Genomic DNA, 69,366 nt, shown 5'->3' with positions numbered 1-69,366 from the left:
GACTTGGAATGCCATATGTGTGGATGTTTCCATCTACACAAATATCTGGGAGATGACTAGATTATCAGTCTGTTTGTGTGTGTATGTGTGTGTGTGTTAGTTGCTAAGTCATGTCTGACTCTTTGTGATCCCATGGACTGTGGCCCACCAGGCTCCCTCTCCTGGAATTCTCCAGGCAAGAATACTGGAGTAGGTTGCCATTCCCTTCTGCAGGAGATCTTCCTGACCCAGGGATCAAACCCTGGTCTGCTGCTTGCAGGCAGATTCTTTACCGTCTGTGTTCTTTAAAGACAAGTTATTTTCTTCTAATCCTTTCTCCTTAAAAAATCATTTTAAGGTTTAGGAGAAAAGCATTGGTGCTTAAAAAGAGTTGAAGAAGAGAGGAGGCCAGTTGGCAATGAGTCTGTATCTCATGGGTGGAATTTTATCTGTCACCCATGGTACTGGAGTCAGACAGATCTAGGTGGGAATCCTGTCTCCACCATAAATTAACTGTGTGATCTTGGACAAGTTATTTAACTTCCCTGAACTTCAGAGTCTCCATCTTTAAAATAAAGATGATAAAATAGAATATCCTATAGTTAGGGAGTTTGGGATTGACATGTACAGACTGCTGTATTTAAAGTGGATAACTGACAAGGACCTACTGTATAGCAAAAAAAGACAAAGTTATCCTATTATCTTCTCATAAGGCTGTGGTCAGGGATAAACGAGATGATGTGTCCAAAAGTCCTAGCTCTGAGCCTGGCATCTGGTAGGCATTCAACAGTTTGAGTGGCTCATTTTTTCTTAACTCCAAGCTGACTGTGTGGTCTGTTAACCCAGCATTGCTTCAGCTAGAATCCTATTGCAGTTGATCAAGTTGTGAGTTTCTTTGGATTTAGATGCATCTATTGAACGGGTTTAGATGTTTCCAAGTTTGCTCAGGTATTCTGTCTTGACTTATCATCATCATTGACATACCAGCTTTTATTGAGTGTTTACTACACACCAGGCATCAGGCAACATACCTGAACCCAGAATTGCATGAAGGCCTGTGTTCTTAGCCACCCCTCCCCACTGCCTTTCAACATGGCTTATTCCATCCTTTACAGGATGGAATTTACGAGTTTTCCTAGGTTAGATTTTACAAGTTTTGCTTTTGGAGAGCGTATCAAACTCTAGACTTCTGGTTGCTGGTTACAACTGCTCTTTGGATTTCTGATGACACTGGCAATGATAAGACAAGTAATGGTTTAGCCATGTGAGGTCTACTAAGTCAAGAGGCACAAAGTGAAACATGAAAAAGTACCACACGGTGGGGATGTCAAACTCTTGGCAGAGTTCAGTCCAACTGGACTGGGAGGGGTTTTTGACTATCCTGAGGATCTATTGCAAGGAACAATTCTTGTCCTGATGCTGAGACAGCTGGATCTTAGGTGAGTCATTTACTTGTCTTGGGCCTCAGTTTCCCCTTTTGGAAAATGAGGGGATTAAACCAAATTGCTGGTTCTCAAAACTTTGATGTGCTAGATTCCTAGGCTCCACCCTGGTAGACTCTAATTCAGTAGGCTTGGGTGGGGCCTGGCAGCCTCCTTGGGGATAATCTAATCCCCATTAATCTGAGAAATGTCCACCTAGACTACGACTGACATTTGATTTTAAAGCTAATGTCCCAGGAAATGTGGAGTGTTTTTTGAGGCGGAGGAAGATCCATTCAAGGAACCCACACAGGAAGAGACAAGCGAAGTTCAGAGAGTGTGTGTGTGTGTGCTTAGTTGTTTAGTTGTGTCTGATTCTTTGCAATCCTTTGGACCATAGCCCATCGGGCTCTTCTGTCCACGGGATTGTTTCAGGCAAGAATACTGGAGTGGGTTGCCATTTCCTTCTCCAGGGGATCTTCCTGACCCAGGGATTGAACCCTCATCTTCTGTGTCTCTTGCATTGCAGGTGGGTTTTTACCCACTGAGCCATCAGTAACTCCGCGTAACAGACATCTGAGGTTGGTGCTTGCTGAAATTCTGAGACTTAACCAAGGAGGTCTTCTAGAAGGTTCCCCAAGGCTCTCAGATTGACAGGAAACCACAACAGGGGTAAAATGCAAACTTAACACACCCTATCAGACTTGAGGGCAGTTCCGTATGTAGTAGAATAACTCGTATCATGGAAAAATTTACAAGTCATTTGTTTTAAATCTGTGTGTGTATCACTGCTATGTTTAAAATAGATAACCACTAGGACCTACTGTATAGTACAGGGAACTCTGCTCAATATTCTGTAATAACCTAAATGGGAAAAGAATTTGAAAAAGAACAGACACGTGTGTATGTATAACTGAATCACTTTACTATACATCTGAAACTAATACAACATTGCTAATCAACTAAACGCCAATATAAAGTAAAAATCAGAAAAAAATGTGTGTATATATATATGTGTGTATTTTTTTATTTTGTGAGTATGGAGAATTCTGAAGGAAAAGGAGGTGAGGATTCAAACAAGAATACTTTTTATATGTACATCTCCTTTTATAAGAACACTGATCTCTGAGTAGATTCTATTCTCTTGAGTCTTTTTGATTACTGATCCACAGTGATGAAATCCCTAAGACAAATCTTCAATTTCCATAACATTTACTACATAGTGCTACAACTTGAGGCTAGGTTTTTTTTTCACAAGAAAAAATATTTGTAGGAGTTGATTGAGTCCAAGATTGTAAACATAGATTTCATTGGTAAAGTGATCAACTCTTATATTGACTTCAGGAATTAGATATAAGATTCAAAAGTATGAAAAGCACAAGGGCTATAGTAAGTGCTCAACAAATGTTGGCTTTTATTATTATTCAGCATTAGGTGATCATGGGATTGACTTTCACTAATTTGCTCTTGAGCTGTAAACTGCTATTGACCCAGGGAGTTTCTAAGAAAACAAAGTTCCTGACACTCCAGGGATTATAAGGGAAATATAACTTCATCACTGACTCAATGGACATGAATCTGAGCAAACTCTGGGAGACAGTGAAGAACAGGGAAGCCTTGCATACTGCAGACCATGGAGTTGTAAAGAGTTGGACACGACTTAGGGAGTGAATAACAACAACAAAAATAACTTCCCTTTATTGCAGTTGAATCCAAAGAGCTTTATCCAGACTGCTATGTGGGATCCTTCAGGTGCTTTTATTTGTATTTATTTATTTGGCCTCTCCATGTGACATGTGGGATCTTAGTTCCCTGACCAGGGATCGAACCTTGCCCTCCACCCCAAACTGGAAGTGTGGTGTCTTAACTACTGAATGGCCAGGGAAGTCCCTTTCAGGTTACTTTAGATGATGCTCTTAAATAATGTTCTTTAAAATACTTTATATTTAAGCATAAACATAACTGTGTTTATGCTTAAATAAATATCTGTGCTTAAATATATTTTTATGACAGACAATGGTTTTGCATGTATGCCGATATAAAATTTTCTTGTAAAATAAATTATTCAAGCAGAATAAATAAGTTGATTCAAAGAAAGCTGTTAAGTAATCATAGTACAGGCAGTACCCAGAAATGACAAAAACTGTGGCAGTGGAATGCAAATCAAGCCTTGAGAAGTGTTGTGTGATGAACTGAATCTGCCTGTTCCCTGTTTTGCTACATATGAAAATATTGACCCTCATTTTATAGAGTTTGCATATGTTACACAGTTATAAAATTTTCATTCTGGGCAAGACCGTGAGATCATCACAGAACAACCCTCCTTGCTTCAGAGAAGTGGTTTCTGAGGTCTAGAGATGCTGTGCCTTGATTAAGTGTAGTACACTGCAGAGGAACTGGGGTTTGATCCTGTTAGAGAAAATGTTCATACTTTCTGGTGGTCTAGACCTCAAGAGTAGAAGAGAGATAGTCCTTTACCCCCAGTTCATCAAGAGAGACATTGGAAGAGAGAAATTGTTTTCTATGGCAGGACCTCAAGGAGCACCAGTCTTGAAATATTCCAAGGTCTTTTGGTACACCTGAAACTAACACGATATTGTCAATCAACTATACTTCAATTTAAAAAAAAGGAAAATAAGAACAACAAAAATAAATCATCCTATCAACACGAAGATGCCTAGATGCCTAAAAGAGTGTTATCATATGCATTCACTTCATTTTTTTTCTCTTTTCTTTTTTGTAGATTTATTTTCTCTTTGCTTTAGATTATTCATCGAAACCAGTGCTACTTCTCAACAACAACTGTCCACAGAAGTATTGCTAATCATTTGATGACTTAGGAAAAATAAAAAACCATAATCCATCTAGACTCAACTGTCTTAAGAAATCCATAGGATCATACGTCTATTCAGTTATTTAGGAAGAAAAAGAAACATTTAGAGATCTTTTATTTGGAAGAGGATTACATTTATTCTCTTTGACTTCAAGGTATAGAAGCAGAACCAGGTGGGTGAGACAATGGAAAGACAGGTTTTAGCTCAATGAGAGGAAATGAGTGAGCTGAAGAAGTGAGCTGTCCTAAGAGAGGATGGACTCCCCCTCCCTACACTCCCACCCCCCCGCCAAGATTAGAGGTGTTCATTTTAGGTGACAATCCTAGAGGACTTGTGGAAGGGAATGGTCTTATCCAAGGGGCTGATGGGTGTGTGAGGTGGCTGACCCAAGGTCTTTGCCACTTCTGAAGGTCAAGTCTGAGGTGGCCTCCCTTGGCTTTCAAATGGCTCATGTATGGAGGTGGCCATGATCTGCAGTCACTGTCTCTGTTGCTGCTGCTAAGTCGCTTCAGTCGCGTCCGACTCTGTGTGACCCCATAGACGGCAGCCCACCAGGCTCTGCTGTCCCTGGGATTCTCCAGGCAAGAACACTGGAGTGGGTTGCCATTTCCTTTTCCAGTGCATGAAAGTGAAAAGTGAAAGTGAAGCCGCTCAATCGTGTCCGACTCTTAGCGACCCCAGTTCTATGTAAAAAGCAATTAAATCATTTGGGAATTTTCCCTCCCTATATGTCTTGAATACATGCAAAAAATTACATGTTTTTGCTGCTAAATGGGTAAATATGTGAACATAAGCCAGTTAATTTAGCTATCTGTTATTGTGTTGTATTTTAAAAATCAGGCTGTTAAATACTTGATAGTTTAGGATTTGCATCTTAATCGGGATTTTAATAATAGGCAGTAATTTTTACAGAAGTGTCGGCCTGGGAAGTCCAAAGTCTTATCATTTCACACTCAGAAAACTGCTATTAAGAGCTTACAATTTGGACTATAAAATGCATAATTATTATGTTAGACCAGGTGAAATTGTCATCTTGTAGATAAAAACTTACATTGGCAATTTCATATGGTTTAACTAGTCCATCTTAAAGGAAATCCGTCCTGAATATTCATTGGAAGGACTGATGCTGAAGCTGAAACTCCAATACTTTGGCCACCTGATGTGAAGAATGACTCATTTGAAAAGACCCTGATGCTGGGAATGACTGAAAGCAGGAGGAGAAGGGGATGACAGAGGATGAGATGGTTGATCACCAACTCAATGGACATGAGTTTGAGCAAGCTCCAGGAGTTGGTGATGGACAGGGAAGCCTGGCGTACCACAGTCCATGGGGCTGCAAAGAGTCGGACACGACTGACCAACTGAACTGACATGAATTGAACCTAATATTAAGACGTTTATAAAGTTTTATGATTACTAAGACCTATAGATATTTTTGACTATACTCAGAATTTCCCCTACCATGTTGATCAAAGAAACATCATTGTAAGCCAGATGATAATCCAGCATGATTTCTTCTAAAAAGGCTCAGAGTTCCTTTCAGCTTGTTACACAGTGGGTTGTTTTTTTTTTTTTTTTGTAAAGACACTGAGCCCTCTGATGTGCAAATCATTAAGAAGGTATCTGTTGTTCCAGCAAGTTTTGCCCAGCAATGAGAAGCCGTAGGATCAAACTCCCGCCCTTGTTGAAGCCAGGCAGGGAGACTGTGTGTGGTAGTGCTTCGGGGTAGAAGGGAGTGATTTCTGAAGTGAGGATTTAACACAGTATAATCCCAGCTTCATTGCCTGTTCACATGAGAAGCCACAGCTTCAATTTAATGGCAGGCAATAGGAGTTTCACACTGTCAGCACCAATGGTTTAAAACCTAGTCTCTAAAAGGGAAGGATCAAAACTAAAAATTTGGAGGGATTTAAGCTCCAGATTCTCTTTCAAATATAGTCAATCAAGTATCTTTATCTTTTCCAGAGGATGTTTCTATGTTAAAATGAGCTTCTTTCTAGTTACTTTCCTGAAAGCTCTGCTTTACAGAGTATATCATTTTCATGTACTGCAGGAGAGCAACTTAAAAAGTCATGCTTGTTGATAAATGGGGAGAGATATGACATTTGAAACTCCTGTAAGAAAACCGGGAGACTGTTGGGGATTCCCCTCTGCCATGTGTTGTTAAAAATGAATAAGAATGTAAGCCCTCAAACTTTCTATGCATTCATACTCAAAACAAATGCATTAAAAATAATGGCTATGGGACTTCCCTGGTGGTCCACAGGGTAAGACTCCAAGTTCTCAATCCAAGGGGCTCAGGTTTGATCCCTGATCAGGGAACGAGATCCTACCTGCTGCAACTAAAGATCCTGCATCCTGCAATTAAGAACCAGTGCACTCCAGTACTCTTGCCTGGAAAATCCCATGGACGGTGGAGCCTGGTGGGATGCAGTCCACGGGATCACAGGGAGTCGGACACGACTGAGCGATTTCACTTTCACTTTTCACTTTCATGCATTGGAGAAGGAAACGGCAACCCACTCCAGTGTTCTTGCCTGGAGAATCCCAGGGATGGGGGAGCCTGGTGAGCTGCCGTCTATGGGGTCGCACAGAGTCGGACACAACTGAAGTGACTTAGCAGCAGCCAAAAAAAAAAAAAAAATTCATGTCTATGTGGAGAAGTAAGGGGACTGAAAGTAGTTCAGTCTATTTTATGTTGAAAGAGGTTCAGAGAGTTTCGGTGACATGCCCAATGCCTACTGGAATATTGAAGACAAGGATCTTGACCATATGCCACCTTCTTAAAGAAACTAGGAAAACAACTCAAACTTCGGTGTTTTCTGCATCATCACTCTGACAGGAAGGAATTTTAATTTGATTTTCTTGCCCTGTTGTTAGGAGAAGGCAATGGCACTCTACTCCAGTACTCTTGCCTGGAAAATCCCATGGACGGAGGACCCTGGTAGGCTATATTCCATGGAGTCACGAAGAGTTGGACACGACTGAGCGACTTCACTTTAACTTTTCCCTTTTATGCACTGGAGAAGGAAATGGCAACCCACTCCAGTATTCTTGCCTGGAGAATCCTAGGGACGGCGGAGCCTGGTGGGCTGCCATCTATAGGGTCGCAGAGTCAGACCCGACTGAAGCGACTTAGCAGCAGCAGCCCTGTGGTTAAAAGCTGCCAGATCCCTTCTTAGTTTCAGCCTGTTGCTCTAGCATTGCATGGGCAGGCTCAGTCTAGAAAGACTTGTTTTCCCTGTCATCTCCAGCTTAGCAAAGGAACCACTTCCATCTTTTTAAGAGACTTTAACACCAGAGCAATCTTGATCTAGCACTGTTTACCACCCACATTAACCACTCCTCTGCCCAGTTTTGACAATGTACTAAAAAGGATATCCAGTTTGTCAGGGATGAGCTGGTTGAAGTTCTTAGCCCCACAATACCTTACACCCAGAACTAATACATTATTTTGAAAAATTTTTATTTTTGAAAATTTAGCTGTGCTAGGTCTTCACTGCAGTGCACAGGCTCTAGAGTGCACAGGCTCAGTAGCTGCAGTGAGGGCTTAGTTGCCCCAGGGCATGTGGGACCTGTTTGCTGACAAGGAATTGAACTTGCCTCCCCTGCTTTGGAAGATGGATTCTTAACCGCTGGACCACCACCAGAAGCCCCTGATAAATTAGTTTTTGATTCAGAAAGAAACAGGAGAAAGATTTCATGTGTTTTTCAGACAAAACAGGTACCAAGTGGTGTTCCCAGCTTTGTTTCCTTCCCTCCTCTCTCAGGAGGCTGAACAAAGTCCTAGTCACTGCGGGCTGTGAGCTCAGTCGCAGTGAATTCACTATAAATCAAGTCTTACCCATATAGACAAGCTATCTACATGTAAGTAAAGGGTTTACCTTTATTTGGTTATATTTTTTTTCAGTGTAAAACTTTTTTCTCATATGTGAATGTAGAAATTTACTACTTTTGGGGTTGAAGACCATGTGACATGACTACAATATGAGGAAACGAATTTTCTCAAGTGTCTTGTACAAATGAACTTACTTACAGCAGTTTATGTACTTTGGTGAGACAGGACCTTATCTGGATAAGCAAATTCATTAACAGCTGTGAAAGGCCACTCCAAATTGTCACTACATTGTAACAAGATTATAAGCTTGCCTTGCATAAGAATATTTAGTGCATTAAAAACACTGAGACTCTTTTTTCCATTTTTTTATTACATTTGGACCTTTAAGAAACATATACCATCAGTTATACCACTATTCAGTAAAAATCTATTCTAGTTTTTAGAACGCATATGTGTCACAAACTATCTTGCTTCTAGTCTCTAAGACTTTACTAGAGTTTATCAAAAAGGTAGGCTCTGACCTATGGGATCCTGAGCCTTGAGGTTTTAAATGTTTTGATTATTGTAAAACAATTTCCAGTGAATGAACCTTAATTCCCAGCTATTTTCTTTCTAGAATGGGCTAATCATTTTGAAGTTACATATTCCCTTACAAGAATATTTACTTCCTTCAGTTTTGTGATCTATTCTGTCTTTGGAAAACTCAGGGAAAAAAAGTATTTTTTCCCCCTGTACAATAAAGATGATTTCTCACCAGAACATATCCAATATTAATTATAACAAAAGGCAGTATAGATAAGTGTATATGTGCCATGTTCACTTTAATGACTATTTCATAAGCCAGTAACTAACTATGGAGACTATTTCTGGATTAATACAATCCAAGTGTGGCTGTAGGTACACTCAACACATTAACACAATTCTTGGTATCTGACACTGATGAAAAATAAAAAAGGGTAAGTGAACAAATACATACTCATACATGATTACGTTTTCAAGAAGCTGCTCTTTGTGGAAGGAAACAGGAAAGCGGACCTTCAGGAAGCTATTGATGGGGACTGGGAAGGCTTAAAGCTATGGCTTTGGTAAGCACCCAAGTGAGCCGTAGGAAGGCATTTGTACAAGTAGATTCTGCAGCATCAAAGGATAATTCGCTAAAAGAGGTGGGCATTTTCTCAGTTAATCTAAATTCTGAGGCTCTCAGCAGTTGAGGGCTAGAAACAAGATCCAAAGAAAAGAACCATCTTTGCAACCGCTTACGAAAGGTGACTGTGCCATTCAGCTCATGATGCTAAATGGTCCAAAAGCCTTTGGTGGTGTGATATGGACAAGAACAATATTAATACACAAACCACATAACACCATTAAAACTCAAAAAACATTTTTTCATTTAAAAAAGTTATTTAGAACACATAAAACAAGGCAACATTTATTCTTTTTTCTCGTCTTCTGGTACGGGATCTGTTGGTGGCTCCTCCACGGTTGCGCTGTTGCTTTCTGAGCCAGTGTTGCTATCACTGGTCCCTTCCTCTGCCAGACTGTCCACCCCCTCCTGCCCACTCTCCTTGTCCTCAGGAGTAGATGTGCCTTCTTCACCATTCTGTTGGCTTTCTGTCGTATCTTCAAGGTGTGTCTCCTCTGTAATCACACATTTGTCACTGTTAGTTCCCAGACAAAAATTTACTCTTCTGTGTTGACAGTTCAGAGCTGCAGCATCCAATGATAAGGCAGCCACTCACTACATATGAATATACATATCAAGCACCTGAGACGGGCTAGTGTGACCAAGGAACTTTCAGCATGTTTAAAACAAGTTGGAATTCGGAAAAAAAATATCTACTTTTTAACTGTAAATTTTGAATCTAAATATAGATCAAGTATTTCTGCTGAAAATTGAGCTTCCAAATTTCAATGTGCTCTAAGTCTAAAGTGCACACTGGCGTTTGAAGACTTATTAAAATTAATTTCATTAAAAAGAGTCAGTAGCAGAACATTTCTAATTACACAGGGACATATTTCTTTGGACAATGCTGTGTGAAGTGCTCGGATTTAATGAGTGCGAAAGCAGGTAAGGAAATGGCATAAGGCTGATAAAGTACTTTGTTATAAGTCATGGTGGGCTGTTTTCTGTTACTGCTCCAGTAGTCTGAAATGATTTTCTTCAGTTTTTTTTTTCTTCAGCTAGGAGGATAAAAATTTGAGTAAAGACCTATGGTGGTGGTGGTTTAGTCGCTAAGTTGTATCTGACTCTTTGTGACCCCATGTATTGCAGTCTGCCAGTCTCTTCTGTCCATAGGACTTCTCAGGCAAGAATACTGGAATGGGTTGCCATTTCCTTCTCCAGGGAATCTTCCCGACCCAGCGATCGAACCCAGGTCTCCTGCTTGGCAGGAGGATTCTTTACCACTGAGCCACCTGGGAAGCCCCAAGACCTACAGGCATACTCTATTCATAGATGACAAAACAGGGGCAGAGGACTGAGTAGTGTTCCAGCTGCCAAATGAGTGAAGGAACCATACTTTCATTCCCATGCTCTTGCTTTAACCACAAAACGTGTTCATGCTCCAAATGTGTTAAGATAAAAAACACGTTCACACAAAACAGAAAAAGTTTCAGATAATTAAACTTAAAATCTGACTATCTGAAATGTTAATCTGCTGAATTACATTCTGTAGAAATATCTGGTAAAGATAGTATATTCCACTTAATGTTTTACAGATGTCAAATCGGAAGTTGTCAGCAGAGCGCCAAGTGTGACTATGGTCCCTCTCAACTCTCGTAATGACAGTCCAGGGAGCTTTTGGTTGTGTTTCCCATACTTCCAGCTCAGTTCTGTTTACTACACAGCGCTCAGGGTAATCCCAAGATTTCAACTAATAATTGATTTAATCAGTACTTCATATAAGCTTTACATGTTATTGTTTGCCTTGAGGCATGCTTTTAGTCAGGAAAATCAGCAGAACTGGAAGTATGAATTTTTCTAGGATGGAATCAATAAACACTTTCTATAAAGACTACAATGAAAATCTTCAGGTTTTGTGAGTCAGGCTGTCTCAGTCGCAACTACTCAACTACACTGTTGGAGCCCCAAGGCAGCCACAGATAGTGTGTAAACAAATGGTTCCAATAAAACTTTATTTATAAAAATAACTGGCAGGCAGGATTTCGCCTGCAGGTTTTATTTGCCCAACTCTGTTCTAGGACACCAAAGACGACTGATCTTAAGAACAAGGACCACATACTGTTTAAACAATTTTAGCAATAAAGGTTAAAATACTGAGTGCCAACACCATGTTAAATCCAGTAATGATGATTTTACGTACATCTGCTTCTTTATCCTCGGGAACTCAATTTCAAGAGGTGGGTGCTAGAATACTTACAAAGGAGGAAACTGAAATTAACTTACCTAGACTGAAGGTCACAGTGCTAGCATGGGGTGAAACCGTACTCAGATCTGTGGGCCCTCCAGGCCAGTACCCTTAACCATTAAACCACTACATTCAATACTTTATATCCCCAAGTCAGGGAATGACATGACTCAATCTGGGCAAATACCCAAGACCTCAAACAGCCAGACTAAAGGCAACACATCACTGCTATTTTGTACCGATACCAACACTTGAGTGAATCTATAATGAGAGATTAAGATTTGGGAAGAAAGAATGCGTATGTCACATGGAGAATAATTCAAGAGGCAAGATTCCCAGAGTGACCTCCAGAAAGCACCGAGAAAGGAAAATCAGAATCAAAGACCCTCAACATTTGCTCCGCAATCAACCGGCAGGTTACCTGTCTCCATCGGCAGGCTCTCGTCTTCCTTCTTTTCCTCGGTCTTGCTCGCTGCCGGCTCCTCCTCAGGAGCAACACCGCTCTGGCTGCGCTCAGCTTGCTCTGCTGCCTCTTTCTCCCTTTCCTCCTGCCGTTTTCGAGCCTGTTCCTCAGCTTGTGCAATTTCAGCAGCAATTTTTTCCATATCCACTTCTACTTTCAAGCCACACAACTAGTAGTCAGAAAACAAAACACTCTCTTAGTAGTGTTCTTTTCTTACAATCTCTGAATCAGAGAAATTATTTTACAAGTGGGTTTTCTTGGCTATGAACTATATTCATATATATGGCAGGAAAAAAACCAAGCTCTTGTGTCTGCAGGGAAGTGGCCCTAGCAGCCATGTAGTATCAAGTGTTACAGAATAGTTGGTGAAGCAACCCTGAAAGCACTGGCTTATGCTCAAAGTTTCTATTTTATATTTGGCTGCCAAACACTATATTTACTTGTTTTCATGTGAAGTGCAAACCGTGAGCTACAGCTAATGAAGACATCCGATGAATAAGTTGCAATGAAAATAATTCACAAGTGTATGAGAGTTTAAAATATCAGAGGCTTCTAGAGTCTCAGGCCTAGTTCACCGAACTCGTATACTATCCAATGTTTCAAACCTATTGCAACATTGCCAGAAAATGGAAACTATTTTATAAAGTAAAGATCTTACCAGCTATAGCAAAGTTAGCCCTGTTTCAAAGTTAATGACACTACATAAAAACACTATTTTGGAAAAAAAAATAAGAGAAAAAAAAGTAACAGACACAGTGATACAAGAATAGTTAACACATTAAATCCATACCCTTTTAAGCTCATTGTTAAATGAGTCTGTGCTTTCCAGGAATTTCCTCTTCTTTTCTTGGTGTCGCTCCTCTATTTGAAGAAGTTCAGCTTCTAATTTTCGCTGTAAAAGATAAGATCAGGTTTTGTTATTTACTACTAAATTATCTTCTCTAAAGCTAATGTCAAACACAGAAAATGTCTCTTTTTTTTAATGGTCCACACTTTTTCACAGTGTGATAAGTGTTTTGCATTTTTAATTTAATTATACAATGTGCTAAGATTTAAAAAATGTAAAAATGCAGCACAGAGAGAATGACTCATTAATAAGAGTAAGCTAGACAATACTGTCAGCTCTCAGCAATTTTTTGGAAGAAAAATATTTAGTATGCTAGTAAACGTTGATAGGATGTCTCAAAATTCTTAACAAATACACTTTACGTCAAAAGGTTCCATGTTACAGTTTTAATAACAAACTTATTAAATCTCTGGGAAGGGTCTACTCCCTCCAGCCTCTTCCCTGAATCAGAATAGGCTAGATTGGACATAAATATTTAACAGGCACACTCATGCATGGTATACAATCAGGTTACCGGGCACCTATGGCACAGGCCCATCTTACTATAACAAATGTTTTCTGTCTTTACCTGATGAACCATTAAGGACTGGACCTGTCGTTTAAGAACCTGCATTCTAGCTGTTGTGACAACTGACCGAACGTCTGGCACCACACTCTCACTAAGGATTTCACTGATGAGGCGGTGGTTTCTCTGGAAACGGGCGGTGGCTGTATGCTTCATTGAAAAGCCATCATCATAATCTGGAATAAACAACATGATCTGGAAATCAGGTCGCCAATTACCATAATCAGGCGAGTGTAACAATGTTAACACTTAGTTACCAAGGAGCTATGGTCCTCACTGGTCTAATAAGTGGGTTTAAAGGGCATCAAGGGAGCACCAGGGCAGTCACTTGATAAAAACCATACAGAGGATACAATGTGTTCACCGGCCAAGATGTTGGTTTTTCTCACAAAATCTTTTAAGTGAGGATGTGCATCTGGTATTTGGCTGAAATACAAATGAGATATAACCAAGTGTCTTTGGCCTGGAAATTAAGGTGAAGGCCGCACGTGATAGCAGTACAGAGTCTGCCAAATATTTCACGCTTTGGATAGCAATTCAAAGCTTTTACAACTGATGATACACAAGAACTTTCTGGTGTCTTTGTCACTGTAGCACTTCAAAGTAAGGAAAATGCCCACTGCAGAAAAAACATTACCTCTAGTAACAGCAGTTTCCCAGATGGGCATATATATATTATCAGATTAAAATAACACTAATGCCTTAAAAAATGTTTAGTTATAAATTTCACTTTTATTTTTTATCAATTTATACACTTATACATTTGTTATCAGTGTATAAAGGTATCACATGTTATTTCTATTCACTCAAGTTCACATACATATAGTATGAGTCTAGTTTACAAGCTTATTTTTAGTAGCTATCACCTTTGCTCTTACACTATTACACTTTGCCTAAGTGGGTCTTAGGAAGCATCACTACAAACAAAGCTAGTGGAGGTGATGGAATTCCAGTTGAGCTATTTCAAATCCCAAAAGATGACGCTGTAAAAGTGCTGCACTCAATATGCCAGCAAATTTGGAAAACTCAGTAGTGGCCACAGGACTGGAAAAGGTCAGTTTTCATTCCAATTCCAAAGAAAGGCAATGCCAAAGAATGCTCAAACTACAACACAATTGCACTCATCTCACACGCTAGTAAAATAATGCCCCAAATTCTCCAAGCCAGGCTTCAACAATACATGAACCGTGAACTCACAGATGTTCAAGCTGGTTTTAGAAAAGGCAGAGGAACCAGAGATCAAATTGCCAACATCCACTGGATCATCAAAAAAGCAAGAGAGTTCCAGAAAAACATCTATTTCTGCTTTATTGACTATGCCAAAGCCTTTGACTGTGTGGATCACAACAAACTGTGGAAAATTCTGACAGAGATGGGAATACCAGACCATCTGACCTGCCTCCTGAGAAATCTGTATGCAGGTCAGGAAGCAACAGCAAGAACTGGACATGGAACAACAGACTGGTTCCAAATAGGAAAAGGAGTACGTCAAAGCTGTATATTGTCACCTGCTTATTTAACTTATATGCAGAGTACATCATGAGAAATGCTGGGCTGGATGAAGCACAAGCTGGAATCAAGACTGCCAGGAGAAATACTAATAACCTCAGATATGCAGATGATACCACCCTTATGGCAGAAAGTGAAGAAGAACTAAAGAGCCTCTTGATGAAAGTGAAAGAGATGAGTGAAAAAGTTGGCTTAAAACTCAACATTCAGAAAACTAAGATCATGGCATCCAGTCACATCATTTCATGGCAAATAGACAGGGAAACAGTGGAAACAGTGGCAGACTTTATTTTTTTGGGCTCCAAAATCACTGCAGATGGTGATTGCAGCCATGAAATTAAAAGATGCTTATTCCTTGGAAGAAAAGTTATGACCAATCTAGACAGTATATTAAAAAGTAGAGACATTACTTTGCCAACAAAGGTCTGTCTAGTCAAGGCTATGGTTTTTCCAGTAGTCGTGGATGGATGTGAGAGTTGGAGTATAAAGAAAGCTAAGCACTGAAGAATTGATTCTTTTGAACTATGGTGTTGGACTGCAAGGAGATCCAACCAGTCCGTCCTAAAGGAAATCAGTCCTGAATATTCATTGGAACGACTGATGTTGAAGCTGAAATTCCAATACTTTGGCCACCTGATGTGAAGAACTGACTCATTGGAAAAGACCCTGATGCTGGGAAAGATTGAAGGCAGGAGGAGAACGGGACAACAGAGGATGAGATGGTTGGATGGGATCACCTACTCAATGGACATGAGTTTGAGTAAACTCCAGGAGTTAGTGATGGACAGGGAGGCCTGGCATGCTGCAGTCCATGGGGTCGCAAACAGTCGGACACGACTGAGCGACTGAACTGAACTGAATCTTTGCTCTTATCACTACCAGTTTTTGACATATCTGCTAACAACATGTGCTGTTATTTGTTAATATTTTTATTTAAATCAACTAACTTTTTAAAAACGTGCTTCCTCTTAAGCAACACACATTAAAACAAAAGTTCCTCTATCAGAGGTGGGGGACCACATTGTAGAAAACTCTACTGCAAAGGCCCTAATTGTGCTGCTGTGTCATTTTAGCACGTCCCTTAATATTTGGTACTTAAGTAGTTACTGAGACTATTATCTTATGATAATAGATACTATGAACTGCTGTGCCAATTATTTTTGTTTCAAGTAATTTCTTTAGGATATGTACTTCTGAAATTAAAATTACTGCAACAAAAGATATCATTAAAAAATTGTGACTTTTTTACTTCTTAAGGGAGAGTTTTTCATATTTACACTTAGGATTATATACATTTGTGCTAGGTTATCCATCTAGGTTTCCTTTTTATTATTGTTCTTCTTTATATGTTGCCAGTGTTGACCACTGGTAAATAAAGTCTTAGCAATTTGGGCTCGTCTTTCCTTTTAAAAAAATTTTATTATTTTTTAATTTATTATTTTTCAGCCATGCTGAACAGCACATAGGATCTTAGTTCCCCGAACAGGGCTCGAACTCACACCCCTTGCATTGGGAGGGCACAGACTTAACCAAGGTCTGCACCTGTCTTTCCTTGCACTTTAGTTGGCTGATTTATTTTTGGGGAAGGGGGAGGGTAGGTTTATATTTTCCAATTCACCAGGTATTTACTTTATCTCATGAATATTTTCTTTCTAAAAAAAAAGCCTTCACTATCTTGTGAGGATAACTGCCTATGTCCTGAAGGCTTGTAGGTCTTCTCTGTTAGAGTGAGCAGCTGCTGTACTGTGGACCTTCGGCCTTCCTCTTGGTTTTATGTACATTTTCACCTCCCAAGTCTTCCTCTTTCTGCTCTGTCCTGAGGGATAAAGTCCAAGGTCTAAAGTCATCCTTATCCTGGCATCTTAATTATTACTGTCCTTTCTTACTGCCAGGTCTAGTTCTAATATCCTACTTTAAACTTAAAAAACATAATGGGCAGAAGCCTGAGAAACAGAAAAAAGGGTTCTCTTTTCAAGACTGTTCCTTAGTGAATCTCTTTCAGTCCCTCTCCGTGTTCATGCTGTTTGTTACCTTTACCTAGTGAAAACCTCAACTGATTCCTACTTACGGCTTCTACATTGCAAGTCTTTGTTCCCACTTATTACTGACCTCTCATCCTTCCAATTATTTGTAAACTGGATCTTCTTCTATTTTTTTAGTTCTGTGCTTTTTTCTTGCATTAATCATTGAATTTGAGCAATTAAGAGTTTGCACATGCTCGTGTGTCTGTAGCACTGCTGACTGGGCTTAATATGCTTTATTGTCTCTATTCCCTATTCTAGTCTCTGTGTTTATTAGATTCGTATTTATGAGGATATTTGTCAATATTCCAGTCCTTTCTTTTAAAAACTCATTTTTGTTTTTCTCTCCAAGTATTTCAGTTTATTCATGTCATTAGGTGGTATTAGTGCTTCTTTTCTTAAAGGTCTCTTCTTTAAGGCCTTACAAGCTTCTTCTTTGTTATTACTACTTTAAAATGGGATCTTAAATTATTTTCCTGATATTTCTGTTGCTTGCAGCTAGAGCTTCCAACCTCTTCCACACCACAGCAGCACATGAGGAAAATGATTTGTATAGCATACGTGCTATGTGGACGAGTATACTCATAGCTGGAGGTGGCTAGCTCTGAAGCTCCTTGCAGCCTCAGACCCCGCCTGGCTGCAGAGAAGCAGAAGTGTACAAGCACACCTGCAAACTCTTCATGGAATGCCAATTAGGAAGCTCTGCTACACATGCATGTGTGTGTGTATAACATTTGTAGGTGTACACCCTCGTAGGGCTTCTTAGGTGGCTCAGTGGTAAAGAACCTGCCTGCCAAGCAGAGACGTGGGTTTGATCCCTGGGTCAAGAAGATCACCTGGAGGAAATGGCAACCCACTCCAGTATTCTTGCCTGGAAAATCCCATGGACAGAGCCTGGTGGGCTACAGTCCATGGGGTCACAAAAGATCCAACATGACTTGGCGACTAAGCAATAAAGCACCCTTGTAAGTATCATTATGAGTTGTACTTATAAATTCTAGTTGGATTTCTGAATTAACTAGAGTCCAAAATGTCTCTTCCCACTCATTAACTTTCTCGCTAAGAGCCTTTAACTCAGCTGATTTAAGGAACCAATAATAATAACTTGAAGGCATTTAACTTTTAAAAGCAGCTGAGGTAAAATTCTGATTATGACTAAAAAAGCCTTTCATGCATTCTGAGTACAAAGATTTTGATAAACAATAGGTAGTTTTTGCTATTTTCTGCACTAAAAAGGGTATTTCTTTTTCTTCAGGAAATTTACACACAAATCTTAATCAAAGTAATTATTTAAAATATTGAAATGGCACTTAAATTATGCTTTGTTTTCCATTTAGGATAGGAAACAAAACTTCAACTTAAGAGATTTCTCATATTTTAATTCTCAGAGAAAGCATAAACAAAGCCCACTTTTTTTTACCATCTGGGTCTTCAGCAGGCTGAATGCTCATGTAAGGTTCTCCTTTCTCCATGCGAGACTGTCTCTGTCGACTTTCTTCCTCTAGAGCAGCTTCTGCACGACTTTTCGCATTTATGTAAGCAAGGTACGCGGGGGAATTATGGTAGGCCTTCATAGATTCATTGTATTCTATCTGAAATTCAAATGTTTCTCTGTTTTAGAATTAATATTTTGCAGGTTATAATGAATACTTACATTATCTCATTGGAACATCAAAAGACAGGATAACTATCTCCTTCTTACAGACAAGGAATCTGAAGTCTAGAGAAATTGAGTGACTTGACCCAGGCAGATGAAGCCTCAACTGTCTGATTAGATTGTATGTTTCTTTTATAAGTAATAAGCAAGTGTTTATGAACTTTATCTTGTACCTGTCCCACCGTAGTTCCCATCCTACCTTTTCTGCTTCGTATTCGTTTAAATATTCTTGTTTTTCTTCATCAGTGAGATCTCGCCACATGCCACCAATAATCTTGCCAATCTCCCACAACTTTAGGTCAGGGTTGGAAGCCTTTACTTGGTCCCAGACCTTGAAAAGAAACAGTTCAGATTTTAGTATTGATGCCTAAAAATACAGACTTTTACAAATACTTTTTAATATAGAAATCTTTACTTTAATCATCAACAAAGGCATAAGGAATAGTGTCAAAACCCATGTTCCCATCAGCCTGCTGCAACAATTATCAAGGGTCCTCCGCTGGGTTAGTTTAAGGCAGATTTCAGAAACCTCCAAACACTGTGGACACTTACGATGAGATAACTCTACATAGTCTATGTCTTTCTAAAAATTCATGAGTTTAGAAGGAATGCAGTTACTGTGTGTAATACAACATAACATATCCTCCAATTACACATATAGTAATTATGACCAAAAATTTCAAAATTTCTAAGCAGTGGTGAAAATAGGTAAATGCTCATCTTTAATAAAGATATCAGCTATACTTGTTATTTTGAGAGTAATGGAGGTTCATCACCTCGTCCCTTCACCAAAAAAAAGAAAAATTCAAGAAAAGTATGAAGAAAAGAAAAAGTACCATAAGTTGATTGTTTGGAGATAACCATTGTCTTCTAGGCTTTTTTTTTTTATTCAAACTAACATGTATTTCCTATTATTTTTATAAAAATAAGATACTAGTACTTGTAGTCTTGCACTCATGTTTCTCATGTCATTAAATATTCTCCAAAAGACTATACAATGTTGGCTACACAACTTTATCTTAAGTATTTTAATTGTTTATTATATATACATATATATTATTAATTTTTTTGGCTATGCTGGGTCTTCCTTGCTGTGCAGGCTTTTTCTAGTTGCACTGAGAGGGGGATACTTTCTAGTTGCAGTGCACGGGCTTCTCATTGTGGTGGCTTCTGTTGTGGAGCACAGGCTCCAGGCATGTGTGCTTCAGTAGTTGCTGCTCGGTGGCATGTGGGATCTTTCTGGACCAGGGCTCAAACCCTTGTCTCCTGTACTGGTAGGCAGATTCTCAACCACTGGAACACAAGGGAAGCCCTTAACTGTCTATTTAGTCATTTTCTTGTTGCATTTTAGTTCTGGAATTTTGAAATCAGAACTGTTATCTTTAACAACTGCAATTCTGTATTCTCTCCTCTGACTATGCACAAAATGACCGGCTAAGTCCATCGAACCTTGATGTAAAGCAAAGAGCAAAGACTGCGGTCCTCATTCCTTTCTGGCTCCAGGGCACCTACCTTTCTGCTGTACCTCATGTAGGGCATCAGCGGCTTATCTGGTGGCTTTGGGGGTTTTGGAATCGTGATACCAGAGGACGCCTAGAAAAGAGTTAAATACATTCATTATTCAATTGCTAGAAGTTCACCAGCAAACTGAAAAGAGAGTCCCTTTAAAAATTCTAATGCGCCTTTCTTCTACTCGTCCATGGACACAAGATTCTTATATTTTCTCCACTGAAAATAGCTATCACTGCAAATTCAGAAATGTTCACATCAAAAGAAAATAAAGAAAATGACTTTAAGCACAGAGCTTTTTAATATGTTGCTTAGCAGTTTATTGCCACTGCTTTGACAACCTGGCTGTAAGAACAAATAAAATATTACACAATTATCCATACAGCAAAAATATATGGTTATACATCAGATGTCCCACATTTAGGACATTACCTGGCATCCTTTTATTTTGCTTAATTTACCTTTACATATACAGTCAACACTTGATTATCTCATCAGAAGCTGAACTCGAATAGCACTTACCACATCTCACACTGCCTACTGGGGACTGTTTACTATTTGCACCTTTTCAGGAACACATTTCCACATGAACAACTACCACCACCACAAAATCTACTCCCTAGATTAAAAAATGAAAAACAAACAAAAAACGTTCTTACTCCTTTGTTATGACTAGAGATTTTATTTTTCTTAAGGTTCTATACCCATATCTAGTTGTTTTTTTTTTTTTAATAATGGAGATTAGGAAGTGTGCACTGAAGTCACGCTTTTTTTGTTCTCCTAGTCACAGCGGAGGAGTGAACAAGTTTACCAGGAACAGAGAAATGACAGAAACAGGGCCTGATTAAGTTATTTTGAGACCTTACGTTAAGAAACTCCACTTCATTTTTTAAAAATGCTGATTTTTGTGGGGGAAGACAGAGAGAAAAGAAATGGGAAACAGAAGGTGAGGAGACTGAAAAATAGTTTTTAAAAAGGTCAAGACCAAAGTGGGTGAGAGAAAGGCAAAAAGGAAAGAAATAGAGGAGATGATCTCTTTCTAAAGACTAAATCCAGGCAGGAGACCAGGCAGCCCCGTGGGCACCACCGCCACACCTTCAGTACAGGAGTGCTGCTTCTGAACCTACTCACATCTCTGCACACACTGCTCCATTTGATCAAGGGTCTAGCATCAAATCATGGCTGAATTACACTTGTTTCCCCCACATTTCTGGAAGACTCCTGATATTGATTTTCCTGCCAGGCTGGGAAGGAAGAAGGCTTCCTTCTAACTATCAAAAGATAGGAATCAACAAATCTTTATAAGAAAACCAAGGTGACATTTTGCTCCCTTGCCCTTATGTTGTTCTTGTGGTAAAACCAGAGGGACCCCCCCCCCATTCTCAGCTGAGATTCCCAAGTCTAACCTTATTTTTCATCCAAGGGCTCAGGAAAGAGTATGTCTGTACCCCTTCCACCACTTTCAAACAATGCTTCTTCTTCCTATGAGAAGGGTCTCCCTCCAGCCCTATATACTTGTCAGTAACTCTGCTTCTTCATACATGAACTTATGAGAAAGCATTTCATCTCTGCAGCAGTATTCCTCTCTTTCCACATCGCCCATGTATTCTTACCACATAGGATGCTGATGCCTGTGTAGACAAACCCTGCTTTTAGCCAGCAGTGGGCAGCAGGGTGAAGCGAGACATGGGGGATGGAAACTGTCAACAGTGGCGGTACGAACTGTCAACAGTGGCGGTACGAACAGCCAACAGGAGATCTGTCTTAGGGCTGTAGGAGTTCTCTGGGGGGTGGGTGTGGATTTCTACAAAGCTAACCTTCTGTCATGAATTCAGATCAAGAAACACACAGAAGTCTGATTCTTCATACATAAAGTTACTGGAAAGCACTTCCAACTCACAGCCAACACAAACCTTCAGGATGTCATGAGGTGGGTTACAAGTGAATTAAAACACTTTAAAAACAAATTACAATAATATCTGCTCCTTGATATTTTTCAAAGAGCTGCATTTTATAACAATGAATATGCTTCTTTTTTTTTTTCTCCCAAAGGAAGGTACCTGGATCGTTTGCATGTTGAGGTCATATTTTCATTACATTGTTGACCAGTCAATTTACAAATACAAACAGAACCAAACTAAAACAATAACAACAAAGTTAAATTCTAGCTGGTTTTCAGGACATTAAAGGTTAATATCACTCAACAGTCTTAATTTATTAACCATCTCAAACAGACATCTTTCTAAAATGTCTCACACATTACTCTTCTAAAAAATAAAAAGCAGTTTGCACTGTACATAATTATAACCACTGCTTTGCTATAATCCTCTGGTTTGAGGTATGAAAAACTGTTGGTTCCTTCATTAAATGACCTGATAGTTATGATTTTGGAAGGCATGTCTCCTTTTTTCAGCTGTTTCCTTCCTTGCTGCTGTCAGGAAACCTACCTCCAGCAGCAACTGTCCCTCTCTCCAAATGGCAATGAGTTGGGGGAAAACAACTAATTATGCTAGTTAAAACTGCTTACAACAGAGGAAGGTCCCCTATGAATAACAAAGTCTATGGCTTTGTGAAATTTTGGCTATTTGAGAGATTTGTGTTATTTCTTCCCAATTTTTAGCTGCTTCTCTGGTAAGATCTTATCCAAGGTTTTCTTCTGGGATGAAATTCCCATTAAAGCACAGAAATGAACTGTTCTTAACATTCTGTCTCAATCCGTTTTCACATCTGTACTTAAGAGAATGTTAATCAGCATCTGATGAAGAACTGACCAGAAGTGAATTCCACTTCATAGCTACCATAAGCACTCCAAATGGTTTCAAACATGCTTACACACACACACACACACACACACAAAGTGTTTATTGTCTGAAAACTCTTCCAGTTTACTGGAGTCATTGGGAAAATCACATGTTCGTAGATCCTATGGGAAGCTACTCCACAGGATGACATCAAATCATTCCTTCAAATCAACGACTTAAGGTGATTTTCAGACAATAATACCAGAGAAGCTCCCCCACAAAGTAACACATAAATGGGGTCATATTAAAATAACACTTTTATAAAGGTCAAAATCAGATCTATTGAGTCCTAACAGAGCTTAAATTAGATATACAGACAAAAAAAAAAAAGGTAGTATAAAACTTTAGGCATAATTTTTGTAAAGAATGATTACCTGAGAGGTCACTAAAAGCTGAAGGACTAACACAGGCTAAAAGCCTCCACATTTCCTAGGCCCTTCAGTTTAAATCTACACAGCATCTGGATTACACTTCAATATGGTGTTGAGAGGACAATAACACAAATAAAACAACTATAAAGAACCAGAACATCAACATTTCCATGCCCAACAGCCTTCTTATACTAATCTACCCTAAAGCTAGTGCTTACTCCAGATACTGTGTTCCAACATCCCCAAGAAGGAATGGGGAGAAAGAGATAACTGGCCAGGGCCCTGAGATAGCGACTGTACTTTTCTATTCCTGGTAAGTCTCCACTGAATGATACCACTTTATTAACAAAGGATTCCCAGATACATCCAAGTTGAGAACAAAATGCTTACAGAAAATAAAACACAAATGATTCTAATATTACCGTTACCACCATTTATTTTCCATCAACATAGATAATCAAGAGCTGACTGTATAGAGCTATTAAAATGTAATCATTCTTTTGATTGTTACCCATGAATAATTTTCTGTATTAACATAAATGATCCAAAATTGATTCTGCCCCTTAATTAAATTAAAATGTTCTTTATCATTTGATAACTTTGTCACCCATTACACTTGTCAAACAACACATTCAGGCCAGGGGAAAAAAACAAGTACCGGTGCACATAAAAATTGTATGCATCGTGAAATGCATACATACACACACTTGGTCAGAATTCTTTTCAGATACCATGAAATATGCATGGCACATAAAACTTGATATGCTTATGAAGTACAAATTATGTAGAAACAATGAAATATTTAGACAAACAAAACCTATCAAGTTAAGCAATATGCTTACCAAGATAGACATATAGTTTGGTAGTTACAAGCTTTCTGCTCTAGCTTGACTACAGGGTGAGAGGGCTTTTTTGAAGTCACACTAATTGAATTATTTTTGAATGCAGCAAACAAAAATCAGGTATTAAAAAGTTTACAGCCATTCTGGGTTGTATAAATTCTTACCAATATTACATTCCAATGTATGTAGGCATTTGGCTTTTGGATTTATCTATTTTTGGTAAATCATTTTTACAGTTATTTGTTTTTTGAGTATCTTAAATTTCCTTAAATGAAGTTTTAAGATAATTTTAAAATAAAAAGTCTGAAGTTAAAAAAAAAATCTGAAGTACATCCAATTTTGGTATCTCAGGCTGATTATTTAAGTGAAACATCTAAGTTTCAGAAATCATATCCTTTACCCTCTGAACTATAAATGTACTTCTGGTTATAGATATGTATAGTCTGGTAACTCAAATTAATTTTGTTCAGCTTTCATTCTGCAATTCTTTGAATTGGCACAAATATCTTTTTAACTAGAGAGAAACGAATCTCAGTTACATCAACTGTTAAATCCAAAAGACAAATTGTGTGCAGCAGTTCAAACTGGTAGGACAGCCCAAAAAGGCCAGGTCTATAAGCCCCAGCCTTTATTAAGAAAATAGTTCTTGAGCCTAATGCCAATTACCTTAAATGAAAGATACTCTTCGTCTCAAAAAGGGCATCTTAACCATAGGAAATCCTAGGTTTGTCTACATAGAGTACTAGCATTAAGTGCCCAAGGCTTTATCTCTACCAATCACCAAACAGAATGAATTCTTCTTTTCTTCTATATACATATCCAGATCTCATTATTTTTTTGTTTTTCAGTATAAGATTGTACAACGAATATTTAAAATAATCTAAAAGCCAGGTTAAATTTTTTTTTTTAAATGGCTGTGCTGATGATTCAAAAGGACCTAAACCTGAGGCATTTCTGGTCAATTCCAGTTGTTTGCTGGATGCTGTAATAGTTGATTCTCCTACCGTGACCCGGCTGTTGGTGCCCGGGTTCCCTCCCAGCCTGTAGTTGTTGTAGGCGAGATGACTGTATGGATTGTATCCCACAAACCCTGGTGTGCTGGGCATTTGCTGATGGAAACAAATGAGACAAAAACACGAATGAGAAATGAGCTCAAACGAGGAAAACACAGAAATGAAAAATGATCTGCATATGGCATGCAAAAGCAACCTGAATTTAAACAAGCAATGATGTGTTGTAATTGTTCTTTTTTTTTCATTGAAAAACCAGTCTGCAAGTGGTTTTTTTTTTTTTTTTGTCTCTTTCTGTCTCTTTGCAGGGGCCAGTGGTGTTTGTATGAGTGTGAATGTGTGTTTGTCTTTCAGGATAAGCAATACACTGAAGTGTCTCAAACATTCAGGATTACTTTATGGTCAGTATATGAAATAACAACTTAGCGATATATGTCTGAGATTGGAAGCTTGAAATGTGATAAACTAAGAGTCTGAAAACACTTTACATGCAAAACAAAACATGATTTATTTGACAGTCATGTGAATGCCACCAATGCACTCATCTACCAAAAACAAAAACAAGAAATGGATTGCTATCAAAGACAGCTTTAAATCATTTTATGTAGTGTGAGAAATGAGAAGAGATTCAAATCAGGAAGCCAGAAGTCATCAATAGAAAAAAACATGTGGGATTCAATGGATGTCACATACACGATTTCAAAACAAAGACTTGTAAGAAATGCATGGATTTCATTCTGGGGGTACTGTCTGATCTTTTTAACCCAGTCATTCTTTTAAAGGCTTTCTCTTCCATTTCTTCTTTGATCCATCTTCCACAGGTCAATCACGAACAATTTCTGCATTTAGTTTTAATGTGAACTACTTCTCTAGTAGACAGACTTGAACTTTCTTTTCTCATCTAATTTCCTGATAGCCCTAGCTCTTTCCAACCACAATTGCTTGTTGGAGCAACATAATTCTCGGCTTTTGTAAATTATGTGTTGATGTGATCACAAATGGGCTCTTATATGGCAGAGCCCTTCGTGGTTAATAAAATGACATCCAATGTTCATGAGAATCAAAGTATAGTGCATAAAAAGGATGTAGCAAAGAGAGACCAAAAGTAAGGCATTTGACCTAATGAAACTCAATCAAAACAAGGGACAGTAATTTCATTTTAACATGCAATTAATACCAATGCTGAATTGTATAATGTAAAACAAGCAACACATCCCAACTAAGCTGTAGCTATTATCAACACAATTGTCTAAAACATGCCACTGCACATATCCTTAGCGTCCAAAAAAAAGACATTCAAGCAGATCAATCATTTGATATTCTTTACAAGAGAACAAGTGATCAATTTCTAGTCTATGTAGTTGTAGAAGACGCAAATCAAGCATATATAAGTAGGCAAAACACAGATGAAGTATCAAAGGCACAAAAGAAGTGTATATTACTTGGAGTGGTGGTACGTTTGGGTGGTAGTGGTGGGTGGAGGTGGTGGTGGTGGTGATGGTGGTGGAAGAAGAAATGGAAATAAAATAAAGGAGGATAACTCATTTAATATCCATTCTGTTGGATGTACTAGCCCCTAGTCTTCTGTATATTATGTGTAATGTAAAATTATAATGGTACAGAAGTATGATTAAAGAAAGGTAAAAATATCCCTTTCTACATTTAAGAAATCATAGGGTTGGTTTCTGAGCTATTTCTATTATCTCAAAAAAATTAATGTCTTCAAGATAATATACGCTGTTAGAGGCAGTATTTGCGTCAAAATGACACCTTCAAAGGTTGCATAGGCAATGATAATCACTGTTCAATATTATGAGGCAATAATGCAAGAAAATAAAGTAAGGGAACTTAAAAAAAAATTGAAACTAAAACACTGCAATTATACCATTTCCAAAAATGAAGTACATGGTTAGCTCTTTGAGGTCAGGAATCTCAATTGTTCAACTCCACCTGTATAGCCACTAGCAGAGTGCCAAGGAGATGCTAGTAAGAAATGTTCTTTAAGAAAGGAAATAAACCAAACACAGGACTTTAAGATCTACTGGAAGTAACTTTAGAAACTGGACATTATATAAAGTTGAGATGTGATACAGTATCCCTTTTTAAAAGCATCTTACTAAGGAAAAACAAACTGTTGATAAACTGAAACATACAGCAGAAGGTTAGTAAATAAAAGTAGTTTATCTAGTGGAGAAAATAAAGTTACACAAGGCCCTAATTAGTAAGCTAGCCTGAAATTTAGGGGTAGGGAGTATGGAAGGAGGGCTAACAGCTTTAGTTAAAGAACTTTTGTAGGATATGGTCAATGTTAACAGTGTTTTGTTTTTGTTTTTAAATAAAAAAATAACAAGGAATCCATTTCAGCAAAGCCTGAAGAGTTACTGTTAAATCTGTTTTGTGGATTGGGCAATTATTTTACATGCTGACCAAGCTGGGCCAGAGCTTGCTGGGTGAAAAAAAAAACTAGTTCACTATTATTTATACACTTTGAAACATATCAAGTCTCAATCCAATAAAATATTATTTATGGCATAAAACTCAACAGCAGGATCTGACCCACAGATAATGAAATCCTTACTTGAACAGCTTGAAAATAAAGATTTACAATAAGGTAGTATAGAACTGGAAGCTTTATTGTTTGATTTAATGTGAAAATTATATACAGACAGGAAGAGAAAAATGTAACCAATTGAAGGTTAGGTTTAAAAACAATAAATGCCAGAATGAGCATTTATTTCATATTAGCTTTCAAGATTCTCAATAGAGATGAACAAGAAAAGTGTTAAGCTTGCCACTTATTTCTAATTAAAAAAAGAACTAAGCATAGGAGGTTGGCATTTCAGTAGTATGTTTCTTTAAATGTTGGGGTTGGTTCAAGGTAAGATGCAGAGTTATTTTATTTAGTAGGAAGTGCTGTTTTTTAGTTGAATTTTTCATCCTGTTGCTGTGATGATTGAGTGACTGTCACTGGAAGACATCTGGGTTTTTGTATCAAGGCCAGACTTGGCTATTACATTAACAAGAAAATTAAAACTTACTGTTGCAGGAGCTGGGGTGGGAGGTGGGGCATAAGATGGTCTTTCTGTTTGAAAGAAAATAAATAACTTCTTGTAAACAACTGAGATATAATACTATGCAACAAAACTACCAATGGTCCTGTTTTGAAGAAAAAAAAATGAGAGTATTTTGGAATTCCCATTTGCTAGGGCATTAGTCTCTTATTAATATAGATTGATAAATATAAAAAATGAAACTTACTTGACATTTTGGAAGATTAAGTTCTCAGTTCCTTAAGAATGAATCTGAGACACTAAAATAAAAAAAAGGAAAAAAAAAGAAAAATAAAGATAATCAAAACTCAGCAAGCATAAGAGAATGTTTTTCTAAAGAATAGGGTAGTTTAATATTTCTCTGTAAAATTACATTTTCTTCTAGTAATCAAGCCTTTTAAATATTTTACTAGTTCTTTAGGTCACTTAGCTGATCAGAATTAAATGACTAAAACAAATGACAGGGGATATTAAAAAGTAAAATTAAACATGTACTTGCAAGTTTTTTTTTTTTTTGATACTGAGCAACTTCTTGTATGGAAAACATTTTGCTGATGCCATGTAAAAATTTAATCAAATTGGTAAAAATATAGTGACAAAAGAATATGATGTATTATTGGGGCCTACCTCAACAAGGCCTACCAGACACTGACAGCTCCCTCATCAGCCAGAGCTCCGCCTTCCTTTTAGGATAACAAGTTCTTTCTAGTAAAACAGCATTTTAGTCCTGAAGGCAGTGGAAAAGGTAACTGGTGTGACAATAAACTTCACATTCTCTTATAGTGGTAAATGGAGCTTCCCTGGTGGCTCAGCGGTAAAAGGACCCGCCTGCCAACGCAGAAGACCTGAGTTCAATCCCTGGGTCGGGAAGATCCCCTGGAGAAGGAAATGGGAACCCACTCCAGTATTCTCGCTTGGGGAATCCCATGGAGAGAGGAGCCTGGTAGGCTACAGTCCATGGGGTCGCAAGAGTCAGACACAACTGAGTGACTAAAAACCAACAACAAATAGCTTCATAACTGCTGGGAATAAATTTTGAGTCTACTGGAAAAAACTCTTATTGACCTTTCTTAGCCCAACTCCAAATATATCTCCTCAATGAAGATTTTTTGACATATCTGTACAAAATTAAATGTTTCTTCATTTGTACTCCAATTTACACACATCAATATCATATTACACCCGCTAATATGGGGGTTGAATGGAGAGAGGGACCATGTAATTCATTATTGCTGTCCCAGTACCTAGCTCAATTCTTACCAACTTCGGTCCTAGTAACACTAGCTCAGGACATGACCACACACATGTGAACTTGTTTCTTACCTCACTATACATTACACACAGTGTGTACAAAGAGACGAAAATTCATTGTTAGAAAAAAGGCAAATAACTTCTATGACTACTAGAGTATTTTCATCCAACATTATGAGAAACAAACATGATTTTTTTTTTTTGCTCCTGTTTTGTATTTTAAGGGCATTTCTGGAGCATTCATTATGAGTAAGAGGCCTGGTGTGGAAAGAAAGAAGTCATTTATTTTCTCAATGGCCCAACCTGGGTCTCCCGTCTCTCTTTAAGGTATAGGCAGGAAACCAGAGTCTGGTGCAGATTTCCTTCCTGCTCAAGTTTGGGTGGGCTGTCAACATCCAGTAGGCCTTGCTGTGGGGGGCCCTGATAATAACTGCCACAAGCTCCCTGGTGTCACATTTTATTGTTAATACTTTAAAATTACTGATCTCTTTTGCTATACCATACATTTCAAGAGTGATCTCGTACATTTGTCCACCACTGTATGCATCCCCGGTGCCTGGCATAAAATCCTGGAGAAGATATTTGTTGAATACCTTATACGGGACAGGTTTACTACTTTCACACCATCTGGTTTAAAAATCACACTGACAACGAGATGTGTACTGCTATTGCCATTTTACGGAGGGAAAAAAGGAGTCTCGTTGAATATAAGAACTTGACTCAAGACACACAGTCAGGAAGTGTCAGAGTTGGGTTTCAAACCCAGGCCAAACTGTTGCCGAGCTTTCGCTCTTCACTCCAAGCCACACCGTGAGTCCTCAGATCGCTGCCTGGACAAGGGGAAACCAACTTCCTGAGGGTGAGGACCACGGGTTTAGCTTGCCCCAAGGGCTTCCTTTGAGATCGATTCGTTTCGCTTTGATGTGAAGGTGCACTTTACCAGCGACTCTACTGAAGAGGAGCATGCAGAAGCACTTTGATCACTTCCGCGGGGTTAGTGGAAGGGGCACTTCTGGCCGCCCAAGAGGAGCCCCAGATGGGACTCTCTTCCCACCCTCGCTCCGCTAGGCCTCAGAGAGGCCGCAACCGGCCCCCGGCCCTGGTCCCGCGGCCAAGTCTGAACCCCAGCAAACCCCAGCAACCCCAGCCAAGCCGGGACCCCACGCCTCTCCACCCTCCCGACCCAGTCGGGCCCAGTCGGAAACACTCACCCGCGGGCAGAAAAAGCGCCCGCAGCTCCGGCCTCGCTTCCCTTTGTCCCGCGCACGCCCCGCCCCTCGCGTCCCGAGCTTCCGCGCTCGCACTTTCAACACTCTTCTTAATTCCTCTCCAGGCCCCAACCGACTCTCTTCAGAAAAATAAACGTTCTAGTGGGGACGCGGTGGTGTTTAGTACAGTCAAGGATTTTTTTCAGGCTCCATACGTTCCTCAAAACTCCCCGAATGTCAGTACTTTGCCAGCCGGGCGCCGATTCGTCACTCCGGAGAGGGAGGAGGTGGCCCGACCGCGGGGTAGGCCTGACCGCGCGGCCCCCAAGGAGCCGGAGCGGGGACGGGTGACGCGGCGGGAGGCGCGAGGCTGAGCCGAGGGGAGGTGGGAGCGCGGCCTCAGCTTCCCCGCGCGGGGCCGGAAGGCGGCGGGAAGCGCGCCCAGTCGCGAGTCCAGGAACCACTGTGGCCGCGCGGCCCGCGCACCACCCCGGCCGGACTCAGGCCACGCACGCCCCCCGTCCCTGCCCCCGAGAGTTTCTGTTTTTTTTTCCTTCCGGTCTTTTTCTTTCCTCTTTCTCTGGGAGCTGGAGGGTATATACTTCAGCAAGCCGAGGATGGAGGGGTGGAGAGCCGGGTTTACCGAGCTTCCGTCCTCCTGCGCGCCTCCCAGGGCTTCCTGCCTTAACCGCGGGCAAGAGCTTTGGCGAAAGCAGCACAGATCTTTCCAGTTGTTCCCAAGCGCAAGTCTGGTGTAATTATCATAGGTTTCTGAGCCAAGGCCCGGAGCTGTAAATCTCCTTGCGCCAGGTTGTGTGTCCCTGCAGCGCCGGGCAAGGGGTCTGTGTCCCAAAGCGCCTTGGCTCATTCGGTTGCCTCTGCCAGGAACGACAGTCCTTCACTTTTGGGCTTAAACTCATCTGTCCTTCCGGATCCAGCTCGAATTCTGTCTCTGATGCCCTCCGGGAACTCCCCGCCTCACGCGCCCCCCAACCCCCCGAATTTCTTCTTCTGAACGCCCAAGAGGCTTTGATAACTATTATGGCCTTTACCTAATACATAGTATCAGATAGTGTTTGTCATTGTCAATACTCTATGAGAGCCTTGAAAGCAAAAGTTCAGCCGTCTGCATTGGTCGTCTTCCTATAGCCAGTGCCCAGTAAGGCCTTGAACCATTGTTAGACACTCGGTAAATGTATATTGAGGCAGTCTACGGTCTAGTCCAGGACTCTTTTCACTAAATCATGACTACGTTGATGTACTAGATAGCAGCCTCTCCTTGGATATATAAACACTTGACCGATGTGGGCCACTGCAGAGGGGGAAGGATCTGAAATTACTTGAAAATAGTGTTGACATTTAGAATGATTGGATTCTTCAGCTACCCTTAGCCACCGTCTTGGGTGTGCCAGCAGGGACTAGGGCATCTCCAGAAGTATGCAAAACCAGGGACAAGTGACCCTCTGTCCAGTTCTTCCACCTCCAATATTTTCATGTTCATGATTAGAGATTAGTGAAACTAAAGAGCATATTAAAGGGAAAAGAGGTCCTCAAAGCATAATGGGCAGCCTGAGTGGGGCTTGAGATACTGTACCTGAAATTGCTTTTTTAAAATATAAAAGCATCAGATACATGGATTAATATAAGATACACGAAGGCTTCAGCAGGGAATCCCAGTACCTTCTTCCACTGGCTTTTATGGTGGAGGATTGGGCAAGTGCCATGCTGGGGCAGGTGCTTGGTTATGTCATCTCTAGGCAGTCTTCTGCAGAAAAAGTGCTGGGTGTTAGCAACAAAGCATACTGTAGTGGGAAAGGGAGGACTCAAAAATAGTAGGAAAGGAAAGGAGTGGTGACATTGATACACTTTCTCATCTCCTGATCTTTACTCAAATGTCACCTCAGTATGTTTTTCCTGATCTATATAAAACTGTAACTCATTCCCCAACCTCCTCTCTATTCATGGTTTTTTTCCTATAGTATGTATTACCACCTAACATACTCTATTTGTTATATTTTTATGTTGTTATCTTTTTCTTCCCATCAAGAATGAAAGCTCCTTGGGCCGGGGGATTCAACATCAGGAACAATGCCCATTCTCGTGCCCATATCTGTGGAGTGAATAAATGATCAGCTATCTCATCTTCTTCCCTTTAGTTCTTTCTCTGCTCTGAAGATGTGCAAAATTAAGAAATGAAGAATATAGGCAAAATATAATAGAGAAAGTCCTAGAGATTAAGACTGAAGAGTGAAATATCCAACAGGATGGACTCTGCTTACACTGAGTTGCTGTTGATTTTTTTCCCCAAGCAGACATTAGGACATATGATCTTGCATGGGCAGGGATATTTATGGGGACTGCAGGACAGGTTATTTTGAATGGCGATTATTCCTGGAAGATGCAGGATGAACAGTTAATATGACTGCTCATACTACATGTAAAGATATTGGGAACCCTCACAGGCACCTAATGGTAACCCCCAGAGACAGGACCAAGCAGTTTAGTTTTCTTTCTGGCAGCAAGGTCCAGGAACTTTGCCTGCATTGCTCTTTGACACTACTCATACTTCCTTGAGGTTCTTCTTTCTCCCCAAATTAGTAAGTGATTAAGCTGGGATTGAAGTCTCTTTGATTTCTTTCCCTCGTGCTGTGGGAAGATGCTGGGAAGGAAAAAACAGGGGTAGAACGAGAACCATGACTGGGAAGGAAGAAAGAGGAGAACAGTTCAATTGCTATTACTAGAAGTCATTGTGAAATATTGAAGACCAGTAGATTTCCAGGTCTGAGTGATTCACCATGTTTTGTAGACTTTGACAAAGAATGGTTTGCTTTTACAGTCTTCTGCCTTACCTTCAAAATATCTGGGGATTTGGGGCATGATGATCAAGTCCACCTTTCTCTTCATTTTCAGGTGTGAAAACAGAGACCTTGAGAATTTAAGTGACTCCTTCCTGGTTGCATGGGTCATGAGTGACAGTCCCAGGGCTGGGATCATGCAGTTGTTGGTAACTGGACTTATTATTTACTTTTTTTCCCCAAACTTTAAACTTTTGATTTTGTATTGGGTTGTAGCTAATTAACAATGTTGTGGTATTTTCGGGTGAACAGCAAAGGGACTCATAGTATTTACTTTTGTATTTTGTTATGGAAGCATGCATTTGAACCATTTCAGAGATACTGAAGAATGTTAACTTCTATTCATCCATCAAGTGAGGATGATACTGTTCATCTTGTAGGATTGCTGTGAGGATTAGAGATTGAGTTTGAGGATGCTGATTACAGGACCAGGAGCAGAGTGAGCCCTCTGCAAATGGTGGCTGCTGTTATTATACTTTTCCCAGGACTATGAGATTATTTTTATTTTTTAATTAGAATATATCATATATTAGAATATACCATTCTTAATTTTTCTGTTGTTAAATAAAGGTATAACAATTGTGCTTTTATGCACCTTGGTTGTGGTTTTCTCCATTCTGCAATGAAGCTAACAATATTGGAATAATTCTACTCAATACAATGTATCAAACTCAAATACAATACAGGTTTGCAAGTTCATGTTTCAGTTTTTTTTATTGTAGTGGTATCATTTATTTTGGTAAACTCATATCCCAATTTAAAATGCAAATACCGAAGCAAATAAAGCTGTTATAAATTCAGGTACTGTATTTTAAAATGTACATGTTATACATACAAGAGCTGCATAGTGGAATTACTATCATGAGCAGTTACATTCATGATGCCGGGTACTGTTTTTAACACTAGATGACACTAGATATATTCCTTTATTTATGATACTGTTGCTTAGTACAGTAACTTTTAGTACAATAGCTTTTATGATTGCATTTCCAAAGCTTTAATAAAGTTAGTAGCATTTAACTAATGTTGAATGAAAACACTTTGATGTACAGGATGTATTTTAGGTCAGATGCTTCTGCAAAAAGAAGTACTTCACATGCTGTTGTGTCCTTGACAAAACAAAATCATCCCTTTCACAAAATAGAATAAGCCAGGCTAAAATAAAGCTGAACTAACTGAAAGCATATTTAAATGTTATTCCCTGTATTATGTTAAAGATTATTTAACATAATTTTCTTCTGGTTAAAATTACTTTTTTTTTTTGGTTGAAAGAAAGAAGAGAGAGTTCCAAAGGCTGTATTAATATGCTAACAGCTGTAGCCCTTTAGATGATACTTTAGCTGGGAAAAAAATTATGGAGAGTTATACTCAATGTTTTTTCTGCTTAGAAAAAAATTGATAGCCTATAAAGTTCTAATGTTTTAAAACAAGTATTTATTATTTAAGGTCTTTACATATACCTGTATTAAACAAATTAAGCTATTTAAAAAACTTTGCAACAACACTTGACTTATTCACAAATATATTTTCTTTCCATATTTATTAGGGTTTGAACAACTTACAAACATAAATCCTGCAAATACTCTTTGCTTAGATAACAATACTGTTATCTTAATTTACATGAATGTTTGCAAGAAATATTTATAATACTTTATATAGTATCTTTATCTAATGCTCGCATCAGAGACTCAAATTAAAATCACATTTAACTTTATACAGATGGAAAAGTTGGAATGATGAGAGGTTGGATCCTGTTCCAGTAATTGTAGTAGCTAGCTTTCCTCTTTTGCTTGTGCAGCTGGCCCTCTGATTTTTGTGTGGGAGGATACAACATTTACAGTTCTTTGAGTAAAGTTACTCTTCAGGAAATCAGATAATGATGACAGAAAACTGTCAGATGAAGATTAATTTAATCATCAGATGAGCCTGGGGGTGTCTTCTATAGTTTGCTCAAAACATCTTGTAGAAAATAACTCTTATTTTCTACCTGCACAAATTATTATCTCAAAAGGAAAGAATTTGGTTAAGTGAATAGTGAGTCCTCTTTAAAGGTTTGTTTATAATTCTTTTCTTTTTTAAGTAGAAAAATCCTTTAGATGTAATCAGTCATGGAATAATGATGACTCAATATGTTTCTTAACATAATACAATCATATTTAAACAGACCCTTCCCTTTGCCTTAGAATGTTCAGCCATTGAGTGAAATTTTAAAGACTAAACTAAAACATCTTAATGCTTACAGTTTCTGACAAAAATTTTAAGGGAAAAAGAAGACTATTTGGATAATAAATAAAATAGAACCTGTGCTAAATTTCTGATTTTAAGCTCCCTTTGTCCAAAAAAATACACCTATAATTATATTCAGAGACATTTTGTCCCTCCCTCTTTTTTTTCTGATGAGTCATACATTGGTCATAACATACATACTTAATAACTTACATTTTGGAACAGAAGGTGGCCAGCAGGCTACCCTGGTCCATCCTAATGTCATTTTCACATCAAGGCAAATACTGTCTTTGGATTAATTAGTTGTTGATGGACGTTTGATAGAGGGGATACTGCATGATCTTCTCATGATAAGCCTGACTTCTATATCTGGTAGATTATCCTGCTTAGTCTGTGAACACCCTTCATCAGTCGCTGCTAAATGAAGATCAAATCGAAGAGAAACGGATTTTTTCCTTAATCGAGGGTTATCTTTAAAGAAGGAGCCTTCCCATTCTTTAATAACTTCATCCACTTTCTCTGTCCTGAAATGATAAAGTAAATCTTTCTATATGAAGACGTATGGCTATAGTAAAAAACATGTAATATGTATTGTATATGAAAATAAATCAAGAAATATATATAATTTATATTAGATTTTAAGTTACAATTTATAATTTACATTGTGACAGTTATACGTGTATTCTTTAAAAATCATATGAATAAAATTTCTAAGGGGTTCTATGTAATTTTCATGTTTTGGCTATATTTTTGGGGAAAATGGTGAATTAAGGATTGAGTACTTCATCTGAGTTTTTATATATTTATTCATGTCTGATGAAAAATCACAATATGTAAAATTATGTTTCGACACATTCAAAGATTACTGAGATTACTCAATTGAAGTTAATTTTTTTGTATGTGTTCATTATTATTTCTAAGTGAAAATTATTTTACTTACTGAATAGTGCCATGAGCTTCAGTGCTTTCTTTCACAATATTTCCATTTAATATCGCCTGTTTGGTCACTGTTTCCACTTTTTCATCCTCATACTTTTGTGGGACTTTTGTAGAAAAAGATATTTCATTTATAATGGCTGTGAAAATATTATTTATGAAATATTAAATTACAACATTCATAGTACTATTCAGTACTATTCAGAGTACTATTATATACTAAGTACTAGTCACAGTCAATGTGTATGTCAAACTTTATTCAAATATTGCTTGTTTTTGCTACTTTAGAATATTTATTTATAATCCCTATAAATGGCCCTTCACTTGTCAGGTTAGTTAAATCAGAAACTCACCTGAAGGTAAAACAAAACCAACTCTACCTGTGGTCGGTTTTTGTTCTTTTTTCCCACCTTGGATACTACCATAATATCTGAAATTGAAACAAAATTATATTATAGAAGTAACATTGTATTAGCATGTAATTGAAACAAATGCTCTCCAATAAGAGAATGGATAAATTGTAGCTTGGTCGGTAAAGAATCTGCCTGCAATGCAGGAGACCCGGGTTTGATCCTGGGTCGGGAAAATCTCCTGGAGAAGGAAATGGCAACCCACTCCAGTATTCTTGCCTGGAGAATCACATGGGCAGAGGAGCCCACCAGGCTACAGTCCATGGAGTCAGAAGAATCCGACATGATTTAGAGACTAAACCACCACCAATACAAAGGAAGTACTACCTAGCAGTGAAAATAAGTGAACTAAAGATACACTGTATCTGTAGGGAACAATCTCTCAAGTATAACCTTGAGTGGGGGGAAGAAAGATTGTAGCTAGCTAATTTTACAAAGATTAAAATATATGCAAAACAATTTCCCATTTTGCTTAGGGATATATGTAATGAAACTTATAAGCATCAGACCTGGGAGCCAGGTTAGACTGATGGAGGGGGATAAGATGGGTGGGGGTGTGGTTTAGGTGCTGGGGTGGGGATTAGGGGGACTTCAGTAACATTTTAAACGTTTCACCTCTTAAACATAGGAGTTCATTATATTTTTCTTGATAACTTTTGTAACTTTATCTTAAATAAATTTCAGTGAATGTCGCTCAGTCATGTCCGACTCTTTGTGACCCCATGGACTGTAGCTTGCCAGGCTCGTATGTCCATGGAATTCTCCAGGCCAGAATACTGGAGTGGGTAGCTGTTCGTTTCTTCAGAGGATCTTCTCAACCCAGGGATTGAACCAGGTCTCCCACATTGCAGATGGATTCTTTACCATCTGAGCCACCAGGGAAGCCCAAATACCTGTGTATCTTAAATATAGCATAATAAAACTTTAAAAATTGTATTAAAGGGATGTTAAAGACCACTTTATCAACATCTTGAATGATTAGGCATTAAACCAAATCTGCTGCTGCTGCTGCTAAGTCGCTTCAGTCGTGTCCGACTCTGTGCGACCCCATAGACGGCAGCCCACCAGGCTCCGCCGTCCCTGGGATTCTCCAGGCAAGAACACTGGAGTGGGTTGCCATTTCCTTCTCCAGTGCATGAAAGGGAAAAGTGAAAGTGAAGCCGCTCAGTTGTGTCCGACTCTTAGCGACCCTATGGACTGCAGCCTACCAGGCTCCTCCATCCATGGGATTTTCCAGGCAAGAGTACAACCATTTTATTTCATAATAAATGAATTATATGTATACAGCTATATCATTTATTTACATAGCACTGTTTTAAGCACTTTACAAACGTTAATTCATTTAATCCTCAGCAATTCTGAGGTAGGCATTTTATAGATGAGAAACTGAGGCAAAGAGAGATTCAATAATTTGCCCAGCATCACTTAGCTACTAAATGGTATTTTTAAATCAATTTATGTTTTTCAAAGATTTGGTAAATGTCAAGACTTAATATAGATGATAGTAGTTTCACCCAGTTTTATAGAAGACTCAGAATTCTGAAGCAAGCACAAATAAAGCTTTATTTTTCTGGGAATATGGAAAATTGTAGGTTGTGCTGTGCTCCAAGTCATATGACCTTACAAGTGACTGCAGATTATGAAACTGTGTGTGAATTATGAAGAATCCCTCTTTTGATCCCCTTTGTTGTCAGAGTATCTGGAAGTCTTTCAAACCATGTACTTAGAACAACATTGCTTTCCATGGGTGTAATATAATAATAATAGTAACAACACTATTACTAATAGTATTATTATTATTTTGGAGTTTGATGTGTGCCTGGAGTTGCCCCTTGTGGAAGGGGGAAAAGCAGAAATGTGTGAATTTTTCAAACTTTCTTCGTGGGTGGTTTATTGAAGGCACTAATTCTATAAGGGGTGAACGGCAGGGAAAGTGAGAATGTTAAGGAAGGTCTTCTTTGTAGTGAGGAGGATTGTTTCCATTTTGTTCCAGGCTTGCTTGTACTCTTTCTTGTATCTCAAGTCCCTGACTTTGCCTCGTCTAGTCATAATTTGCTGTGTGCTTAGTCTCAGCCATGTCTGACTCTTTGCGACCCCACAGACTATAACTTGCCAGGCTCCTCTGTCCATGGGATTTTTCAGGCAAGAATACTGGAGTGGTTTGCCATTTTCCTCTCCAGGGGACCTTCCCAACCCAGGGATCAAACCCATGTCTCCTGCATTGCAGACAGATTCTTTCCCTGGCTGAACCATCGAGAAAGTTCCTCATAATTTGAGGGGGCTGGAACTAGTTCTCCCACTTATTTTTTTGCAGTGCCTATTTTGTGGTAGGAACTCAGTGATGATGCCTTGGTAATGATAGGTTTTTAGATATAATTTTTCCGACTACATCAGTGACCTAAGTGGCTCTGTAATTCTGGTCATTCACTATATGGAAATTAGGTACCTGATTTCTTCCTTTTCCAGGAGGCGGCGATATGTTGCGATTTCCTGTTCCAGCCTCATCTTGGTGTTGAGGAGCATTTCATGCTCTCGAAGCTGCCTTTCAATGCCGCGCCTTACTTCCTGTAGCTCTTTTTCTAGTCCTTCAATCACTGCCTCTAGGTCTTGCAGCTGCATCTGGTAATGTTGCTCACTGGCATGTAGGGAGTTTTCAAGGCCCCTTTCCTGTTTTATACAGATCTTCATCAGTGAATCAGGGAAACAAACTGTCTCTGAGATCTGATTTGCAATATCTTCACTCAGTTGAGTTCTTTCTTTAAAAGGTTGCAATAATTGTACAGCACTTATGTAAGGGGTATTTCCTTACAGCTTTAGGTATGGCCCAACTTTTTAAAAGTTGTATTTTCTATCTACAGCTGGAGAGTTTTCTATTTCCAAGGAATCCTGTGATCATTCTTATGCCCCTTCTCCAAAGGAATCTGCAGTGTGATTAGTTTATTATCACCCTGATTTATTTGATTTCTTAAATATTGGAAAGTATAGAATATTGAATATTAAAACCAGAGCAGACTCCTTTTAAAAGGCATTTTGGGAAAGTGTTTCAATATTTTTCTATTAGAAGTCTTAGTAGCATGGATAAAAGAATCCTCCACTGTTACGACTTTGGATAATGACAAAAGCTCTTTTACCCCATTTTAACATTTAGAGAACCCCAGGGTTCTGGAGTAAGGATTATTTCATTATTAGAAGTGTGAACTAAACCTTCAGTGAACTGATGATAGACACTGCCATGATGGAGGCAGGACGCTAGTTGAACTAGGTCAAATGGATAGAATCCAGTGCCCTGATTTTTAGTGTTTCACTGTCCAGTAATGGATATTACTCCTTTCCCTCTCCTTATCAGATAACATCTGGGGACTCAATGGGTCAGCCGCCTTGAGGCCATTCTCACCACAGCATGAAGAGATTCAATTTCCACTTGCAGATGGTGCCACTGGCGTCGGGCTTCCTTGAGTTCTGCTTGAGCTGCCTTTAAAGCCTCTTCATCTTTGTCCATTTTTTTGCTTAGATCTTCTTCCAACTAGAAGAAAGCCAACAACAACAATAATAGCAACAACAACAACAAAAAGAGCACTCTTGAAAATGAGACCTTTAAAAGCATTTATAGACAAATAGTATAGGAATCAAATCTTTTCTCTTAAGTTACAGATGTATGTTAAATTACAGATGTATGTTCTGGTTGGTGCTCAGTCACTGATTAATTAAACACATGCGTGAGTTAATTGCACTCTTAGCCTTGGTTTTCTCAGATGTAAAATGAACCTTAAAAGTCCTTTCCTACCATGACAATCTATGAAATGCAGAAAAATACATTTTAATGAGAAGTAAGTTTGCAAGGCCTAAGTTTGAGACCTCTGATTCTTAACTTTCCATTATTTATGGCATCATTAAGGAAGAAAGATAGAAAATTAGCTACTACTTCCCCCCTCCCCCACTTTTTTCTTAGAAGCTGCTTTATGTATCAATTATTTCTGGGACTGGATATATGGACAGGAAATAAATACTACTAGAAAATATGTCATGAATAATTTAGAGAGTTAAGTTATCACAGGCATTAGAGATTCTAAAATAGACTTCTATATTAAAAGAATCCACTGTTGATTCACCTTTTTCAGAATGATCTTTTCAGAAGGCATGCTAACTTTGGATATCTAGGATGGTAGCAAAATGACTTCTTTAAAGACTGCTCTCTAAATGTCCTCATATTAAATAATGAGTGAATTAGTTTATATTCAACTTAAGTGTTCTTATGCTGATGCTGGGATTGAATGAAAGTATCTTTTGACAGAATTCTCAACATTTGGCCCCAGGAGCAGTAGGAGCAATGTATAGAATTGATTGTACTATTTTGAGGCAAAAATTAGAACTTTTAGATGTTCATATAAAAATGCATTTTAAAACACACAAAAAATTAATTTGGTAGTACAATAGATTTTTTAAGGAAAATATTGGATTAAATGAAAGTCAATAAAGTATAGTTCAAGGAATTAGATGACAAAATTCATCCGTTTCTCTTGGTTTGTTGTGTCACTTATTCTTAGTATTGGGTTGGCGAAACAAAGCAGCAACACATATTAGAGAAACCACGAAAGAGGAGGACAAGAATTTCAGAAATAGAAGAGCATAAAAATTCTGGTATCTACTGGATTTTGAGTGAGGAGCTGGCAGCTGGGCTTGTGTGGTAGCTAGACTCTGAAGATGGCTCTCAGTGATTCACTCCTCCCCAAATTGGTGTCCTTGTTTGGTCCTGTTCCACACTGAATCTGGGGTGACTTGTGTCTTGCCTTAGTCAGCAGAATATAGAAGATGTGCCAGTTGTAGGCCTAAGCCTTAGGAAGCCCTGACAACTTCCACTTCTGTGCTTTTGGGAGCCCTGGTAATCATTGGGAGCCTCAATGTATAAGAGGTCCAGATACCCTGTTGGAGAGACCGTGTAGAGGCCAGATGGAGAGAAACAGGCCCAGCTGTCTCAGCTGAGCCAGCCTTCCAGAAATGTCCTGCCAAGGTGCCAGATGCAGGAGTAAGCCACGTTGGCTGTCCCAACCTAGTTGTGCCCCAAGATGACTATGGTCCTGGCCAATGTCATGTGCGGTGGAAGAATCACCCCCACCGAATCCAGTTAACCCACAGCAGTATGAAAGACAATACAATTGTCTTTTTAATTGACCAAGTTCTAGAGTGGTTTGTTATATAGCTGTAAATAACTAAAATAGCTTACATTTATTTTGTAATAATTAAGTAATCATGCTTTCTGAAATTTATTCTAGTTGATTTTCTGGAATTCCTAAAGTAGCTTTATGTTAAAAGGAAACAAAACTTACTATAGTCTTGCTTTTTCATTTTAGTCTTTCAGCATTGTGACTTGTAAACTAAGTAACTTGTATTTCTATTATTGCAAAATAAAATGTTTATTTGGTTTATAATTTTCAGAAATTGTCATCTATTAATTGTTTTCTTCTCTTTGTAAAAGGTGAGTGAATTCTTGCAACACTTCAAATATCTCAGTGAATTTGCTTCATCTGAGATGTTGATCATTCTTTATGAAGACTGAAAATGTTACCTAGAGATTAAATTTATGATGTTACTAAAAATGAATTACTAATGTGATAACGTCCTATGATTTCCCAACAATATTTTTTTCTCTTTTAGTGATGTTCTTAAGTAAACTCTTTGCTGTGTTTGGGTGCTTGGAATAGAACTTGAACTCAGATATGATAGGGAAACTAAAAAAAAAAACCCTGAATTTCTGAAGCTTTAATAGATGTTTGTCCATTTGTTTAGAGATGAGACCTTAATTAATTTCTAAGGGTGATTGTCATTTTAAAACAAAGTATCTATGAAATGAGGATTTAGCCCTTATTTGATTTGGCTCTCTTTCTAAACAATACTTAAATATTACATGCTTAGTATTAGAGATAAACATTTCTCACCTTTTAGTACAAAAACAAAAAAATCTATAGTCAAAGTGGAAAGTCCTTATTGATTTGGAGAATATTGATTGTCCCAATTTATATCATTGTTTCTCAATACCATGTTCACATACTCACATGATTTCTGTTTGTAACAGTCTGGTATAAAATCAAACTCGTGAAAAAATGATAGAAACCTTTTAGAAATATTTTACTTAGTTTTATCTTGCAAAGTGTGCAAGATAATAAATTCACAATAAAGCTTGTCATTTTAAAGGTGGTATTTAAATTATTTCTCTAAGTAAATCTGTGATATCTTCCAAGGCTATCTGAAATGCTTCCTTCCTATAAGATGTCTAAAAGAGATTACTGTGTACCATTTTATTATATACTGATCCCATGTTTTGTTAATGACAGTAACCTCATGATTTATATAAAAATCAAATGCATCAATCAACATTCATTTAATGGTCATTTAACAGTAATAAACACAGCCTTTCCCCCTATAGTCCCTGTCACATTGCAGTAAAACCTAAATTCCTTCCCCAGTATATGCTGCATTGAAAAGGAAATACTGTACCTCAGAGAGGCCGGGACAGGAATTGGATAGACATGGATTGTCTCCTTATCCTGGAAGATGCCTGTCTGTATGAAATCATTACCTGGATCCTTGTTGAGAGCACGGTCTCTATCTGATTTCTGGTGAGGAGCTTTTCATAGTTTGCCCTGATCTCATTGAGTAGCTGGGACAGCTCCATTCTTTTCCCATCCTCCACCTTGGCTAACAGAACCTTATCGATAGGATGATTCTCTGCGGCAGAACCTGCTCTGTCTGCATCGCGAGCAGAGAGAGCGCCATGGAGCCTTAAAGATACAGAGCTCCTTTTTTTCAGAAGCCATGGAAACCCCTGGGTTTCTCATCAATTATGCAAATATTTGGTAAACCCTTTTCTCCTGTTATTGTTGATCTGGTAGAAGTGTCAGTCTCCTCATAAAGAAACCAAAAAATGAAGACAGTCTCAGTAGTCCTGGATTGGGTCTCTGTAAAACTGAGCACATTTGGCAGAGGGAAGTTAATTTAGCTTGTGGAAAGAAAATAACATAAAGAAAATTGTGTTTTGTTTTCCCAAAATAGTACTTGGAAATAAATCTGGACTTAAAACTTGGTAGCTAAGCTTTTCTTTTATGGCTTTCCTCACCATTTGGATTATTTAAACAGAAATGCTATGGGAGGGCATTAGAATATGTTGTAAACCTTGAATATTCTGACAGTTACTGGAAAAACTGACCATTATATTCAGCTGACAGCTGTCACAAGCTGCAGGATTGACTGATTGTATTTCTCTTAAATACATACTGCTCGACTTGTGGTGGACGCCTGGCCTGATGGCAGAATTTGATATATTGAGGTGAATTCCTGAAGGCATATTACAGATGGAGCTATGGCTGGAGGTAAGTGCTAATGGAGGATGAGAACTGACAGTTAACATTTCCAACATTTCAACAAGGTTGAAGAAATACAAGACAGCCCCTGTGCTGGGTGTATTCACTGAAATAACATGTATGGTTGGGTTACTCTTTCATGAGTAAACACAGAGTTGATGACAAATCCTATGTACTCATATAACATTTGTGCAGCTCATCTAACTTTATAAAGCACCTTTACATCTGTCATTCTATCTAACTGTTGCAATTCCTGTCATTTTGTGAACTGTAAAAATTTTAAGTCTGTGCAGGAGGGGTTAAGGTGTCTTGCTCAAGGTCATATGGTGATTGGTGATGTAATGGCATCCTTGGGACTGGGCTTTGATCCCTTGGCTGTATTCCAAATACTATCCAGTCTGCCTCCGCGTTCTGTCTCTCCCCACCTAAATTCCTTGTTTAGCCTGAAAAGCTGGCTGCTAGATATGACTGAAATATTTTAAAGGCTAGATCTATCACTGTTATTTGCAGAGTGGCTTGGCTGAAATTGTATCTGGAGTGTAGTTCAGGAAATAATCAATCTTTGGCTCTGGTGCTCACAGGGCCTTTGAATGTACATTATGCTCTTTTAATTTCTGAATTAACTCACCACTGGCCAGTCCAGTCTGTGCCGGGCATTCCCATAGTCCCCTCCAAACAAAGCTGGGCACCAAGAACTCCTGCTGAGAGGTGAGGTTCCAGGTCATTCCTGTGTTCTGTTTAATTTGACCTTCGCCTCCTCCCCCCTCCCCCCTGGTCACAGTGGATTGGTCTAAGGGTGGACACTTTATCTAAGGAGAGTCAATCTGTAGGTCAGAGACCTGTGAGGTAGCCTGATCCAAAAGCTCTGACTAAAGAACGTTGCTTATGATTATTTAGGCCAAACTGATTCTCTTTTTTTGGTACTTGCAACTGAGAAATAGGAAGAGAAACAGGCATTGATAGTGGGAGGAGAATCAGGAAAGAATTAAACTCTTATTACTTTATGTAGTTCCTGCTGCCTAAAATACAGAGAGCTGAACTAGATTCCAGGCCTGGCCATCTGCATCTGAAACAAACCTCTCAGGTATTTCTACATTATAGCAGTGCTTTCCAATAAAGAAACAGAATGTGGGCCACAGATGTAAACCACACATATAATTTAATACTTTCTAGTCATTATATCAAAAGATAGAAACAAGTGAAATGAATTTTCAAATATTTTATTTAACCTTAAATATCTAAGATACGTCATGTAGTTGTTATTGTTGTTGTTCAGTTGCCAAGTCGTATCCGACTCTTTGCAACCCCATGGACTATAGCATGACAGACTTCCCTGTCCCTCACCATCTCCCAGAGTTTGCCCAAGTTCATGCCTATTGAATTGGTGATGTCATCCAACCATCTCATCCTCTGTCACCCTCTTCTCATTCTGCCTTCAATTTTTGCCAGCATCAGGGTCTTTTCCAATGAGTTGGCTCCTTCAGTTTCAGCATCAGCCCTTCCAGTGAATGTTCAGGGTTGATTTCCTTTAGGATTGACTGGTTTGATCTCCTTGCTGTCCAAGGGATGCTCAAGAGTCTCCTCCAGCACCACAGTTTGAAAGCATCAATTCTTTGGCGCTCTGCTTTCTCATCAGGAAAGCTATGACAAATCTAGACAGTGTGTTAAAAAGCAAAGACAACATTTTGCCAACAAAGATCTGTATAGTCAAGGCTATGGTCTTTCCAGTAGTCATGTACGGATGTGAGAGGTGGACCATATACCATATAATAAATATAAAGTATTAATGAGATACTTTACATTTTTTATTTATGATACTGTCTTTGAAATCCAATGCGTATTTTTATGCTCATTTCAATTTGGGCAAGACACTCTTAAAGTGCTTAGAATCCGCATGGCTAGTAGCTACTGTGTTAAACACTGCAGCTTTAATATTTGGGCCCTGCTGGCCCACACAAATGGGAGTTCCATGTCTGGAACATTCCACATACATACTAGATTAAAAGAAATAGTGCCAGATTTTTTTTTTTATGAGAGAGGAGAAGTATTTAAAAGTATTCTATAAGCGTGTGAATCATGAAGTTATTTAATTCAAGATCTCAAATGTCACTTTTCAAGGAAAATTTTGCTAATTTGCTTGTTAAAAATACTGTCTTTTATTAGAGAAATCAGTAATAATAGCTCATTAAAGAATATGGCATATATAAAATTGCAGGATCCATGTAATTCTCAGTGCATTAGTTACAGTTACGTGCTATTCTTTATGTTTTAGAAATCATAACAGAGTGCAAACAAGCAAGGATTCCTTCCTTCTTATAGGGATCATCTTGAATCCACTCTAGTTATTAGAAAAAGAAATCGTTTGGAAATGTTGTGTTTTGTTACTAGAAACAAGTTAATTACAACATAACTCACAAGAACCAAAAGGCTGTGGTTGAGAACACCAGTTGTAGGGACATTCAGGAGAGTGAGCCCCCAGACCCTTCAGAATTAGAATTCAAGACTGAAGGTCATTCATTCATTCAGTTGGTTTTTGGATGATTACTGTTTGCACAGAAGTGTGTTGGGTAAAGATAAAGTTCTAGAAGAGTTCTGAAGTGGAGAGGTGACTGAGGAGCCATATTGTGCTTTTGGGCCATATTGTGAGGAGAAAAGGTGGAGAAGGCATTGTAGACGGAAGAGAAAAAAAAAGAGGGGGGTTCAGGGTCAGATCATAGAAAAGGGAAGCTACAAAGCCTAGATTTTATTTGGTCAGAAATGGAGAATCATTCCTGATTTATGAAATGGGGAGTCACATGATCAGATTAATTGGGGAGGAGTGCAGAAGATTTCAGAGTAAGGACACCAGTTAGAGAACCAGTGTTCATGAAGAAAGAAGTAAAGTTATTTTCAAAGTTCTGGCTGGGCAATCATAGGAAACTGGATGTGAATAATGCCATGGGCATAGAGGAGGGGAAGCATGCATGAAATCAGTGAGTTTTAGCAAGTGGCAACTGACTTTGAAGAGAAGAGGAGGAGAGGGCAAAGATGATACAGATTTACACTCTCTGCAACTAGAACATTAGTGCTTCTGTCCCAGGTTTTGAGTGAATCCCTGGGACTGGCCACCAATTGAGGGTCCTTGGCTTTGAGCAGGAAAGAATTCAAGAGCGAGCCATAGTTAAGTTGAAAAACAAAGCGAAAGTGTTAGATGCTCAGTCGTGTCTTACTCTTTGCGATCCCATGGACTGTAGCCCACCAGGTTCCTCTGTCCATGGGATTTTCCAGGCAAGAATACTGGAGTGGGTAGTCATTTCCTTTTTCAGGGGATCTTCCTGAGCCAGGAATTGAACCCAGGTCTCCCACGTTGTGGGAAGATTCTTTACTATCTGAGCCACCAGGGAAGCTCACAAAGTAAGATGAAAGCAGGTTTATTTAGAGAGATATACATTCCATAGACAGAAAGCAGTCTGTCTGAGAAAGTGAGAGCAGCTCTGAAATATGGGATGTTTAGTTTTTATGTGTGTGTGTGTGTGTTAGTCATTCAGTCATGTCTGACTCTTTGTGACCCCCATGCAGGGTCAGGCTCTTCTGTCCATGAGGATTTCCAGGCAAGAATACTGGAGTGGGTTGCCATTTCCTTCTCCAGGGGATCTTCCCAACCCAGGGATCGAACCGGGATCTCCTGTATTGCAGGTGGATTCTTTACCACCATCTGAACCACCAGGGCTGAATAATTTCATAGGCTAATGAGTGGGAGAATTATTCCAACTATTCTGGAGAAGCAGTGGAAATTTCTAGAAACTGGGTCACCACTCACACTTTTGCCTTTGATGGTCGGCTTCGGAACTGTCTTGGCATCTGTGGGTGTGTCACTTAACATATGCACTGTTATACATATGAGCCTATAATGAGGCTCACGGTCCACAGGAAATGGAATTGTCCACCTCTTAGAGGACCTAGTCAATCTAACCAGTTTAGACATATTTCGTGTCCTCAACAGTTAAGTCATTCTTTTAAAGGTTGTGGCCTGCCCCATTTCTGTCTCAGCTCCATGATCAGAAACAGAGGAGAGGAATTAGATTAAATTTGATCCACACACTTGAAAAAGATCTGGAGTCAAGCCTCTGCCTGCCAATTACTAGCCAAGCGTGCTTGGGTTAAATACTGTTTAAACGTCAATTTCTTCATCTGTAAAATGAGACTAGTGCTATATCCTTCCTACTATTACTACTATGATAGTAGTACTATTATCACCATCCTCATTTTATAGATAAAGATACTGAAGTCCAGTGAAGTGCAGAGCCAAGATCCAAAGCCAGGCAGTCTGACTCCAGAGTCTACCCTTTAGAACATAAACTGGTAATGTCTTAGTAATCAATGTAAAACACTTGGCACATAAAGTGCATTCATGCTAAGTAGCTTCAGTTGTGTCCCACTCTTTACGACCCTATGGACTATAGTTCACCAGGCTCCTCTGTCCATGGGATTTTCCAGGCAAGAACACTGGAGTGGGTTGCCATGGCCTTCTCCAGGAAATCTTCCCATCCCAGGGATTGCATCTCTTATGTCTCCAGCATTGGCAGGTGGGTTCTTTACCACTAGCGCCACCTGGGAGAATAAGACTTCCTAATTCTTCACCATCTCCTGGAGTTTCCTCAAACTCATGTCCATTGAGTCGGTGACGCCATGCAGCCATTGCATCTGTTATCCCCCTCTTCTCCTTCTGCCTTCAATCTTTCCCAGCATCAAGGTCTTTTCCAATGAGGTGGCTCTTTGCATCAGGGGCCAAAGTATTGGAACTTCAGCTTCAGTATCAGTCTTTCCAATGAATCTTCAGGATTGATTTCCTTTAAGATTGACTGGTTTGATTTCCTTGATGTCTAACATGCAGCAAAGTTTGAGAATCATTTGAGAATCACTGTTACAAATGTTAGGCTTCCTTCCATTCTTTTCCCTCTATGCTTCACCCAGAGGAAATGGGTTTTTAGCACAAATGTCGGAAATAGGACTCCCAAAGTTAAACATTGGCAAGTTCCATTATTTGCTATAGTTGATATAAGTCTGAGTCCATAGGCTAAGGTAGACAGGACGTATACGTTGCTATATTTTTCTCTGTAACAAATTAGTCTTTACCTTGAGCTTCAATTCTGCATAGGATGTGTAATTAAATTTCATCATATGGACTTCCCACCTTTTTTTCCCAAAATGTTGCGTCTAAGTCTTGGGGAACTTCATAGTTGTGACTATGGGGACCCTGTACTATGTTTGATGTCGCCTGTCTAAGTCTGGGTTACCTGAGTCAGTCTCTATCCTTCCTACTGGTTCCATTTGTGTTGTTGGGGGTTGGGGGAAAAATTAACAACAAAATCTCCCAACCCAGAAATCCTCTCCACAAAGATAGTAGAGAAAGAAAACATGTTGCTTTATATTAGAATATGATGCACATCCCAAGAATCACTGAGTGCAAAGACAGAAGGAAATCTTCCCAACCAAGCAGATACAACCTGTTACACCCCTGTTCTCAAGAGAAGCAATAACTAATCCTCCAGAAAGAGGACTTGACATCGCCATTTGTCACACACAGTTCATCTCGTAACTTTACCTGGTAATTTGGGTCACCATCTGTGTTCGCTAATAGGCTTCATGTAAAGGAAAACTACACTTTTTGTAACAGGAGGTAGTTTTGGAGAGAGGTTCCTACTTTCCCACAGGAACTGGGAGACTGATGTGCTGTTTTCCCTGGATGTTTACATTTCAAAGTCAAAGACATTCATAGGTTGCAAAGCTGGACAAAATCTTATTTAGCTTTTAAGAAGATTCACTTACATTTCAAAGAAACACAGAAAGAGTTTACAGTGACAAGGTTTCGAAAGTAAATGCTCTAAGAAAACGGAGTGTGTGTGTGTGTGTCTTACCTTATTTCAACAGGGAAGATTTTAAACCTTTGAATTTGTATTTGTGCTTCTAGCCGCTTACTTCCTGCTCGAGGCCTTGAGAACCTTTCTACTACATTAGTGTGCCACTGGCATGGAAATACCAGGTGGGTTGTTTGTAGCTCCATCTGCCAGACACCCCGTTCAACCACAACCTATTTGGCTCTTGTCCATTTCCTGGGGCCACAGTCCAAGAAGCAGGATGTAGTGCTCCTAAGCCATCAGGTCCCCAAGCTTACCTCCCATTCTGCTGCTTTGCAGGGGCTCTGACTCAGCAGCAGGGTCTGCGGCTCCTCTCTCGGAAACCCACCACTACCCCTGTCTCTTCACTCCTCCTTTCTCCCCTCTCCCTTCAGTCCCAGGGAAGCTCTTCTATCCTAAGTTTCTGTTCTAGAATATAAGCCCCAAGACCTGGTTGTCCTGTTCATGGCTCTTTCATCACTTTCTAACTTTGTGCCTGGCAGTGAGGAGACAATAAATGCATGTAAAATGAATGATGCTTCTTCTGTTGTTTGGACTCTGACTCCTCTTTATTCCAAGACCAAGAATTTTGCTTTCTTCTCCCCTGAGGCAATGAACAGAGTCAGTTATTTGCTTGAGGGAGGTAGGAGTGGGGGGTGATGAACTACCAGCAGACAGACACATAGGTCAAAACCATTACATTCCCCACGTTTTTAGGGTTTATGAATCCAAGCAAGTCAGGCACATACCCAACCTCCATCTTGATGGATTTTTACTGAGTGATATGTTGGGATTTTGGCCTGAACCTTTGAAGGAAACAGTGTCTCTTCTAACCTGCTTGTACTTAAGACTGGATTTTTGCTTTCAGGATGAAAAAATATTGAAAGGAAAATAATAGGTTCATTTATTTTCAAGTAATGTACTTGGGCGCATATGTATGTTGCTTTTAATATAATCTACTTGGGCATCTGTTCAAGTGCCTAATTTTGTTGCATCTGTGGGTCTTAAATCTTAATCCATTTAGTATTTTGCCTGTCCTACACATAAATGTTGTGATCAGATTTTATTCTAAAAACTGTACTGTATAATACAGGGAACTCTGCTTAATACACTTTGGTGACCTGAATGGCAAGGAAGTCCAAAGGGAGGAGTTGGCTGATTCACTTTGCTGTGCAGTAGAAACTAACACAACATTGTAAAGCAACTACACTCCAATAAAAATTAATTTGAAAAAAAGATAAAAACAGTACCAAAGAGAACTGATGGCACACAAGTTTCTATGCAATGGATTTCTCCTCCAGGCAGTTGTAAATATGAATCTCTTTTCTTTAAACAGTCTAACAGATCCTTTAATTAGGGGATAATATCATAGAGCTTGGGTATTATTTTGCTTATTAAGAGTAGTTTCTTTAGCCGCTTAAGATGGTGTGAGTTTCTTTTTTAATCAATCATGCCATTTGATAGATTATAGATGCATAAATCATCAGCAAATAAAAATGTATTTTTTTGTACTTTAAAGAAATTGGCATGTGACAGACCTTCACTTAACTAGTTTGTCCTCTTTCTGTTATATTGTTGATTTTTCTCACAGGAGCATGCTTCCACACGATCTGGTTTAATCTTGTGTTTCATGTATCAATTAAGAATATAATTAGACAGATTTGTGTTGGAACATGTTTGTTAGCATTTCCCAGCCTGTTTTAAGGTGTATGAGTGATACTGCTGTTCATTTCCGTTTGTCCTGCACATGCATCTCACATGGAGTGATTTATCAGAGCATCATACACACGCCAGGTGTTCTTGGTAAAATTTTTTGCTGTTGTTAACTCAAGAGTGAAACGCAGGGCTACTTCTCAATCAAAGATTTGGCATTTGGGTCCTATTTTTTCTGGCATTTTCCATAGCACTTCCCCTTCCTAGCTTGTTCATTGTAGCCCAGCATATGGATGTTTCATGCTCCCAAAATGAGTATTATTAGAGTGAGGCCAATTTAGGATACCAATTATGTAGAGTTTCAGTGTATTACCAATATAACTCGTGTTATATTGTTAGCATTGCAGACTGCAAGCACTAAACAAAACTCCACAAGAATTTGATTTCCTGTTCTCCACTCCTTTTTCATTAGGAGGTCCCAACCTCTGAAGTTATAATTCTTAAGCTAAAACTGTGCACCCATCCATTGCTCCCATTTGAGCCACAATATTAGACTTTCTTTGTTGGGTCCCAGTACATCTTCTTCACCAATTTGACAAGAATTCTTTTAGCTTCTCTTCCTGCCTTTGAAGAACTGATTTTTCTAAACCTTCTTTCTCTGACTGATGACATTGACCCTGCTGTCTTCTAGTAAGTGTCCCAAGGAGTCTTGTCTTAATTAACTCCCCCTTATCTTAGTTTATTCTAGACAATTTAATACTTTTTACTTGCATTCATCCTTTCTTGGATATTATCTTCTTGCTTTCTTTTCATTTCTCTTTAAACATTAAATATATATATATGTATATACACATTCTTTTTCATAATGATTTATCACACGATAATGAATAGAATTCCCTGTGCTATACAGTAGGATCTTATTGTTTATCCATTCAATATATAATAGTTTGCTTCTGCTATTCCCAAACTCCCAATCCATTTCTCCCTTACCTCACCCCCTTGGCAACCACATGCTTAGTCTCTATGTCTGTGAGTATTTCTGTTTCATAGATAAGTTCATTTGTGTTATATTTTAGATTCCACATGTAAGTGATAGAATATGATATTTGTCTTTTTCTGACTTCACATAGTATGATAATTTCTAGTTCACCCATGTTGCTAAACATTTTAATTTTGTTAACTTTTTTTTTTTTTTTTACCTAGTCCATTCTCAGAGCTTTCTGTCCTGCACAGAAGTTTTTAGCATCCTGGTTGATAGTCCCCATAGGAACCTAAAGGCATCCCTGAATTCTGCTCAACTCTTCCCCTGAATGCACCTGTCAATTTTCTTCCCTTCAGTCTGGTTTGTATTTCTCTTTATAGTATTCTGAAACTGTTATTTGACAGTTAGTAATTCACATGTGTTTATTCATTCAAGGACATTTAAAAATCTTAATTAAACTTTTGAGGTAATCGTAGATTTAGTTGTAAGAAATAGTACAGCGAAAACTCACATGCCCTTTATTAAGATCCCCCAATGATAGTATCTGTTTTTTTGCCTTTTCATACCGTTCATGGGGTTCTCAAGGCAAGAATACTGAAGTGGTTTGCTGTTCCCTTCTCCAGTGGACCATGTTTGTCAGAATTCTTCACTATGACTTGTCCGTCTTGGATGGCCATACACGGCATGGCTCATAGTTTCATTGAATTAGACAAGGCTGTGGTCCATGTGGTCAGTTTGATTCGTTTTCTGTGACTGTGGTTTTCATTCTGTCTGCCCTCTTGGATAAGAGGCTTACAGAAGCTTCCTGGTGGGAGAGACTGACTGTGGGGGAAACTGGGTCTTGTTCTGATGGGCGGGGCCATGCTCAGTTCAGTTCAGTCGCTCAGTGTGTCCTACTCTTTGTGACTCCATGGACTGCAGCACACCAGGCTTCCCTGTCCTTCACCAACTCCCAGAACTTGCTCAAACTCATGTCCGTTGAGTTGATGAGGCCATCCAACCATCTCATCCTCTGTCATCCCCTTCTCCTCCTGCCTTCAATCTTTCCCAGCATCAGGATCTTTTCCAAAGAGTCAGTTCTTTGCATCAGGTGGTGAGAGTACTGGAGTTTCAGCTTCAGCATCAGTCCTTCTGATGAATATTCAGGACTGATTTCCTTTAGGATTGACTGGTTTGATCTGTAATCCAATTTTCTGTTGATGGGTGGGGCTGCATTCCCTCCCTGTTGTTTGACCTGAGACCAAACTATGGTGGAAGTAATGAAGATAATGGCGACTTCCTTCAAAAGGTCCTGTGCATACACTGCCACACTCAGTGCCCCCGACACTGCAGCAGGCCACTGCCAACCCACGCCTCCACCAGAGACTCCTGGATGCTCACAGGCAAGTCTGGGTCAGTCTCTTGTGGGGTCACTGCTCCAAAATTTCTGGGAGAAGTAACAATAACCTCAGATATGCAGATGGCACCACCCTTATGGCAGAAAGCAAAGAAGAACAAAAGAGCCTCTTGATGAAAGTGAAAGAAGAGAGTGAAAAAGTTGGCTTGAAACTCAACATTCAAAAAACCAAGATCATGGCATCTGGTCCCATCACTTACTGGCAAATAGATGGGGAAACAATGGAAACAGTTACAGACTATTTTCTTGGTCTCCAAAATCACTGCAGCTGCTGGCTGCAGCCATGAAATTAAAAGATGCTTGCTCCTTGGAAGAAAAGCTATGAGCAGCTTAGACAGCTTATTAAAAAGCAGAGATATTGTTTTGCCGACAAAGATTCATCTAGTCAAAGCTAGGGCTTTTCCAGTAGTCATGTTTGGATGTGAGAGTTGGTCTATAAAGAAAGCTGAGCGCCGAAGAATTGATGCTTTTGAACTGTAGTGTTGGAGAAGACTCTTGAGAGTCCCTTGGACTGCAAGGAGATCCAACCAGTTCATCCTAAAGGAGATCAGTCCTGGGTGTTCATTGGAAGGACTGATGTTGAAGCTGAAACTCCAATACTTTGGCCACCTGATGGGAAGAGCTGACTCATTTGAAAAGACCCTGATGCTGGGAAAGATTGAAGGCAGGAGGAGAAGGGGATGACAGAGGATGAGATGGTTGGATGGCATTTCCGACTCGGTGGACGTGAGTTTAAGCAAGCTCTGGGAGTTGGTGATGGACAGGGAAGCCTGGTGTGCTACAGTCCATGGGGTTGCAAAGAGTTGGACATGGCTGAGTGACTGAACTGAACTGATGGTAATATCTTGTGAACAATGGGACAAATGACAACCAGGATATTGACATTGATGCAGTCAAGGTACAGGACATTTCCATCACCACAAGGTTCTCTCCTGTCATCCAGGGCCTTTTATGAGTGTTGGCTCTGGGCAGTGTGCTGGGCACCAAGAGGGGTGCAGAAAGAAAACAGATACTGATCCTGTTGAAATTACTTCAATTCAAAACACTAAGTGGAAAGTGCCACAGAAAGGCACCTTGGAAGAGGGAGCAATTACTTTTTGCTGAGATCAGAGGAGATAAACACAAATTAAAAATGAGAGACTTAATTCTCCTTGAAAATAAGGAAAGAGATACCTCCCCCATCTCTCTTTTCTTGGAACAATTACTTTAGAAATCTTGTAGATTCTTTCTCTGTCTCTTCAAAACATAAGTGCATATTTTAAAAAGGTCAGTAAACCATTGGCCAGCTATATGACCTAGGAATGTTTTCTTCAGGGACCTGGGAACCATACTATGGAATGTAAACATCCAAGGAAAATAGCACCCTAGTCTCCTAGTTTCTGAGGGAAGGTAGGAGCCTCTCTCCAAAACTACCTCCTATTACAAGATATGTACTTTTTCTCTATATGAAGCCTATTAGTGAACACAGATAGTAGCCCCAATCACTAGGTAAAGTCATCCCAATTACCAGGTGAACTATGTGTGACAAATGATGACATCAGGTCCTCTCATTTGAGGATGAGTTTGTCTCGAAAACAAAGATGTAATGAGTTTTAACTGCTTGGCTATAAAAGGGTAAGATGTCCTTCTGTCTGTGGTTTTCTTAGTGAATTGAATGAAATGTCCATCACATTCTGGTTTAATGCTTATTCAGTGGCAAAAATGTCTTCTTTCTCTACTGCCTTTGTGGAGAGGCTTTCTGAATGAGGAGGTTTTATTTTTAATTATATTTCCCCAACAAGTTTCAGTGAGTTTCCCTGGTAGCTCAGATGGTAAAGGATCTCCCTGCAGTGGAGACCTGGTTCGATCCCTGGGTCAGGAAGATCCCCTGGAGAAGGGCTTGGCAACCCACTCCAATATTCTTGCCTGGAAAATCCTAAGGACAGAGGAGCCTGGTGGGCTATAGTCCATGAGGTCACAAAGAATTGGACACTACTGAGTGACTAACACACACACACACACACACACACACACACACACACACACACTCACCAAGCTTCAAAAAGCAGGCAGTGTCTGATCTTGACTTTGAAAGACAACCTACATGTTGCAGACAATCATTTTAAACTATCTAACATTTCCTATTTGTAATTTAGCCCACACATAGGACCCTGTTTTAGGCAGGTGGCAATGGAGGCTTTGACTTGCACTTTAAAAAAATTAATTGAGGGGAAATTCATGTAACATAAAATTAACCTTTAAAAAATGTACAGGACTTCCCTGGTGGTGCAGTGGTTAAGAATCCTCCTGCCAATACAGGGGACATGGGTTAGATCCCTGGTTCAGGGAGGCTACACATGCTGCAGAGCAACTAAGCCCTCGTGTGGCAACTTCTGAAGCCTGTACACCTTGGAGTCTTGCTCTGCCCAAATCAAGAGAAGCCACTGCAGTGAGAAGCTGCACACTGAAACTAGACCGCAACTAGAGAAAAGCCAGAGCAACAATTAAGAACTCGTGCAGCTAAAAATAAATAAATAATAAAAATGTACAGGTCATTTAGCATATTCACAATGTTGGGTAACCAGCACGTCTATCTAGTTCCAAAGCATTTTCAGAAGAAAAACGGTACCCATTAAGCAATCACTTCCCATTCCCCGACCCCCCGGCCTGTGTAACTGTCAATTTGCTTTCTGCCTTTATGAAGAGCAGCACTAATCATAATACCCCCCAAAATGGAAATAATTCAAATTTTCATCAACAAATGAATGAACAAACTGTGGTATATCCATTCAATGGAATATTATTCAGCCATAATAAGGAATGAAGTACCGATACATGATACAACATGGATGAGCCTTGAAAACATCATACAAAGTAAAAGGAGCCAGACCCACACGAGGACACATATTGTATGCTTCTGTCTATATTAACGGAGAAGGCAATGGCACCCCACTCCAGTACTCTTGCTTGGAAAATCCCATGGACAGAGGAGCCTGGTAGGCTGCAGTCCATGGGGTCGCTAAGAGTCGGACACGACTGAGCAACTTCACTTTCACTTTTCCCTTTCATGCACTGGAGAAGGAAATGGCAACCCATTCCAGTATTCTTGCCTGGAGAATCCCAGGGATGGCAGAGCCTGGTGGGCTGCCATCTATGGGGTCGCACAGAGTCGGACACGACTGAAGCGACTTAGCAGCAGTCTATATTAAACATCCAGAACTGGTAAAAAAAATTTTTTTTGGAGGAACATTTTAACACATATGGAAAGATGTTATATGCTAGACTTTGAGCTCTTACCACAGATGATGTGGCCTTCATGTGAAGTGGTAAATGGTAGCAGTAAAGAGGGATAGGTGGGAGGTAGAAAAATCAGAGGGTGGCTGATGGTAGAGGACACAAAAGTTTACGGAAATTCCTCTGTTGGACTTTGAACATCCATCTTGCCTAAGCAAGCTGCGTCTCTGTATGAACCTTCTCTGACATTAGTGCTGGTTGCTTCCTAGTTCTGGATATATGCCCTACATCACTATTATAGTTGTAATTGTCTAGTCCTCAGAATTGGGCCTGTGTTTCAGATGCCTTGAATGCAGGACTCAGTTTTAGTTTTCCTCTTTTGTTGTCTCCAGTAGCTTCCCCAGGACAGATTGTGTGGGCGGCAGGAAAAATGTGGATCACATTCAGAGGTACAACATAGTTCTTATTGGTAACCCAGATTTGTATATCTTTGGATATTATTTTGGCTTATTGGTCTTCGCGTAACAGCTTGAATTACTGAGTGCTGTTTTCAGGCTTAAATGCACTCACACTGCACAAACTGGCTAAATGAACGTGCCTGCTCCAGAAGCAAGCTCTCCATGTCCTATGTCTCCTTCTGCCTTCTTACTTCCCCTTGGTGCTTATCACTTCCTCAGTTCTCTGCTGTCATGACAGAGTCCTTCAACTTTTTCTGGGCTGGACTCTGCTCCCTGACAGCTGCTATCAGATGCATCTGTTTCCGTCCACACCTTCCTTCTCTTCTTCCTTGCTTCCAACTTTCCAGTCAGTTTCGGAGTGTCTGAACACCCTCGGCTTCTTGGCACTGTTGTATAGCTTTGAAGGATGCAGTGTGCCTGGCTGGTAGTATGGCAGATGGTATTTTTACGTGGATCCCTTTCTAAGTAAGTTTATATATAAGAACCTGAGTCTCAGGAGTGGTACATTTAGGCTCTTTATAAAAAGATATTTTACAAAAGAAACTTTTAGCTGTACAGTTTTGTTTTTTTTTTAAATGATATTTCCCCACAGGCTTGGAAGAGGTAAACTCTGGCTATTAAATAAATGGAATGTTCATTGCAAGGCTCAGGTTTGTTTTGACTTTATTATTGTATAACCAGGAGGGGAGTTGCTCTCTTAGGGATTACTGTTGTCTGTTTAGGATTGAACGATAATCTTTTCCTCTTGGGCGTGGGGCTGTGTTTTGATTAAAGACACTAATACAGCATAGAGGCAATTTTTGGTATAATGCAACTTAATTACACCTCTAGATTGTATCATTTTACATGAATATAATGCTTCTACGTCCGTGAACAGTTTTGAGTGTTTGGAGGAAATAGTGGAGTCTGTAGATTTTAACTTTGAAAAATCATTATCTTTGAAACCTCTTCAAGCAGGCACAAGACTAACTACCCATGTCTTGAAAGAGACGTTCGTTGAACTCAGCACTGTTGGAAAATTACTTTCTATTCTCTTTGATAAATTCTCAATGTTAATCTCAAAGACAGAGTAAAACAGAACCCACTCTGTTTTCAACTGTATACTCTTATATAACTGTATACTCTTATACTCTTATATATCATATGATACTATTGTGCTACCTTTTTACTTTTAACTATAACTTGGTATAGTTAACAATAATTTCTGAGCTGTCTTTGAAAGACAATCTGGTATTAAGGTAAAAGTGTTCAAGAATCATTTTCTGATTTTGTGCTTAACACAATGGTTGATTTCTTTTTAAAGATTTGTTTGTTTTTATTTTTGGCTGTGCTGGGTCTTCATTGCTGTACGAGGGCTTTCTCTAGTTGCGGAGAGTGGGGGCTACTCTCTTGTTGTGGTGTGTGGGCTTTTTGTTGCAGTGGCTTCTCTTGTTGCAGGGCTCAGGCTCTAGGCACATGGGCCCAGCAGCTGTGGCATGTGGGATCTTCCTGGACCAGGGATCGAACCCGTGTCCTTGCATTGGCAGGAGGATTCTTAACCACTGGCCCACTATGGAAGCCCAGTTATTGATTTCTGGAAGACTGTAGTCTGCAATACTGTTTGTGGTATCTGTGAACATTTGAAGATTTCCTTTTCTTTTTTTTTTTTGGCCTCTCAATTTGAATTTTATTTCTCTTCTGGTTCTTACACCACTGCATTCAGTAAAAAAAAAATTTCAATACATCTAAAGATATCTTTTGACTTAAAATACAAACCATTACATTGGGAAATTAATACACTTTCTGAAAATTTGTCCAGCCTATATGAAAACAAAATTGTCGGTTGGGCAAAAATAGTTGCCTTTTAGTGATTCCATGTTCTGCTGCACCTCTTAGAAATATTTCCACACTGTTGCCCTCAGAAAAATTCATTATACTAATCCATTAAGCTTTAACTCCTTTGGAATCACTTTTTTCAAATGTCTCATCTTCCCAGAAGCTCACTTCATCTATAATTTCTGACCCCAGAAGTGAAATTGGGTGACATGTGGACCTACAAGTACCACAAGCTCAGTTACCCACAAAAATCATTATCTTTGAAACTTCTCCAGGTTGTTAGAAAACTGATGACTCTTGCCTTAAAAGAGATGTTCACTGAGGTCAGCACTGATTGAGAATTAGCAAATGTATTCAGTTCTCTTTTGAGAATCCTAAATGTTAATCTTTCAGGATTAACTTTGGTCTTTTTTCAACTGTATGATACCTTTAATAGTTTAGTTGTATTACCTTATTACTGTACTTGCTTATTCTGAACAATCAATAACTATTTTTTGAGTTCAGTCAAGTACCTACAAGACAGACATGATTCCATTCTGAATGTGTGTTTGAATATGTGACTCACTTCCAGAAAGGACCTCTCTGTTGTGGTTCTTGAGCTGAGCTATTTCATACCTCTAAGTTTCTAGAGTTGTGTGAGTTGTGGAGTGATTTTTAGAATGTACTCTACAAATTTGACTGTTTATCAGTTGGTTAGGATTTTTGCGGTATAATAAATTTTGCATGGCAATGAAAACACAATTATTTTTCATGTGCTATGCATTTATCTCAGTGTAACTTGTAGGCAATGTACATTTGTATCTCTGGTTTTCTATTGGATATTTCCATTTGGACGTTCCATTGTTACATCAAATTCAATCTAAGTACAACTTGCTCTATTATCTCTTCTTGCTATCTTTCTCAACTTTCCAATATTTTTTCCCAGCCAAACAGTAGCTTTATTAGTGAAGCTGAACTCTACCTATGGTACAGTGTGTGCCCAGGTCACCCCAGGGTTTCCAGGGACTGCGCGGGCATTGGGACAATACTGCTTAGCGTTTACACTGGGGTGATATAAATAAAGCTTTGGTGTAAAGGTTTTCGGGAGAGGTTAACACAGGTTAACACTGCGAGACGAACACTTCACACAACCACAGTTGTCAACGTGAACTGGGTTTTTGGCTGGGGGATAACTTCTAATGATGCGGCGCTGGGGTCTGTTCCAGGCTGGAGAGGCGTCAAAAATATGGAACGCTTCACGAATTTGCGTGTCATCCTTGCGCAGGGGCCATGCTAATCTTCTCTGTATCATTCCAATTTTAGTATATGTGCTGCTGAAGTGAGCACATCAACTTTCCAATTTTTATTCTACCTGGAAAACTAAAAATTTTTGCTTACCTTATTTTAGCTCTTTAAAGTCTAATAATTGACTAAATCCCAACTTTCAGATTCTTTACTACTCCCAGGATCATCTCCATTCAGAAAAATTTCAATTTATCCTTGACTTGCTATAGTAACATGCTCACTTTTTCTCTAGTTTTTATCCCCACCACTCCAAACCATCTTGCGTACAGAGGTCATATTAATTTCCTTCTTCAGACCTTGATAGGTTACTCCTAAGCCTAAAGCTTCCAAGAGTTCTTTGTGAAATTTAAGATTAGTGTCTTCTCAGAGAAGCTCTGAAGACTCTCCTGATTTGCCCCTGTATCCTGTATCCTATCGTTCTGGTGAATTCTTCACTCTACCAGATTCAGCGTCATAGTCCCATATAAATAATGGTCAGTCCTATTGTTTTCCTTCATTCATATTGGCTTCAAGTCTGCCTATTCAAATCTGTCCTTCAAAGTTCAAGCGTTTTTACTTTATTGAACTTAAAACCATTGTTGAGTAGATAAAAAGTAGTAATTATAAACTATGTACAAAGTATTGGGAAAAATAATGCAACAGATGCCCACAGACCACACTCACGTTAGAAATGAGACTGTCATTACCAGCGTCATTGAGCCTCCTGTGTCCCTTTTCTTCCTGCCCCTGAATTTTGCGTTTTTGTTTTATTTGCTATTCTTTTTAGTTTAACCTCTTTTGTTTGCATCACTAAACCATACATCATTTCATAGTGGTACATGCTTTTCAGCTCTACATAAATGGAATAATTCTTACTTATGTGACATTAATTAGGTAATGACTCTTTGAACATGAAACATTCTTGTAAATAATGACCTTCTGTAGTGTTTTCAGCTAAAATGATCTTTCATTTTTAGGATTTCATTTATTTCTAAACAAAAACACTCTTTTTATAACTGGTGACTCCAGTATAAAAATAAGTGTGGCTTCAAGTCGTGTTTCTCTCATTGGCTTGTGTTTTCTGTTATGCCCGATAAAACTAACCACGTCCTACTTTTGTCTGAAGCCCTTGGCTACTAGTTTTACATTGTCAGTCTGTAGCATGAATCTGGTGTTGTTAACAGTTGCATCTGATACCTGGGGAAGCAAGACCCCCAGAAGTTGTGTTTGTTACACTCACATTCTGAACTTCTGTGCACTGGTATTTAGCAACGCCAATTTCAGGCTCTTCAAAGAAATTTTATATATATATATATATGATTCTCTAAAGACAAATACATTAGATAATTAACTAAATATTTCTTTACAGCATTTATCTCTTCTTTTGAGAAGAAAAAAATTGTATGCAATTTACTTAGTTTAATTTTACTGAAACATTTGGAAACATTTCTGTAGCTCGTTCCATAAAATGAGCTATATAAAAGTGAATAAATCAGAAAAAAAAGGCTAACATAGTTAAGAGGTAGATTTTGTTGCTTGTTGAATTTCTTAATCTGGTTAAATTGAGAAATGTATAGATATATGTGTAAGATGTTCCCAATCTTTTAATATTTTGTGATTTTTTTTTTTTTAGTGCAGTTCTTTTGTCTGGCAGTAGCAAAGTTTCTTACCTTGTTTTGAAATTCCTCAATTATCTGATTAATATTTCTCGTAGAACTGTTTTTCTTCTTCTTTTTCCCTTTTTTGGTCATGTCATGTGTCTTGAGGGATCTTACTTCTCTGACCAGGACCCAGATCCTTGGCAGTGAATGTGCGGAGTCCTAACCACTGAACTGAGAGGTAATTCCCACGTAGTCCTGTTTTTCTCCTTGACCATTAGCCCCAGATCCAAAATTTTGTATACAATGCTTTGATTTTATATTCGAGTGTACTGTTTGCCTGCTCCAGAGTCCCACCTGGTCTAGGTAAACTGTGAGATGAACATTTAGATTTCTCTAAATGTTGTTTTTCTCTCATTTATTCCCCAGTTGGCACTCCCAATGTTGGTGGAAAAAGCTCCCAAGAAGCCACTTAAGCCACATTTCCCACTACAATTCTTCTTTTCCCTTGAAGAGAGTCTAATTGCCATACACTTGATTTTTGGGCAATGTGTGACGTGAAGAAAGGCTTCAACACTGCAAAACCCAATGCGCCAAGGGAATGTTGAGAGAATTATCAATTAGTAAGAAAGCTGAGTGCCGCAGAATTGATGCTTTTGAACTGTGGTGTTGGAGAAGACTCTTGAGAGTCCCTTGGACTGCAAGGAGATCCAATCAATCCATCCTAAAGAAGATCAATCCTGGGTGTTCATTGGAAGGACTGATGTTGAAGCTGAAACTCCAATACTTTGGCCACCTCATGCGAAGAGTTGACTCATTGGAAAAGACCCTAATGCTGGGTAGGATTGGGGGCAGGAGGAGAAGGGGACGACAGAGGATGAGATGGTTGGACGGCATCACTGACTCGATGGACATGGGTTTGGGTGGACTCCGGGAGTTGGTGATGGACAGAGAGGCCTGGCGCGCTGCAATTCATGGGGTCGCAAAGAGTCGGACATGACTGAGCGACTGAACTGAACTGAACTGAACTCCTATTTTAGTGGATAAAGTGGATATTTCATCTCTGATGGAATTACCTTAAGGATTTTTAATGACATCTGCAATATTAAATTATTGTTTTGGTAATTATTTGGTAATTATTTGTTAAACTCCATAGAGTTTATTTACTTAAAAGTACAGAAAATACCTTCAGATATCTATTATTTAACATTGGAGAAATGGAGCCGAGAATATTTACATGATATCAACCAGTTAAACTTGTATTTTCCCTTATGAATTTCTGCCCTCATGCATTTTTTATGACTGTGATTGTTATAATTTATTTTGCTTTGGAATTGTGTGATAAGTGCTATCTTTTCAGATGAAGTTATTTGAAATCAACTTTAGAGATTTCTGGTGAAGGAATAGAAAGTGGCCGATCCTTAGCTTGTGTACCCTGTACAGTATGTAAGAATAAAATATAGGAAGAGAAAAGGGTCTAATTCATTTTAATATTCTCTTGTTATGTTTTTCCTACATTTTGTCAATTGTAGAAAAATAAAATATTAAGTTTCAAAATTTTCTTGAAGCCTGCCTTGGACTTCTGAAGCGATCAATGCTAATTTTGTGCTCTTATTTTATTAAAGTTTAAGACCCTCAAATAATTAAAGTGGAATAGAGGAACTGATGCAATACAGTGTACTGAGGTAGTATTAAACAGCAAGCTTATAAGTTTCTCCAGGTTCTTATAAACCTCTGCAGTGGCTGCTTCTTGTTCTTTTGCAGTTAAATCGTTCTATGCAGATCCTGAATTGTAGCGGAAATACTCTTCTTGGAGATAATAAACATGAGATGCGGCATTTCCAGCCGCTCCCCCCGCCCCACCCCGCCCCGGCTTCCCCCGTGATTTCCATTTTACAAAACGTATTGTTCGCGTATCTATCTATCATCTTTTTTTCAGTTTTTTAGTTGATTTACATTTCTGCTGTACAGCAAAGTGATTCAGTTACATATATATGCACATTCTTGTTTCATATTCTTTTTGATTATGGTTTATTATAGGATATTGAATAGAGTTCTCTGTGTGTACAGTAGGACCTTGTTGTTTATTCATTCTCTATACATAATAATTTGCATCTCTGCTAACCTCAAACTCCCGATCCATCCCTCTCCAACCTGCCTCTCCCCCTTGGCAACCACAAGTCTATTCTCTACGTCTGAGTCTGTTTCTGTTGCGTACGTAGTCTATCTATCTTTAATGAAAGCTGTCCCACTAGAAGGACAATATTTTTGGTCAATAACCTTGGTGTTGCTTGATGTTCTCTCTCTGCATGGCCTTGGCTTCACTGTACTTAAGGTGGAATCTGAGCCTGTTCCTGTGTCTTCGAACATCTCAGTCATCAAATAAACATCCCTTAAAACTTCTGTTAAAGTAGAAACAGTTCCACACCGAATAAAGTCCTCAAATGGCATATTTAGCTGATAGCTGTAATTGGCCTGTGTGGGGCCATGAGGGTGATGATATCTGCATTTTTAGGTTTCATGATTGTTACTTTTCTTCTAAATGATCCCAAATATATGTAATATGCTGAGTGAGAGACTTGATAGTAAATTACAAAATCTTTCAGGCTGAAAGGATGATGCCCAATAAATTAGATTTTGTAAAATAAGTGAAGTTTTAAAAGTGAAGTTCTATAAGTTAAAGACACAAAGAGAACAAAACATCAGGTGAAGGATAAAGTTTCTCTGCAGAAGTTCCCCCTCCACAGACTAGTGGCTGCTGGTGAGACTACATACAGTAAAAGAATCAGAGTCCAGGGGCCACTCTCCCTCTACTCTTGAACCAGGTGTTTAGTTCTGGGTGCTGTATTTTAGGATACTATTTAACTGCAAATATGTCCATTATGTCAATAATATGTGATCCAGATAATGAAGAGTGAATGAATGAAACAATGTCAGATGAGGCTAAAGAAACTGGAATTTTTGTTTAGAAAAAAGAGAAGATACACAGCCTATAAAAAACTGCTCCCAAAGCCTGAGCCAGGATCAAATTGCTGGAAGTTACACAGGGAGACAAGTCTGGCTCAACATAAGGAAAACTTTTCTAACTTTAAATCTGTTCATAAATTGGATGACCTGGTTTACCAAGTCAGGAACTTTCCAAGCTCTGGGCACCTTCAGCTGGAGGCTAGAGGCCTAGAATCATCTTTCAGGAAGAATTTCTGTTCCGAGTTTCAGGTTGAAATAAAAGTCGTTATCCAACTCTTTAAAATTGTGTGATTTTTTTTTTTAATTGAAGCATGGTTAATTTACAATTTTGTGTGAGATTCTAGCGTACAGCAAAGTGGTTTGTGCTCAGTTGCTCAGTCATGTCTGACTGTTTGGAACCCCATGGGTTGTAGTCTGCCAGGCTCCTCTGTCCATGGAATTTTCCAGGCAAGAATACTGGAGTGGGTTGCCATTTCCTCCTCCAGGGGATCTTCCTGACCCAGGGATTGAAACTGTGTGTCCTGCATTGGCAGGCAGGTTCTTTACCACTGAGCCACCTGGGAAGCCCATGCTATGATTGCGATAGAAATCACAAGCATTAATATTGGATCTTTACAGAAACCTTCAGATGTGAAACATCAAATGGGGAAAGCAAAATGACCTCAATTTGAAATGGTGCAACAGAGTTCTTGATAAAAACATGGAGATTTAACAATCTGACCTTTTGATCTTAGGCAAACTAAGAAAACATTATTTGAAGTAATTTATTTCACAGATAGCTATCAGCAACAAGTGAAGCTAAGAGTGATATGTTTCTGAAGATGAGGATGCCAGACTTAATTGACAGAGATTGTGAGAGTATGAAAACCTGTTTCTGCAAGCTCAGTGAATTCCAGGTACTAATAATCTCAGTTATGTATTGTACCTATAGGTTGTTTTCAAGGATAAGAAGGAATGCTTAGACTATGATTACATCTCTCAAAACATGTATCAGATCTTTACAAAGTTCTTTGCAGAATATCTCCTCACCATCTTATTATAAAATTTTTAGAATGGCTCTTGCTTATAATGCATATCATCTATACTTTTTGTGCATAAAAATTTAGTTTTAATGAAAATATTTGCCTCACCTGTTTCATTCTCCACCTTTGTAGCCAGGGTAAGAAGTAAGGGTAAGAAGTAAGAAGTAAGAGGCTCACTTCAAGATGCCACACTTGACTTTACCAGGAAACATCTCCTACCCTACTTTGAAAGCTGATCTTCCCTTTGTTTTGCCCACCATCAGAAATCCAGCTTCAGTTTTAATGGCCAAAGGGGCATTTAGTATCCCGTCTTCTGTTCTGAACTCAGGCTGAGGGCCACCTCTGTTAGCACTTCCTGTCTCCAGCTTTGACAATTTCCTCCTGTTGAGGCAGATGGAGGAGTGTTCTGGGAATTTTAAACCCTGCTTATTTACTTTAGTTGGGAGAAAGGTAGTTTTGGAAAAATGGAAATATACATAGTCCTCTTTTGGGTACTCATTCTGTAAAATGAGGCTACATTGTGAGTTGAATATAGGAAATGGTAAACGTTCATTTTTGTATAGATGTGAGAGTTGAACCATAAAGAAAGCTGAGCACCGAAGAATTGATGCTTTTGAACTGTGGTGTTGGAGAAGACTCTTGAGAGTCCCTTGGACTGCAAGGAGATCCATCCAGTTAATCCTAAAGGAAATCAGTCCTGAATATTCATTGAAAGGACTGATGCTGAAACTGAAACTCCAATATTTTGGCCACCTGATGTGAAGAGCTGACTCACTGGAAAAGACTGAAAGGCAAAAGAGGAAGAGGGCAGCAGAGGATGAGATGGTTAGATTGCATCACTTACTCAATGGACATGAATCTGAGCAAACTCCAGGAGATAGTGAAGGACAGGTGAGCCTGGTGTGCTGCAGTCCATGGGATTGCAAAGAGTCAGACATGACTTAATGACTGAACAACAACAACAAAGCATTTACATGTATAATAAGTGCTTAGGAAATGCAAATTCCTTTTCTTTTCTGAATTCATCTTCTTCCCCTTTTTTGGTTGGCTCAAAAAGTTGCTATGCCTTCACAACACTGTTAATCGGCTAAACCCCAGTATAAAATAAAAAAAAAGTTGTTAGGCTACCATCACTTATAAAAACACCTCGCTTTTATAATTATAGACTTATTAGTTCATTGTAATGCTTTTGCATCATGAGAGGAAACACATACAGTTGCACTTTTTCTAAGTTACTTTTAAATACAAAAGCAATGCCTACTCCATAGACTCAGTAAAGCAATTAACAGATGTATTAAGAAAAATTGCACATTTTTCTTCCTCTGCCCACCAGTTCCTCACCAGGCCCCACTAGGTAATCACGGCTAACCTTTTGGTGTAGGCACATTTTTCTATGCTCATACAAACACATAAAAATACATAAGGGTTACTCTCTCTTCTCTCCCTTCTATATATATTACACAAATGTATTATGTGTACTGACTGAGCATTTGTTTTTTATACTTAACAAAATGTTATAGATTACTCCAGGTTACCACACAACTTCCCAGGTGGAAAAGTGAAAGTGAAAGCCACTCAGTGGTGTCCAACCCTTTGCGACCCCATGGACTACACAATCCATGGAATTTTCCAGGCCAGAATACTGAAGTGGGTAGCCTCTTCCTTCTCCAGGGGATCTGGTTAACCCGGGGATTGAACCCAGGACTCCCACGTTGCAGGCAGATTCTTTACCAGCTGAGCTATCGGGGAAGATCCCAGGTGGTGCAGTGGTAAAGAACATGCCAGCCAGTGCAGGACATATAAGAGACACAGGTTTAGTCCCTGGGTCGGGAAGATCCCCTGGAGAAGGGAATGGCAACCCACTCCAGTATTCTTGCCTGAAGAATCCTGTGAACAGAGGAGGCTGGTGGGCTACTTTTCGTAGGGTCCCAAAGCATTGGACATGACTGAAGTGACTTAGTACTCACACACAGGTTAGTACACAGAAATTTAATGCATTCTTAAAATTTTATTTTTTATTGAAGTGTAGTTGATTTACAGTATTGTATTAATTTCTGCTGTACAGCAAAGTGATTCAGTTGTATGTGTATATATATGTATTCTTTGCTATTATGATTTATCATAATAAATAGTGTTTTTACTATACAGTCAGCAAAAACAAGACCAGGAGCTGACTGTGGCTCAGATCATGAACTCCTTATTGCCAAATTCAGACTTAAATTGAAGAAAGGAGGGAAAACCACTGGACCATTCAGATATGACCTACATCAAATGCCTTACAATTACACAGTGGAAGTGATAAACAGATTCAAGGGATTAGACCTGATAGAGTGCCTGAAGAGCTATGGATGGAGGTTCGCGACATTGTACAGGAGGCAATGATCAAGACCATCCCCGAGAAAAATAAATGCGAAAAGGCAAAACGGTTGTCTGAGGAGGCCTTAAAAATAACTGAGAAAAGAAGAGAAGCTAAAGGCAAAGGAGAATAGGAAAGATACATTCATCAGAATGCAGAGTTCCAAAGAATAGTAAAGAGAGATAAGTAAGCCTTGCTCAGTGATCAATGCAAAGAAATAGAAGAAAACAATAGAATAGGAAAAATTAAATATCTCTTCCAGAAAATTAGAGGTACCAAGGGAAATTTTCATGCAAAGATGGGCACAATAAAGGACAGAAATGGTACAGACCTAACAGAAGCAGAAGATATTAAGAAGAGGTGGCAAGAATACACAGAAGAGCTATGCAAAAAAGATCTTAATGACCCAGATAACCACGATGGTTAGCTCACCTAGAGCTA

At 39.1% G+C, this 69,366-nt stretch overlaps 2 protein-coding genes, 1 long non-coding RNA gene and 1 other non-coding gene across 6 annotated transcripts; 1 reads left to right on the top strand and 3 right to left on the bottom strand.

Annotated features, from left to right (window-relative positions):
- Positions 1 to 9,436: 9,436 nt before the first annotated feature.
- SMARCE1 (SWI/SNF related BAF chromatin remodeling complex subunit E1) lies at positions 9,437 to 30,597 on the bottom strand. 2 transcript variants are annotated; one of them, XM_081582108.1, is made up of 11 exons: positions 30,548 to 30,597; positions 28,294 to 28,345; positions 28,074 to 28,117; positions 25,030 to 25,134; positions 20,015 to 20,095; positions 18,702 to 18,833; positions 18,266 to 18,437; positions 13,319 to 13,491; positions 12,694 to 12,795; positions 11,862 to 12,072; positions 9,437 to 9,710 (listed from the first exon to the last, which is right to left on the bottom strand). In XM_081582108.1, exons 2-11 carry the CDS (start codon positions 28,298 to 28,300, stop codon positions 9,502 to 9,504), a joined length of 1,236 nt encoding a protein of 411 aa, XP_081438234.1. In that variant the 5' UTR covers positions 28,301 to 28,345; positions 30,548 to 30,597; the 3' UTR covers positions 9,437 to 9,501. The 2 variants fall into 2 exon arrangements, with proteins under 2 accessions (XP_081438234.1, XP_081438236.1); XM_081582110.1 differs by lacking the exon at positions 25,030 to 25,134.
- Positions 30,598 to 30,805: 208 nt separating this feature from the next.
- LOC145542697 (uncharacterized) lies at positions 30,806 to 42,407 on the top strand. The gene is made up of 3 exons (XR_014080074.1): positions 30,806 to 30,847; positions 33,455 to 33,548; positions 40,318 to 42,407. It is a non-coding gene; the product is annotated as an uncharacterized LOC145542697 (long non-coding RNA).
- KRT222 (keratin 222) lies at positions 34,099 to 43,711 on the bottom strand. Of its 2 annotated transcripts, none has more exons than XM_081582111.1 (6): positions 43,546 to 43,711; positions 40,366 to 40,494; positions 39,418 to 39,638; positions 36,915 to 36,991; positions 36,566 to 36,701; positions 34,099 to 36,149 (listed from the first exon to the last, which is right to left on the bottom strand). In XM_081582111.1, the coding sequence occupies exons 1-6, from the start codon at positions 43,639 to 43,641 to the stop codon at positions 35,921 to 35,923; spliced, it is 888 nt and encodes a 295-aa protein (XP_081438237.1). In that variant the 5' UTR covers positions 43,642 to 43,711; the 3' UTR covers positions 34,099 to 35,920. The 2 variants fall into 2 exon arrangements, with proteins under 2 accessions (XP_081438237.1, XP_081438238.1); XM_081582112.1 differs by having other exon boundaries at positions 43,464 to 43,677.
- A 17,227-nt stretch (positions 43,712 to 60,938) lies between these two features.
- LOC145543850 (U6 spliceosomal RNA) lies at positions 60,939 to 61,045 on the bottom strand. Its single transcript, XR_014081098.1, has one exon. It is a non-coding gene; the product is annotated as a U6 spliceosomal RNA (small nuclear RNA).
- Positions 61,046 to 69,366: the final 8,321 nt, after the last annotated feature.

Source organism: Giraffa tippelskirchi, chromosome 3, assembly GCF_054371585.1.
Source record: "Giraffa tippelskirchi isolate mGirTip1 chromosome 3, T2T-mGirTip1v1.2.pri, whole genome shotgun sequence".
In the NCBI taxonomy this organism is placed as follows: Eukaryota; Metazoa; Chordata; class Mammalia; order Artiodactyla; family Giraffidae; genus Giraffa; species Giraffa tippelskirchi.
The sequence above is the reverse complement of the archived record's forward strand: the minus strand, read 5'-3'. Positions and strand labels throughout refer to the sequence as shown.

What these genes read in the sequence shown, in the direction of transcription:
- SMARCE1 (XM_081582108.1), bottom strand. An exon ending in CCACCCCAGCTCCTGCAACA is followed by an intron (nt 25,135 to 28,073) that starts GTAAGTTTTAAT and finishes TGTTTCCATCAG; the next exon opens with CAAATGCCCAGCACACCAGG. An exon ending in ACATGAGGTACAGCAGAAAG is followed by an intron (nt 18,834 to 20,014) that starts GTAGGTGCCCTG and finishes TTTCTTTTCAAG; the next exon opens with GTCTGGGACCAAGTAAAGGC.
- KRT222 (XM_081582111.1), bottom strand. Translation starts at nt 43,641, where the DNA reads ATGGAGCTGTCCCAGCTACTCAATGAGATCAGGGCAAACTATGAAAAG. An exon ending in TGCTCTCAACAAGGATCCAG is followed by an intron (nt 40,495 to 43,545) that starts GTAATGATTTCA and finishes GCTTTCTTCTAG; the next exon opens with TTGGAAGAAGATCTAAGCAA. An exon ending in CTGGAAAAGGAAGAAATCAG is followed by an intron (nt 36,992 to 39,417) that starts GTACCTAATTTC and finishes TTTCAATTTCAG; the next exon opens with ATATTATGGTAGTATCCAAG.